Source organism: Triplophysa dalaica, chromosome 7 (assembly GCF_015846415.1).
Source record: "Triplophysa dalaica isolate WHDGS20190420 chromosome 7, ASM1584641v1, whole genome shotgun sequence".
Taxonomy (NCBI): Eukaryota; Metazoa; Chordata; class Actinopteri; order Cypriniformes; family Nemacheilidae; genus Triplophysa; species Triplophysa dalaica.
In genome coordinates this window covers 17,709,586-17,778,331 of record NC_079548.1, presented here as the reverse complement: position 1 = coordinate 17,778,331, position 68,746 = coordinate 17,709,586, and the positions used below count along the sequence as shown (strand labels likewise).

The following is a 68,746-nucleotide window of genomic DNA, read 5'->3' as shown; positions in this document are numbered from 1 at the left end:
GCGTCCATGAGTCATGGGAAAGTGCTTTAATTTGCAGACACAAATAACCGTTGTACACTTAAAAGTCCAAAGAGCAAGTGAAAATGAAGATCCATTATCACTAATGTTACAACTGGATGACTTACTTTCATTTCACCTTAACCTTCTCTTATAAGAAACAGTTCACCCAAAAACAGAAAATCTGCCATGAATTACTCTCAAGTTGTTCCAAAACTGTGTAATTTCTTTGTTCTGATGAACACAGAGAAAGATATTTGGAAGAATGCTTTTAACCAAATAGTTTTTGGCCACCGTTGACTAACATATTAGGAAAAATTGCTCAAATGTCTTTGTTCTGTTGAACACAAAAGAAGATATTTTGAAGAATGTAGGAAAGCAAACAGTTCTTGGGCACTTTTGACTGCAATTTTATTTTTTGGTAGTCAATGGTGGCCAAGAACTGTTTGGTTACAAGCATTCTTCCAAATAACCTTCTCTGAGTCATCCGAACAAAGACATTTATACTGATTTGGAAAAACTTGAGGGTGAGTAATTGATGACAGAATTTTCATTTTTCGGTGAACTGTCCCTTTAAATTAGGGAATACTTGTCAGATTTATGTTCAGTATCAATCTGGTTATTATGCCTACCAAAATTAGCACATTTCCATTCATTGATATGACAATGTGATTTCCAGTAAAAGGGAAATTCTGTTTAAAGATAAATATCTTTAGTGCTTCTTTCTACTCCTTTAGTAATTGTATCTCTCAGGCAGTGAGATGATTGGTTTAGTCTTGGATCACTTGCAATGGGATAAACCTGAGAGCCCAGGCAGCTTTTCATGTCAAAACCTTCAAGGAGAACGGCCGCGATCCAAAAGCAATCACACTTTACACTTCAAAGCGCCAGGGAAAAGGAAGGCGAGAGCTGGTCCACATTTTTTCCACGCTAGCCAGGCACAACTCATGCGTGGAGGAAGAGGAGATGATCTAAGGCGAAGGTGCTGTTGAGGAACACAGAGCCGACAGGTGTGCAAGGGCAGGTACCGGCACATCTCCGCCTCTCCCGCAGCAGAAGTTTTAAACTATACAACAATAGATTTAGTGTTCCAAATGAAAACAAAATGTACTTGAACACTCAATTGTCAAAGTTTTAGCTACTTGAGGGGAACTGACATCCAATATAAAGGAAGTTAGATCAATTTCTTAAATGGTTTTGGAAAATGGCTAAAGATAAGGATATAAAGATATATATAAAATATAGAGAGTTTTGAGAAAAGGGTTAAGCCGTATTTATTTAAAGCTGCCAATTGGTTTAACATTTCAATTCTATATGAAATGACATGCTACGTTGGCAAACATTGCGACATTCAATATTGCATCCGTTGTCCTTTTCGTATGTTGCGTCCCATTAAACTCTTAGACCACCATCTTGGGGACCGTAACAGTTGATAGGAAATTACATTAAGTTCTGTAAGTTCATATGAAGCCACTGTATCGGTTAGACTTCATTTTAAAATGATGCTTTTTTTTCTCTTTAGAATTGAGTAGTTGAAAAAGAATTTTAGTACTTTCATAAGGGAGGCATCTCAGACCCTATAGACTGATTTCACGCCGCCATGTTGAAATCATATGTTGACATATATGTCCAAAACACTGTACTTTTCATATATTTTAGAAATACGGTGAAAAAACATTAAATTAAAGAAAAGACTGCAAATTTACAAGAAAAACAGGAAAACATTTTATGGTATATATTTTCGTCATTTAGTAGATTTTTTACTGTTTTTTTCTAAATACGGTCAAATAACATCAAACAGAGAAATTGGCGCCACAGCTGCCAGGAAAATTTTTATTACACTGTAACTTTATAAAAAGAAAACAAAAGCTTTTTGTAACATTAATCAATAAATGTATTGCATTTGAATGTCAAGTCGAAAATGACACAAGCCTTTCTTTTGTATCGTTAATAGTAATATATTTTATTTCATTTTATGTATATTTTTATAAATTCATCATTTACTCACCCGTATGTCATTTCAAATCTGTATGACTTTATTCTGTAGAAGACAAGAATATATATTTTTTGTCCACTTGAAGTATAACACAGACATCTCAAACACAAGTCATATTACTTACACATGACAAAGTGAGGAAAAAAACATAACAGATATATACACATAAATACCTATTAAACAATATGTACAGAGATTAAAAAAAAAAAAACGCTGTTGGTAACATTGACTTCCAGTGTATGGACACAAAACCCTTGAGACTTTTCTCAAAATATCTTCTTTTGTGTTCCACAGAAAACAGGGTCATATACAAGTTTTGAATGACACGAGGGCGAATAAATAACTGGCAGATGCTTTCATCCAAAGTGCAGCAACATGCATTTCAGTTGACATGTTTTACATTATTAGGGTTTCCCTTCAAATCTGACCTGCATCCCTATAGTCATTTTTGCATAGTTTACATTTAGTCATTGCTTGTAGCTAAAAACACACACACACAAAAAGAAAACAGCACAAGCATACAAATAAACGAATTAACGAACGTTAACACAACACACGTGCAGCTGTATTATATATGTCGTGAAAATGATATAGCGCTCATAGAGATGTCAGTGACTCATCAAACTCACTTCTCACTGATACACCATCAAGTCCGCCCAGCCCATTCTGTCACTCATCTCCGTTCCGCCCCAGTGCCCGTCAGCCTATGAGAACTTGCCTTGGGAATCTGACCAAAAGGCGGTTAAAGCATCTGGGGCAAGCCGATGAAACTCCGCTAACTATACTTGTGAAAGACATGCGCGTAACGTGACACCTCACAGGTGCAATTAAGAGCCATCAAGCGCATCAGACAAATGACGGCGAAAATTGACTAACTTACTGCCTCTCTTAGGAAATTAGCGGAACATTTAAGTAAACTCGAGAAGACAATTAAAACATCTGGGCTACCTTACACCGAAAAAGTTTTCATACAAATTTACAATTAACAAAGCTGAGTGTTCAAGTAATTCATCACCGAACGTGAAGGTTAAATGGATGGATGGCTTTTCTCTCGAAATTAGGAGCCACAAATCAAACGAGACATATAAGCGAACATCCCCAAATTCCTTTTATGACATGTTAAAAGCAGAGCGGAGAACATGCATGAAACCGCGAAACGACTTTCATCAGCAGACTTCGCTGCGCTCGCTGAGAGCTGTCAGTCGCGACGCAGCGTTCCCCAGTCACCAGTGCGGGCATGTCCGCCGTTCCCCTTCTACAATACGCAGAAAACCCGCTTCATCAGATCCCAGCGTAACCAGACACCCACACACTCACTCTTGGCCCCCTGCTCTAACAACCTGCCCTCATGCACCCTTCACACATAGTGCTTTGGTCTGTATGATTGAACAATTACCGCCACGCTTAATTAAGCCGCGTCTGGAGAGCGATGCGCGCATGCCGGTGCGCTCTTAAATCTCGCAGAGACTTTCAGATGACTCGGTGACACTGGACATGAACAACTTGCACTTTCATGGTAAATAGACTTCAATCACAGCATTCGGAGCATAGCTCAGATCTGTTGGGATAAAATGTGAAAGAAGAAGGGGGGTCTGAAAACCCAATTTTCAACAAGTAGGGAAAGATTACGGCCTTCATGCATTCTCTTATAGAAAGTTATTTTTTAGATAATAAACAACAACAGTCTTACAGTAGGTGTTATTGAACGGTAGTTAAAAGCAAACAGTACAAACCAGACTTGAGGCTTTTATAGCTTCGTGGTTTTATTATTTAAAGCGATACACAAATGACAGACGCTCCCAGCAGATGAACAGCACGTTTTTATCATCTTTTATTTGTAGCATTTTTAAAAAATATGTCCAATGCTTTGTCTCATTACAGATTGTTATCAATGATGATGAATTGTGTCAACAGTGCATGACACTCGGAGTTAAAATGAAAGTTTAAAACGGATGTCTATGTTGTTGCTTCCATGCGCAAGACCTTCAGGGATTCTGCAATCATGGAACTGGTGTCGATCTGACCGTAGATGCCCACCAAAAATGCTTTGTGGAGCAGAATATCAGCATGCTCTGAAAAGAAAAATGCAAAGAAATGTTATTTTTGATACAGTTACAACCCAACAGCATAAACGAACATTAGTGCGTGTGCGTTCACGCTTTTGTGGCCCAAAGCTGACATCCGGTGCACATGCGCAAAGAATAGAGTCCCTGTAGACTATTTCTGATAACAAGCTAGGGGAATAACTTTAGCTCGCGAGTTACAAGTATGTCTAGCCAGTATTATTTTGGATTATCAGTAGAAGAGCCGTTACTTGGCTAAACTTAAATGCAGCAAAGTTACACGACCCATTCAACAAATTGTTTATTTATTACAATTATCATACAATAAAATAAAATATGAATATTACTTTGAATTAAATATAAACTTATAAATCTTTGATATAAAGTTATATTATAAGCCACTAGCCAGACCTATCAACAAACACAGACTGGAAGTTAACTCCAGGCCAGGCGCATGTGTCCGATGAAACAGTCTATGACAAAAGAAACCAACACCCTTAGAAAATATTCCAGGTTTAACGGACCTTCAACATTATCAAGAACATCTTTGGCATGCTGCCGTCTCCCATAGAACGATTATGACTTGCATCACATTTTGCAAAAACAAGCACACAGGGCAAGGCATTTGTCTTAGGATAAATGTTTAAGACTTTAAAAAAACTTTGGCCAGATACCAGCAAGGATATCGGAAAGGGATGAACACAACTATCCACAAAGTGCGGTTTACACAGAAAAATCCACCCACTACAATTACGTCAGTGAAGCTAAACTACATCCACCCACGACAGTCCTACTCGACAGAATACCTTGACAGAGCAGCACATATTCCGGCAGGTTCCTCAGGGCTGTCTGCACCACATCAAAGTTCCCGCTGCCCAGACAGTACATGAAGGTTGGCAGAAACTCAGCAGCCATGCTAGAGTCAACAAAGATAACAAGAGTCAGAATGTATTTGTTACATTTAATTTACATTCGATAAACATTATACAATCTACGGACTCTCACCTGGGGATATTCTGGATACACCGCAGGGCCAGACTGAATGCCATGTTACGGCACACCTCCTCAGGTGAACTCATGAGCCTCTGAAGATCGTTCTGATAAAACATGACATGTTACATGTACCCGTTTAATTTTATTGTTTTTAAGAGTGCAATGCTGCCATGTACTTACCACAAAATACTGAATAATTTCAGGATTCCTTTTGGATTTCTCATCCACTTCCGTCAATCCCTCGAACACATCTAGAACAAAATACACCACACATCATTAATAAAATATAATTAAGAATTTAAAATGTAAGATATACAAATAAAAAATAAAGAAGAACATTTAATGTATTTACTTTTCTCAATTTTATTTTTAATAACTATATAAAATTATTAAAAAAAGCTTGGTTGATATTTTCTCCTGAATAAATCAATTTCTGGTTTGAACCAACCCATTCCATTTCCCCACAAAACAGATTGTTCAAAGTACTATTGTACAGATCTCACCCTCAATAGCTTCTCCTCTAGAGATTTTCTTCAGGCATTTGGTCATGTCGGCTGCAGTTAGGGGCAAAAAGGCTGAGATGTTGACCAGCTGGAGGGAACCTGATGACGAATCATCTACTGAAAGTACATATAAGAGACACAGGTTTTGGAAAAGAACATATTACACGTTTCCTTGTGATATTAGGTGTGCGACTCCTCACCATCTCTGTCCTCTGCAGTGCTCTCCGAGGAACCAGACTTTACAGGCAGAGTCAATCCAGCAAGCAAAGACTTGAGCTGCACCAGGTCTGGATTCTCAGTGGACAGACCCCTGTAGGAGTGAAAACACCAGGAGTACATTTACATTCACGATCTAAAAAGAGTGACTTTAATAATGCAAAAACAAACAAACACAAATAAAAGTCTTACTGGAGAACATCAGAGTGTTTCTGAAGGAAGGGCACAGCAGATGCTGCATCGTGGGTAATGTATTTCTGGATGAACTGTACAAATTTATTTATGATCGGCAAACGGGATGATCTTTTAAAGTTCTGCAAGAAAATGGTTCGAGATTCATGCTCAGTTTAATATCTTTCAGTGGATAAGAAAAGAATATGAAATATTCAGAGTATATTCAGCAAATATTAAACTAATGATATATTTAATCCCCCAGAAATGTATTGACATTTTTCAAAAATAATTACAATCATTAAACAAATGTATATTTTTCATTTAATAATGGAGGTTTATATTATGGCTAGTGTTGATGAAGCTCTTTCTAATTCTGATGGCTTGCTGCACCTGTAGGACTTTGATGAAGGACAGCAGACAGTCCTGCAGTGCCCTCTGGTGGTCAGAATGGAAAACCAGCGGCTGCAGCAGCTCCAGGATAGCCAGGACATCACTGAAGAAGGTGACGTGGTTCTGTTGCCTGATCTCATGCATGTTCAGATGGATGCGGCCATGCAGGAGAGCAGCAATCATAGACAGGTGTCTGAAAACACACATCACTCTATTACACTTAGTAAAAACACAGAAGACAAGAACAGACATCTATTTCACTTTTTTAATAAATGTACTTAATCTTACTGTGCACAATTTACCAGTGCTTGTTTTTATAGCCTTTAATACTATATATATATATATATATATATACATATACATATACATATACATATACATATACATATACATATACACATGTCTGGTTTATTTTATCCGTGGGGAAAGTCCATAGGTGTTTTGATTTTTATAATGTACAAACTCTATATTTTATCCCCTAACCCTTCCCCTAAACCTTAAGTTTCTAAAAACGTTGTGCATTTTTAGATTTAAAAAAATATTGCTTTGTACGATTTATAAGCTTTTTTGCTCATGGGGACCTCAACTTTGGTCCTCACGGTGACACAAGTCCCCATGAGTTGGTGTGCATTCAGGTTTATGTCCACAGTGGGGCTATAAAAATATAATAAATATTTTTTTAAAGTTAAGTTATATCATCTTGGAACCAAAGTCTTCTATATATAGATATGAAGAGCTCTTTTCCAAAATGCATTAAGTGCCAAAATTAAAAAAATGAGTTGAATGAATGTAATGCCATTTTGCTGTGTACTAAACCTGTTCACTGCTCCATCAATGTTTCACGCCAAATCGCTATATTTCCTTGTTTAAAATGTACTGCAAGATGCAGTTTCTTTCCAAAACGCTATAAATCCCAAACCTGTTTTTAACCTAAATGCAATATGTCCTCTCGACCAATCAGAATTCACTCGTTAGTGGTATTTGTATGTGTTATTACTAAATTATTTGTTGTATGTGGTGGAAAATATTGAAACATGAAATTGAAAATATTTATTTTATTTTAATAATTAGTTTGTTACTATTTATTTTATTTGGCTGTTATTTATTTCATGAATTTGCATTTATTTGATTTATATTAATTTATAGTACGAGTCCCTGATGTCATATGTTTCATGTTCTCTTGTTTGTTTGTTTTTAAAAAGAAATAAACCAAAACATTTTTGAAAAAAGGATGGATTTGTAATGAAAACATTTTTTTTTGAATTTATAATCGACAATATGTTCAATGTTCAATGTTCAGACTGAGCCAACAGACCATTTTAACAGGATAAATTGAATATAACAAAATGTATGGGTCTAGGTAAAAAAAATTTCATTTTCATGAAAACTATTAAAATGGATTTATAGCGTTTTGGAAAAGAGCTCTTCATATATATATATATATATATAAAATAATGACTTTCATCTTTAAAATGATTTCATGATCAGGTCATATAGATGAAATCTGCCAACAAGTATTGAATATTATGTTCAACTCGGAAATTTGTCACGCTGAGTCGGAAATGAATACCAATAGGTTTCATGTCTTTAAAACCTACTGCTATATAAAATCCAAGTATGATAAAAAGTGCTATGTAGCAAACCTGAGCAGAAGCACCGGGTGGGACACGGCCAGTTTCCTGCAGGCCAGATTAGCATCGGCCACACGGTTCTCGGCAGATTTAGAGTCTCCTGTGTCAGCTAGCAGCGTGATGAGACGATGCACCAGAACATCCAACTGAACACAAACCCAAACACACCCACTATAATCATCACAACCTCTGTTAACAGGAGCTTCATGATATCAGGTGTCACCTTGCAGGTGCTGCCGTCGGCTGCTCCCTCTCCGCTCAGTGAGGCCTCTGGTAGGCGGACGTGATGGACGACCTCTGGAAAGTGCAGGTAGATCTGCAGTAGCAGCGTCTGACACCTCTTACTCATTATACTGAAAACAGACAAAAAAACACTTAACTGTGGTTTTATAAGAATACCACAAACACTAAGGTACAAAATAGTCCGCTACAGCCCGTGAGACATTTGCATGGTGTAACTAGGAAAAAGCAGCGATGATGGTTTACAACTAGGCATCCATGTTATTAGCCACTAAAGAACACTCGAGAGGCGCTCACAACTGCTTGTCCAATCAAGCAGAGTCCTGGCTAACCACATTCAGTTGCCTAATTGTGGTTTATGCCTGTTAATCCGCTGTTGTGTTCACAAGCTAGATAGAAAAACTGAACTCCCAACAAACACACAGGCGTTTATCCCACTAAACACACTTTACCCTGTGTAACAGACAGCTTAGCTCCACTTAAAAATACTGCATGTCTTCGTCTGACCCTGTCCCAAGTTTTCCCCCTCATTAAGGGGGTTTAATAACCAAAGGCACATTCATGAAATGAATGCTGCTGTCTGATCTGTCTGACAGCCCGGTCTGAGTCGCGATTCACAACAGAAGCCAAAGGAAAAGCTGGAGTCTTAATCCTGCATTCATTATATTACGCCGAGCTTTCTAGAAGATCACAGTAGCGAATGACTTCAGCTGCCTCTCATTTCACACCACAAGAGCTAATTACAGCCCCTCCCACTATTGTGCCCACTGCGAGTGTTTCTCTTGTATGATGTGTGGCCTCTAGGAAGAAATTTCAGGGTTTAGGAATGTCTGGATTTGTTTGGTTGCAACATTTTCATTGGCTGGTTTTTAGAGGGAGCAATGTGGGCGATGATCTATAAAATGCCAATATAGTTATTGAGTGAATACAGTGTGATGAAGGCAGGAGGACACAGATGGTTATTTATTTAAATTGATTTTGTGTAAATTCTTATGTCAATTCAAAGCTGCAGTCCATAACCTTTTAGAATTAAAAATATATTATAAAAATCATGTACAATTGAAGTACATTTTTATGGAAAATGCCAATTTGGCCTAAATCAACATAAAGATAAGTACAAAGTAACTTTCAATTTCGTTTCAAACAGAGGTTGGAGGTCAAAGTATTTTACTTGTAATACAGTGTTTTATTGACATTAAAAGGGATAGTTCACACCGAAAATGAACATTTTCAAATGTGTATTTCTTTGTTCTGTCGAATTTGAGCAATTGTCAGTTCTGAGACATCATTCACTACCATAGTAGAACACTTTTAGTTCTGTTAAACACAAAATACGATATTTGTAAGAATTTCAAAGCAAACAGCACCTTTGACTACCATTGTAATTTTTCCTACTATAGTAGTCAATGATGTCCCAGAACTGAAAATGGCAAAAATTCCTCCAAATATCTTTCTCCGTGTTCAACAGAAAAAAAGAAATGCATAGATGTTTGGAACAACTCGAGGGTGCGTGAATTATGAGAGAATTATTTTTTTGGGTGAACTATGCCTTTAAGCTTCAATCAGGCCGGCCAAAAAATCTACCGTTTCATCAACCTAGCTGATGTTTCTTTCTTTAACTAGACAACAACTAAGAAACGGATATAAAGAAGACAAAGAAATTGAATTGTATTGGAACAAAGAAAGCCTGTGTACTTGGTTGTCATTTCAACTGTGGCTCCAAAAGTTGAAGTGACTTCTGAAAGGAAGTGCTCACTGGTCATGTTATAAAGACAGATCCCGTTGAACAAAGAATGTATTTCCCAAAAGGAACTGAGAGAACATACCTGTCTCCCCACTTTTTAACACAACTGATGAGATACTCTGAGACTTTCTTGACATTGTCGAAGTCTGAGTGAAGACAGCTGTGCAGCAGAGGCAGGCGGGACTGAAGGAGAGAACAAGAGACCTGGTCCAGATTGCTCTTGGAGGTCGGTGAGTCACGGCAGTTCAGTTCTGACTCAGACAGGATGAGATCCACCAGACTTATTAGCTCTTCAGGGCTCAGCTTCAAGACGAACTTCTCAGTGCGCTTCTGCGGAAACACACACACAACCAACACGGTCTCTTACTTTGCTGTGAACATCTTACATCCTAAAGAGTGATAATTTAGTTTTACATGATTTGACGAAATTATGACTGGACAGGCTGTACTGTTAAAACCTTTTTGCAAACAACAGCTCACTCCACCCCTCCACACTCCCATTAGACGTATCATACATTTTCATTTTACTGTGAGATTTACTTATCCTGAACGAGAAGTTTTTATTAAGGCTTCAATGGGATGACAGACCCTGGTTAATGGCACAAAGACTATTCTATTCTATTTTTTTTCCTCTTCTCTGTGTGTTGCAGAACACACCGCTATTTATTCATTCTGAGCTCTCGTGGATCAGCATTGTCGTGTTTGTTACATGGATATTCACACGTTTTTCTGCAGAGCATCATGTCAGACTTTCGGGCAACTTGTTTGACGTGCACCATCAGTATATGGTGCACGTTTCACTGATTTTAAACACATACGATAGTTTTGTCAGAGTTTATAATGCAGAAGCGGTGTGGTGTCATTTGCCTGTCAAATTAGCGCTTTACAGCTTTAACGAATTTGAACAGAAGTTCAGCAATATATGAGAAATGCACTTTATTTGCACGCATCTCCTTTCATGCGTACTCTGAATTTATCGGAAGAGAGACAGAGAATGCACTTAGTCTAAACTTACAGTCTTGTAAGAAAAAATCTTCTTTATGGTTCTACCCAAGAAAAAAATGTCACCTACATCTCGGATGGCCTGAGGGTAAATAAATGGCAAATTGGAGATTTTGGCTGAACTATCCCTTTAAGACATAGTCTCATAAGTATTATATAGCATTTCTGTCAGTTTATCCTCCCAAAAATTACACAGCACATGTAATCTTCATATATATATATATCATATATAAACGTGGTCATAGTTGTAACATCAATACTGTGAAGTTTCGTCCATTTTCTGTGTGGACTGAAGTGGAATTTTAAGTATGTTTACACAGTGCAAACTATTTTTTAGTGAGGAAAATGCAAGTCCAGCCAAACCTGAGGAGTTTTCTGGTCTCGCCCCTGCCAGATCCGAGGAATGTGACTGCAGGCCCACAGAAAGTCTAGAGCTGAGGTTGGGTCCAGCCTGGAGAACAGATGAAACACATGCTCAGTCAAGTACAGCATAGGAAAGATGACAGTGCCGGGAGTTATTTGCTCACCTCTGCTCTCGGTTTTGGTTAAGCAGAGAGCTAATGCACTGATGCAGTGTGCTCCAATTGGACTGGTGTGTGAGCAGGGCCAACAGATACGGCCTGTAGGAGGGGGTTACATTCACACCACTGCCTTTAACCTGAAACAAACAATGGGAAAGTTAACAATAAGCATACTGTCAAGTCCACATTACAGGCTTATCATAGAGTTCCCACTCTACAGGGTGGTACATGGTTCCCACTCTTAGCCAGATGTCAAATTCCCTGACTTTTCCATGACTCTCACTGACTTGCAACATGAATTTCCATGATTTATAATGAATGAAACCTAGTCTTTGAAGTGGTCGTTTTTTAGCCAACGCTCTTGAAATGTACACTTTAGTTAAGAGCTACAGGTGACTGCTTTGACTTGTGTGATTTCCAGATGACAAGCAGGAAGGGAATAAAATGGTGCTGAAGATAACTATAACAATACGCAAAAATGTGTTACAAAACGACCTAAAAATACAGTTGTGACAAACAAAAATCCCTGATATTCCATGACCCGTGGGTATCCTGCTGATATTAAAGCAAACTATACCGCACAGGTGTGTTCAGACCAATATTCTCAGATAAAATAGCACAAATACATTGAATCCTCCTCTTTTAAAATTTTCAAGCAAAACGATCAAACCAGATCAGATGTGCTCTTTGCCATTTTAATGCAAAACATGCATCAGGCGGCCCCTAAACATCTGTGTGGCCCAACAGTACAACACACTGCTTCTTAAACACTGCCCACACCCACTTACATTGTCACAGTTCAGGAATGTCTTTTTTTTTTACCTTGTTTTGAGCAAAGAGCAGTTTCTGCTGAAGATCCGAGCACACGGAGGTCACCTCGGGATCAAGAAGTTCCAGCCAATCCACCAACAGCCCTGAACACGAGCCAGGCTTCTTTGACTCAGAGCTGCCAGAGAGAACACACGCTCATCAGCCCATACAATACACTGTGTTCTCAATAAATGTCATTAAAATATAACAGTCATGGAATTGGACAAACTGCTCTATAGAGCTAATTTTGTAAATATTTTATGTCCTTCTGAAAAGAAACATGAAAACATGACGACATCTTAGTTCTGTGTCAGACACCGTAGTGCTTCAAAAGGGTGGCGTGAGCTGTTGGTTGCAATTCGCAACCTCTCAACTAGATGCCGCTAAATTCACACACAGGGAATTTAAGTAACTAATGCAAGTTTATTTTTCTTACACGAATGGCAGAATTTTTGATTGTTTAATACATGAACAAGACTTAGGTTACACATAGGTCACTTAGCTTGTCAAGGAAATGCATCTTTATTTAAGAAGTTTTAGATATTTGTCCAAGAAAACAACACAAAAGTGCTAAGCGTGTAGATACAAAAAGGCAAAATTCAATTGATTGTTCCATTGCAACACGAGCGCCCTGCGTTTCCGCCATTTTTGGGTGAGACTGCTTTTTGGTATCAAAGTGGCAATATCAGCTGCTTTGTTAAAAAAATTAAAACATTAAAGCTGAAATTCAACCCGAATGATGATAATACATGAAACCATGTCAGTTCAATCAAGCATTTTCACCCAAAATGGCAGCAGCCAAAGTTTCGCCTCTTAGTATCTATACTCATTCTGCTTAGTAAGACACAACATGTCTAATGAAGCTTCTGAAGACTTAAAATATGAGATACATCAAGAGGGTTAATAATAACAACAACATTTTCTTTTTTTTAGATGTACTATTCCTTTAAAACCTTGGGGAACTACAGGGGTGGACAGGGTTCCCCTGCTGCAAAGCCAGTATCCTTTAGTAAACACTGACTAATGTGCTTTTGGACTCACTATGGTAACTTGTGCTGTTGGATGCATGATTGAAAGAAAGCATTTACCAATTTCTACTGTGTTCGATCCCCACCTAGAAACAGTATCACCAGCACACAGTAAGGAAACCTATGAAGTGTTGTTGGCCCAATGTCGAGACAAAAGTGACTCATCGCACTCACATTTTGGAATCCACCTCTATTTTCACCCCTCGCTCCTCTGTTTCCTGCAGCAGGAGAGAGATCACCATGGCGACGGGGCCCGCTGTGTTTCCGGGGTCTCCGGTCTCCGTACCGACGGTCATAAGCATGGACAACAGCTCCTCCAGATACGGGGACTTAACCTCCATCAGCCCCTGCAACACTGCACACAAACACGTTTGTTTTTATAGAACGCCAAGTGTTCTTGAAAGACACACACGGGTCCAGGAATAAAAAACAAGCCAATCACACACAGCAAAAAAAAGAACCACCTCACCCCTCTTTTCTGAGTAATCGTCCCCCAGGCCCCCAGCCCCCCCACAGTAACGTTCATGAGGGTATAATGTCTCTTTCAAACTTAACCCCGGTCGCTGAACGTAAACAAGCTCTGCTGTGTGGCCCTGCTGTGTGTGGTTGTTTTTGTTTTGAGTTTTTAGGGCGGCATATTAAAACGTATAAAGAGAAACACATTCAGGACAGCGGCGATGATGCCGGCCATGAGTCAGACACAGCCTTCCGGAGAAACTGACTAATGCTGGCAACCAACACGCAGAGCTCGACTAACACTGGATATTTCACTAACCCTCTCTCCTCGTCTGTCAGACCTACGTTAGCCACAGATATTTTACAGACAAAAAATATTTTCCGTGGCATAAGTTGTTTTTTGAAAACCCGCTGTGTGGTTGTGAGAGAGGCTATTATTGAAGTTAATTACATGTGTTGGCTAATGCATTTAAAAGGCGTCATATTATATGTTTTCTTCTATGATGCTTTGTTTCCCTGAGGTCCACTTACAATGTGTGTCTCGTGTCGAAAAAGTCCTAATTTTGTATTTCATGAACATTTTGCCCATTTCACCATTTTACTTTTAAGTTTTTAAAGTGATAGGTAACCCACAAATATAAATTCTGTCATTGTTTTCTTCTGCAGAACCCCAGGGAAGATATTTTGAAGAATGTTGATAACTGGACCCCATTCACTTGCATTTGTTTTGTGTCCATACAATAAAAGTGAATGGGGTCCAGTGCTGTTCGCTTTATTTGTGCTCTGTGGAAGTCATAAAGGTTTGAAATGACAAGAGGGTGCATAAATGATGACAGAATTGTATCAGATTGTCCTTAGGGTGACCACCTGCTAATAAGCCCAAGGGGGGACAAGGGGTATGTTTCTGAGGGACAATGTGGGACACTGCCTGGCGCGGCGGTGCCCCAAACCCCCGGACAGACTCACAGATAGTGGTTTACCCATTTCTAGCACATACCACCTTACATGGTATATTAATAATGCCCTATTCCCCTAAACATGTGTAATTGCTGATGTATGCTCATGAATAGGCCAGCCAATGTATATTTTTTTAAAATAAAGATTCACAATATTTTGAACATTCAATGAATTGACAAATGCACTTCCACTTACGATTTACTTTAGCTATTTAATTTCCCCAGTCTTTCTTGTACCCACACCTTCTCTTTTTAATTAATGGCTCAGACCAGTGGCGTTGCTAGGCCCTTTTTAGGGGAGCTAAAGCCCCCCTAAAGTTCTAGCTCAGCCCCCCTAAAATATTGTGTGTAATGTAATCTGTACAAGAATTCAAGATCGCTTTATATTCCCCTTTAAAACTCTTATTATGAAAACGGCGTTATTTAGCGCATTCTTCAGTTCACACAGTAGCACATTGGAGTTAACGTCATTAGCAGAGTAACTTTACAAGGTGTGTTCATTAACATGACGTCTGCATTTTTGCCATTCTCTGTTATAAATGCATCTTAATATGATGTGGAAGCGATACAAGACCCTTTCCCATTCACTGTTTAAAAGTTTTATGTGCGTTCAGCCCTCGTTAACTATTTGTTAACTTTACCTCAAGCCAAATGAAAGCACTAAACACCAATGACGGCATACCTCGACGATCAAGATGATATTGTATCTCACAGAAAGTGTCATTAATGATGATGTGCTATAGTTATAGAGATGTGACGGTAGTTTTGACAGCTCCAGAAAGAGGACGGGCAGAGTTACTGTTGTTCAGCCCGGTGCGGCAGTGTTATTCATTGTTCTGAGTTCAGAGGAAATAAAAGTGTACAGAAGCTCTATGTCGCAGGGAAACATATTAAGTTATTTTTACTGAATAATGATTCAGCAGTTGATTGTGACATTTTATTTTATAAATTTGAAATAAAATTATTTGACTGTTGTTGTCACTTTGAAATATAAATGTTGCAGATTGACCGATTAATGTGATATTCATTTGAATAACAATAACTTGTTTTATGCTTTTCTGCATATTCTTTCTTAATGATTTATTTTAGTAACGTATACAATATATGGTGATTAGAGTGTGGCTTTCTCTCTCTATATATATCCTCATTGGAGGCTGAGCCCCCCTAATATTGAAAACCTAGAATCGCCCCTGACTCAGTGCGCGCGCTGTCATGACAACAACGGAACAACCTAGTCAGCAGTTCAACAGAGGTGTGGGTGTGGCAACAGTAGCGTGCTGAACTGTCAAGTAATGTTCGTTTGGTTGTCTGGGGCTCGAGGATATAGAGCGACCAACTTTTTTTTGAGCAAGCTTTGATTATGCGTGACACGGTCTCAATTTGCGGGACGCATGAATTGGGCTTCAAACGCTGTGCGCGCACGCGCTACGCGGGACGGGTGGTCACCCTAATTGTCCTAGGTGAACAATCACTTTACGAGAAGGTATTTATACCACCAAATATTGACATCTGTATGGTAAAAAACCTTTGGTAAAAACTTGATTTGCATCAAATTGCCCAAACAGCATCTAAACAAATGGTTTGTGCCTTTACAATAGTATTCAGTACTCACAGTTTACATTCCACTACATATTCTCTTTTATAAGATCATAATTCATCATGATAAGACAACCTAAAAAAACACATGGTGACTTAAATACCTTTTCTTATGAGTTCAGGTTCAACGTTGCATCTCTCTCCCGCTTTCAATGACGCAATAATGCCCCTGATCGCAACCTCAGAGTCACGTCTGTATGCAAGAGCATCAGCCAGGTGCAGAAACCCTGTACGAACTTATAAGAAAAAAAAAGAAACAATGAATCAATACAATCAGAGAGAAAGTTTGAACATTAAACTTCAATCTGCTCTGCGCTGCAAAGTTTGAGGTGTTACAAGGCACTTTTTTTATCAAAGCTAATAATATACCATGATAAAGACCCACTCACCATCTGTGATGCGATGTTTGTGCGAGTACTGAGCGGCCAGAGATTTCAGAAGGCTTTGGAGTGGTCCTGTTTCTACTGCCGATCTCTCCAGCCAGCTTAACGTCTGAATGACGGCGTTAAAGAACAGTGTGGAGAAGCCGACGTCTTGAGACACCATCCGCTACAAGACAAAAATGACTGTAATGAGCGGGAGATAAAGATGAATATGAAGTAAATATATGTAGATGTCATGCCTGGTAGAGATGGAGTTGGCGCAGTAGAGGGCAGGAGATCGTGTGGCTGTGATGCATTGCCATGACCAGAGCTCCAGCGTGGGTAGAACTCAAAAGGGCTGCTAGGGCTTGTAAGAGTCGTCCAGCAGCGCCGCCCTGCTGGATGTGACCCTGCCGTGCACGTAACACCTCTTGGGCCAAAGACTGCTGTAGAGCTAAAGCCAAGGGCCGGACCGGGGGTGGAGGCCAACGTGGATCCACCTGCAGTGGAAAAAGCTTAAGGGCGAGAAAGAAAATCCTCAATTTTAAATCAACTTGATTGAAGCTAATGACTAGAACTAGATAATACACAGATCAGAATGACATGATGTACCTGTAGTAGAATCGCCGCGAGATCGTCATCAGGGCCGATGACAGGCACCTGACTCACCGTTCTCATCTTTACCGAGCCATGAGGTGTTTCAACAGTAACCTTAGCCTTGCTCACGTCTGCACTGTCTGTAACACATTCAAATAGATCGAATTATCACATAAGCCCTGGTGGCACTATGTGGTAAAAACTCAGTAAAATACTTTGTCTATGATGTGTGTAGATGCTAACCTCTGCGTGGAGGAAGTGAAGCACTGAGTAAACTATGAAACGTGTGTCCACCTGTTGCTCCTCTCTCATGCTGAACCTCGACAAGATGAGCCATGTAGTCTACAGAAGAGTGATAAAGATGTAAACACATCAGAGATCATTTGCACACAATGAGTGATGGGATAGTGGAGGCGCAAAGCGAAATGAGACATCCTCACTTTTATCCATAATGTTCTGCTCAAGAGTCTGAGGATCATGGGATACGGCCTGGTCTAGATACTGTAGCAGTTTGCTCATGCTGGAGACGGGGATCCCAAAAGACTGGACGAACAACAGAAGCTGCTGAGGCTCAAGGTCCTGAAGGGCTGTGGAAAGAGTTTGAGAAACAAATAGAGTTGTCCATGACTACTGTCTTTGAGCCAGCTATTTAGTTCCTTAATAAGTTCAAATACATTTAAAATTTCCAATACCCAAACTGTGATACCCAAGTAAAAACTGAGAACATTTCCATCAAAAAAACAAACAGAAAAAAATCGCAATGGCATGTTACAACCCAAAGAAAATCCATTACTTGAATCCAAAACACCAAAACCTTATTAAAGACTAACTATTACAATGTCCTAAAAATTAAACTTCCTGCTGTGTGTAATGTTGCTATGTGTGAATGTAAGCAGTCTGCCAAGCTGTAAAGCCGAAATTGAGCGAATAACAAAGGCTTGGGAAAAACGGAGTCGACTCTGAATCACGTGAGCGAATCGTTCTACATTCAGTTCCGTGTCAGATTTGCGTCTCTCTGTGTAAAACCCAGATATGTTTCTTTTGCGACAATGCATACTAGACCTTCTGACAAATCAGATCAGAGTAGGCTGACAGGAAAGAGGGGATAAGACAGATGAATCGCCGAACGAATCATTTGAGAGTCAGTCAATAAGTAATGTAAATAATAACTGCCTATTATAAGAAAATGAAAGTGTTTTTACACCGTGTATATTACAAATCACAAAATAATTACTCTTTCATATTTAGTAACTGATAAATGACTTGCAATTCAAACTGATTTGGTGTTACTGATATTTTGGAAAAAACGCAGATTTATACAATGCAAGTCAATGGGCTCCAATGTTGTGGTTGAGAAAAAACTTGTGTGAATATCATTACGTGCTACTTTTGACATCATTGTTCTTAAATACATTAGCGTCCTCCATACCCGCGTCAACCAATCGGGACACCTCAGAGCGGATCATTCTCAACTTCAGCCAATCAGGCAACAGAAGGGCCTCCTCAGACGTGTCAACCAGGAAAGCAGTAGGAAGGGGCTTTTTGTCAGGAAACCAGATATCCAACAAATTGTAAAACTCACTCTCTCCTGAAAAACAACACACACTTACTACAAATCAAACAAAACATACGTCACCCTAGACCACCAACAGAGCAAAGACACTGACCTTTAGGGGGTCCCAGTGTGAGCAAGATGACCATGGCATGGACCACCAGAATGTGCATAGTAGCCGTTTCTCCTGAAGTCCATCGCAAGAACACTTGATCCTGCGACTCTGACTGTTGAGTGAGATATGAATAATGTTTTTCATAAACCAAAAAGAAAAACAATTGGTGCATCCAGCTTATATTCTCTTTACCCAGCTGTAAAGGTCCTCTCCCTCTTTGGTCTTCCTCATACGTCGGATGTAGGTAGAGAAGATGGATATCAGTGCAGAGAGAACGGCTTCGGACTCGGGCCTGCAGGAGTGCTTGGAAAACAGGCTGTTCATTATGGTGGAGCGCTCCACTATCAGACGTGCCACATCCTGCGAGACATGCAGAGAGAGGAAATGCCAGCCAGGACAGAGGAAACAGGAAGTGAGACAAGAAGTCGTTTTATAGAGAGATCATTAGAGCGCTACATGAGGGAATGATGTGAGAACTCATTTAACATGAGAAATCCTGTCGTTTTAAAATCATATGACCTCACCAGGGCCAAGTCATTGTGGTGTGACTGCTCCTCCACTGGTGCATGCTGGGAAAGGTAGATCAAGTAGGCACTAATGGTTTGAGGATCCGTTTCCACATGAATGGCCTGAAAATAAAAATCAACGTCTCAATGAATATCGTTTGAAACTGTCATGCATTAGCATAAACCATGAGGCATAAACACACTGACCTGCTGCAGGGCACTGGAGGTCAAGCCTCTTACGCTGTCAAACAGAGGCAGTTTGGGCAGATCCTGGAGGAGCCACTGGTAACCTGGCAGTAACTCTGCATCTCTCGAGTCTTCCTCCATGAGCTGATCTCTCTCCTCACCGTCCCTCAAGCCTCCCTCCGTCAGCACCAGAGACAAACCCTGAACCAAACATCACTTTTGTTTATCACAATCCTACAAATCTAAATGAACTTGAAGCTGGTAAATGGATGACTTCTGAAATACCTTCATGGCCAGCACTCTGGAGGCCACCTGAGAAGAACTGAGACGGCGTAGGAAATAATCCAGGACCTCACATGTGGTCTGTTCATCAGCTTTAGGACCCAACAGCAGGTCCTGTAGTCGCCCGAGCAGCTGCCTCTGTTTCTGCTGTCTCTGTGAAAAGAGAAAATCATGATCAATTTTAAGACTAACATATGAAATATGACTGTTTAATTGATACAAAAATAAAAGCTTCCTTAAGTGCAGCTAGACACTATAAAATTACTTAGGAATTCCTTGTGAAGTACTTAAGGGTACAGTAGCACACTAAAAAGTGTTTAAAAAGGGGTTACAGGAGTAGTTCACTTTCAAAATGAAAATTCTGTCATCCTTTACTCCCCGTCTTATTATTTAAACCTGTATGACCATCTTTCTTGCACAGAACACAAAATAAGATATTTTGAAGAATGTTGTTAACAGCCCCCCCCCCCCCCCGCTGTGCGGTTCTGTTATTGACATTTTTCAAAATATCTCCTTCAAATTATTTAAATTAGCTTGACTATTAAAAAACGTTTATTATATAATCAACTCAAGATATATAACTTTTATTATTATTTAAAGTTATATCAAAAGTAATAATTGATATGAAATGTGAAATAAGAGGTTAGCCTGAGCTTCACCTGTCTTTTCTTCGCTCTCTGCTCTTTGCTTTCTCCTTCCTCATCATCATCAACGGAAGCAGCGTCATCGGCCGCATCGTGGAGGAGGAATTCACACAGGCACTGAACGGGCAGCACGTCCAAGGAACCTTCGCTAGACTGGACGAGATCAGCCAGCCATGGCATAGACTGAGAAGAGGCCTGGATGAAATCAGAAATGAGCGTTAACCAGTTAGTCACGACTCCATATAAAGAAAAAACATGCAAGTGAGTGTGTGTGTTTACTTGTCTCTGGATGATATTGAGGAGGAAGTCAGGGCTGCGGCTTCGGCACAGCAGATGGCCCAGTCGCAGGGACTGGTTGAGGCTCTTCACTTGCTCCAGTATGTGAGGAGGTGGTCTCCGTGGGGGTCCCCTGAACACAGAAGAATACCATAGAGCGTATGTATCACCAACCTGCATTTATGCGTTCAGTGCTTATCGCTAGAGAAACAAACAGGAAGTCATACTTTGGGTCGAGGCTGGTGAGCTGGGACAGCAGAAGGCTGTTGCTCTCCGTTATAGTTTGCTTGGTGGAGGCGGCAGCCAGGTGGCTCTCAAAGGCCAAGATCTCCTGCCTCTCCTTCTGAGAGATCTGCAGCTCCCGGTTGATCATCTCAGTTTTGGTCTCTTCGTCAGCCACCGTGCACGGAGGGTAGGAGTAGTTACTTAAGAAAAAGAAGAAAAGTTGAAAAACGTAACGACAGCCACATTACAATCAGATCATGTGAAGAACACTAACTTTGTCATAACCATCTCCATCAGCATTTTCAGAGAGGGGTATCCATCCCAGGCTGCCAAACCTTAAATCATCAGCGATAACATTAACATCACAGAGCGATCCAGTGGTCTTAATACGATGAATTGTGAAATCCAAAATTGCATAATATCCGCCCATACCGATTTTCTGAGGGTTGAACGCTGCCACCACAAGCAGCAGGAGCCAGGCCTTCCAGTAAAGCGTCGATATGGCCAGATTTGGAGGTTGATACCTAACATGGAATACTAAAGTCATTTCACCACCCCCGAGTTAAGACATCCCAGCCAAACACAGTGGTGGACGCCAGGATCAGTCCAACCGCAACTTTCAATGCTAATAGCCCATGACATCCGGTAATTATTTGGCAATACAACGCTGCTGAATCACAGCATAGTGAAAAACAGAATAAAGTGGGTGAAAGGTGAAAGCCGTACCCTGTTGGCAGCTGGATGTTCTCTGGGTGATGGTACGTACAGAGGTTCAGCACGGCGTCGATCAGTTGGATCCTCTCCACCCGCAACACCTCTAGGTCTACATCGTCAAATGACCATTTGTGTTCACATTATCATGTTTGAAGTACACACAAAGCAGCTCTTCAAACACGAAGTGCCTTCGGCCGTGTCTGCTTATCAGTGTTCGGCACCATTTTTTTGAACAGTTTGGCATTTTACACAGTATATTAAACGTAAATGTAAAATACCTAAATGCACATTCTTTCCAACCAGGATTATCTCACCATCAGACTGAACTCCGGCGGCTCTTTTAACCAGGTGATCGGCCAGCTCCATGGCATCGGCAGGGCCCAGCGGCAAATCCCGTGACAGACCGATCACCAAGACGCGCATCAGTGTGTCCTCCAGCAGAGGAACCTCAGAGCACAGCCGGAGAAAGAAACTAAAAAAGAAACAAGACGCCTGAGCTCAGACCGGACACAAAAGCGTGTATTATTCACTAAATTCCAGAGAGAGATGATCTCTTACTTTCTCTCACTCTCAGGCGGCCAGTTATCCCACTTGTAATATGTTTCAGGCTGCTCTGTGAAAAGCACCTTGTGGAGGCTGTCCGAAGAACAAAACCAGTAAAACAATATTCATTCATTTTGAGTCTTGAACAAGCCCTGTAACATGCAGTACATATAGGGATAGGAACCATACGTACCAGTGCACATAATCTTTAGCTCCGACTTTGCTGATGGTAGGAACAACAGAGTGCAGCCACCACACAGCATCTCTCTGGATGGCAGCGATCTGGTTCTGAAAGGACCTCAGCACCTCCAGGTCTGAAACAAAGACACGTATGGATCCTTCTTAGTGTAACAGTTCCAACCATATGACACACGAGAAGTCAATGAGAGATCTTACTCTTCTTCTCTCCTTTGTCCCAGGCGATGCCGGCCTCTTTCACCTGAGCCGTGATGCCCAACATCATGGACACCGTCAGCAGATCTGTCACTTGGATAACAAAGCGCTCCTAAAGCAAGAAAACAATATAACAGTCATGCCTGCGTGAGTGTCCTAAAGTGCACACAGACAGAAGCTCGAGAAGAAGTGCTCACTTTAAACTCCATTTCTACATAAGTTGCCTCCTTTCTCTCCTGCATGAGGCCCAAACAAAAGGACTGGAAGTTGATCTCATGTTTGGTTTGTTTAATGATTTCTCTAAGCAAGGCACGGGAAGCACGCAGGTAATCGTCCTTGTTGGTCAGCAGGTCCTGGAATACCATGGCCAGAAACTGGAAGACAAAAACAAGCCAAAGAATATTTACTATGTAATGTGTCAATACGGCGGAAGAAGCTCAGAATCAAATTGTTAAAATATCTCAGGGGATTTTAAACAAATCTAAGAATGACTTTCAGTAATTCAATTTATTGAGATTTTGTGATTATTTAAGGAATGTTTCAACCAAAAATGAAAATTCTGTCTTCATTAGCTGGAGTTGTTTCAAATCTGTGTCCATTTCTTTGTTCTGATGAACACAATAGAAGATATTTTGAAGAATGTAGGAAAGCAAACCGTTTTGGGTCACTTTTGACTACCATTGTAACTTTTCCAACTATGGTGGTCAATGAGGTCCAAGAACTGTTTGGTTACAAGCTTTCTTAAAAATATCTTTCTCTGTGTTTATCAGAACAAAGAAATTGATACACATTTGGAACAAATCGAGGGTGAGTAAATGATGACAAAATGTATGACCAAAGGTATCTAAATGTTTCTAGATGTTGGTGGATTAGCACAAAGTTACCTTGGGTGCCTGCTCTGGGCTGTGCTGCAAGAGTGTATGGAGCACTTGCATATTATTTGGATTTCTGGCATTTGACAACTCATTAAAAATCACAAACTTCACCATTGTGCCCAGATTATCTTTGTGGGCATTCAAAAGCTCCCTGCAGAGAAGAAAAATTGACAGATGTGAATTTAAAAACATCAAATAACATATTGTAAATAGGCTTTTGAATAAGTCCTAAAAATACCCAGGAACACAGGACTGAAAAAGTGATGTTCACCTGACACACAGCATGTAGTGGTTGAGGAGAACTTTAGGTTTTAGACGGATCTTGATGAGGTTTGAGATCACCTCCATATCATCTGAGCCGTGTGTGTTACAGTTCATACAAAGAGACATGAGAAGATCCTGTGCTGGCCGAGTCAGCTGGACAAAAACACAAGTAACACCAAACAAAATCATCGGACCAGTGGTTTTTATATTGTCTGTGTTGAAGGAAACATTTTCTCTACATATTTTTTCATATATCACCCTTTCATGGTCACCCTTTATGTTAGTCTGTGTGTTTTGCATACATTTAGCCAACAGAAAATACTGTAAAGAGATTTTCAATTTTGACAACCCAGTGTTCATTTTATTTCCTATAAAAGTGGAAGTTTGGGACAAACAAGTTTTCAGTTTGTCAGTGACGATATTTTGACTAATGGTTGATCGATATAATATGGCTAACGTTGATATCAAAATTAATTCACTATTTATTATATTGATAAACTGATTTTAAAACTGATTTGATGAGACACCAGAGCATCCAGAGTAAAAGTTTGTGTTAACATAATATATGTCTGTGTACTCTCAGTGTATTTATAAATACACACACACACACACACATTCATATATATATATACACACGTATTCTGTAAACACAGACTCCTATTCTGGATGTGATTTGAGAGCCCTATCCATTAACAAAAACAAACAAAACATATTAGTTAAGAAACCACAATTTGGTTCATGTACCTTTGGATTCTGCAGCCACATCTCAAGTCTTTGGATAGCCATCAGTCGAACCTCTTTGTAGCCACACGTGGCTGTCAGAAGGCGCAAGAGGTTCCTGGACACGTTGTCCATAGGCTGTCGACGGTTCAGTTGGTCCTTCAAAACTTCTAAAACATACTCCTCCACACTTTCAGCCAACTCATCATACCTGCGGCCAAAGAGTTCAAGACTCTCAAACTTTCCATCACCAACTGCAGCATCCACACATATAACAACCAAAACCAGACGTAATACCTGGGCATGACCTGTCCATCATCCTCTGGGCTGAGTTTCTCCTCTGCAATTAAAAGCTCAGTCTGACCTTCATCTTCATCTGGTGTGGAAGGATGGGGGCTGTTCCCTAAAATACCGAACATATACATTATAAGAAAAACATATTCCATGCTTTGATATAGAAACAGGCTCATGGACACCAACCTGCACTGAGATCTCCCCCTGATCTCCCTGTATCTGTCTGTAGTAGCATACTCTTAGGAGGCATAGTGGTTGTGAAGGCGGTCTGGATGTTATCAACAAAAGTTTTACAGTGCGAACTGTCCACCCAGATACGCTCACCGAGCGAGTCCTCAATGTAGACCTGGTAACCAACACAATGGCTGTAAATCAATTTTATGATCAGTGTTATATTGACGTATGTCAAAGATATTGACCCTCACTTTGACAAATATCTCAGGCCAGTTTTCATCCTCTTCATAGGCGGCCATTAACAGATTGCAGGCCAGAACGGACACGAGGTTGTTTCCCTTGGCCTTGAAGTTAATGGAGGCATCACGGCGTAGCAAACTACAGAGAGCCTGAAAAAAAGACATAAAAGTATAAACCACATCTGAAATATTTCTGCCCTACAAAGGCAATGTTCAGTAACTATGCAAACACTGAAACTGAGAAAAATGCCTTTGAATTTTTTACACTAGAGAGTCAAACGTGTTGTGGGTATATTAGTGGATATGCATTTATGTAATGCATTAAATGTTTATGTTTTAAGATAAAAACCATGACCTTTGACCACCAAAATGCAGATCCTGCACTCTGCCTTTGGATGAGCCAACACAATTGAAACACTATTGCAAAAGCAAAGTGCAGTCTCTACAAGCTAAATGTGTTCATCCAGCTTTCTTCTTGTGTTTCTTGCTACATGTAATTTTTTTTAATAACTTATTAATTTATATCTTTTTATAACTTAATAATATTATTGATGTTTGTTCGTTGGGAATGTTAAAATTGCTCAAAAGTAAGCTTCAAGATTAAGAGTCATCTTATCGCAATGCTCCTTTAACCACAAAGTTTTTCTCATTCTGATTAATAGCCCTCTGTGAAATCCCAAAAACTGATGGGCAAGAAAAGTATTGGCAGTTGAAAAGCAGATCATTATTACTGAACAAATATGACTGGACATTAATTAAACTAATCACTTCTGTTATATTCACTGATTATTAAATAAAATATATATCATAGAAGCGGTTTCGTCCATCTTTGCATTGAGTTCATGTAAGTTTAATTTGACATCCAGTAGCCTGGAGTAGGTGGCGATAATGCTCCTGAGGAGGTATTCGTCATTAAACAGAAGGAAGAAGAAAGGTGGATTGACAGCTACTTCTGTTGATGCCGGGTGCACGTCGGGTTGTCACTTTGATGAGGAGCCAGCAAACTTTTGAGGGAGTAACACTTGTCTCTACAATTGGATCATCTGCCTGAAAAATGTCCGAATCGACGAACACCAACGCAATTATAAATCAGATTATCATGAGGAGTGTCAGAGTGGATATTGCCTTCAATGGAGAAGGTAGGCTAATGTCAGTTTAATTTGCTAGGGGCTTGCTAGTTAATGTTTCTTATTTAAAAAGCTGTCATGTGCCTTGCTAGAAGTCAATATTTTGCGATTTCCTTAGCCGTTTTTGGATTGTTTCATGGTAGGCTAGGTGGTTGGCTTGTCAGTTTTGAGTGAGTGTTACAGCTACCAATTTCTTTTCCCAGAAAGCCAAGATAAGATTGAACCAGGAGACTTTGTCACAAGAAAGAGGAGATGTCACAACGCTGGTTACAGACCTTGACTCAATTTTGCCCAAAACGTGTAGTTACTGCGCTTTTCGTTTGGACGCAAGTATACATTTGATCAGTTTGTGTGTTCCCTGCGAATTGAACTCCTTGGTCATGCACGCACCGTCTTTGAATGGGTTAGCTTAAACATTTTTATATTATAAAAGACAATAATTGTATCTACCTCTATGACACCTTCAGTGGCAAAGACATTGGGCTTGATTTTGGCCAGGAACATGAGGCTGAGGTAGAGCGTCATGTCAGGCTTGGCCCGGTTCATCTTCAGCTGTTTGACGGCCCCACAGAGAACACCCTCAATGCGGTCATCATTACCCTCTCCCTCAGCTGCCTCAATCTCATCCAGAAGAACAGCAGGAGAGACTGAAACACAAGCAAACATGTTATCTTAATACAGTCAAAACATTTGGATCAAAACATTTCAATGGATAAAACCAGTGATTATGAAAGTACTTAAAGTGACAGTTCTCACAAAAATGAAAAACACGAATTACTGAAATACTCATGCTCTATTTGTTTGGAATAAGGTAATCAACCAACATTTCTGGGACTAAATTGACTGCAATTGTTGAAAACATTCAAAAGGTTTGTTTTCCTAAATTCTTCAAAATGGCTTATTGTGTGTTCAACAGAACAAAACATTTTTTTTCTAATGTAGTCAATGGTGACCCAGAAATCTGAAGTTGCTATCATTCATCCAAATATCTTTCTTTGTGTTCAACCACACAACGAAATGTATACAGGTTTGGAAAACTTGAGGCTGAGTAATTCATGACAGATTTTAATTTTTAGGTAAACTATCCCTTTAAGTTAGACTCTTTAGATTTTTTGCTAAGTCAAAAAATATGTAGTTCTCCGTTGATCTTACCCTCAATAGGAACTACAGATGGCTCTTTGATGGAGGGAGAAATTGATCTTTTGTCAACAGCAGCCACCTCAGCGAGTCGTGAGAGGGCGCTGGGTGGAGTAGAAGAGTGTTTTGGCCGTTTGGATAGGCTGGACAGGCTAGAGGATGAGGGCAGGGATGAGGGTGGCTCTCTCTTGCGATCCGGAGGCAAACTCGTAGATGCCGGTTTCAGAAGAGCTGGATTTGCTTTTGGCTCACTGCTCTGACTCTTGGATCCAAGGGCAATAAAATCCCCTGGAGGTGGGTGACCTGAGGAACATCAAAAGACCATAAAGACACAACATGCAGGGATACTTCACCTATGGCTTTTAACTGTATGTAATCACAGTTAAAATACTTACCTGATGGTTTAGTACTGCTTGGGCGCCTAATGCTTGTAGGTTTCGGCCTATTCATTATGACACAATTTCAAGCTCGAGCTTAGTGAGACTGTAAGACATGAAAAAAAACAAATGGTTTTCATGTAACTTATACAAGACAAATATCTTTTGTTATTTATCTTCGGCCCCCACAGCATTCACTTTAGTAATCGTGCTATGAATAAGGATGATAAAACTTATGATTTACGTCCTTCTAGAGTTCTTACTTTAACTCCCTTTCAAAAGCATAAATATTTGTGCACAAGCTGTAACTGGTTGGTCTTTGCAACATTGTCTTGACAGCTAATGTATAAGAAAGACACCAATTAAATACACTAACGTTAGACGAAACTTTTGGCTAAAGAAATCGTCCGATGCATTATGTAACAGTTTAGGACATACAATAGACTACTACTTTAAAAGCGAAATATTTATTTTAATTTGTAAAAGCTACCTCAGTTTTCCAAAGGCTCTGCTACATGATTAGCAGTGTACTGTGTTTCTCCGTCGGCTGCAGTGAGGGATTATGCGCTCTATTGCGCCACCTGAAGCACTGGAGTCTAACTACAGGATCGCACCAAATGTAAGAGCTTCGTGCATTTATTTCTTCTCATTTAGCAGTTTGCTCCAAAGCGACTTAAAAATGCGGAAGCATACAAGTTTGAGTCTGTTGGCTGAGTGATGCATGGATTGGATAGCAAGTCAAATTAACTTTAATAGTTGCTTTACATTTCTTTTATTACATTTTGTTATTTAATTATTGTCATTGTCAGCAGAATTAAAATGTAATTGTTTTATTAAAATTAAGGGACATTTTTATATAGCCTTATTAAGAATTTTGTTGGTTTTTAAATATGTATCCTAAAAGTAAAACCAGCTACAACATTTGAATAGAAAAATATTTTGCTTGTTAACATTAATTAACATGAGCTAGCAATAAACAATATACTTTTACCACATTTAAGTTCATTTTAACATTCACTTAATCAGTGGTTGTATATGTCACATTAATTACAACAATAGATTAACATTTGAAGAGTTTGGTAATAACTATGAACATATAAACTATAAACTAAACATATAAATGTATTAACTAAATTTAACAAAAACTTTTTTAAATGTTCCTCATTGTTAGTTCTTGTTAGCCAATTTGTCAATACATGTTATTAAAGACACCTTATTGTAAAGTGTTACCAGGATTCATTAATGCTGTTCATACCCACTTCACTTAACAGAACAGTATCTCAGACTACCCATTTTTTGCAGTCAATTTTGCACAAATTAGCCTAAATATAGTCTGCCATTATACCTAGAATTTTTATAGATCATTTGATTTTGTTTCACCATGGTCATCTGCGCCTTAAATTGATTATGTAATCTAATGTATTGTAAGCAAATTTGTCAATTATAGCAAAATTGACCCATCAAAGCACATGATTGTCCCAGCCATGTAAACAAGTTTACGATTGCCTCGAAATCTCTTGTTTTAAAGCTCAAGGTGATTAAATGTCCCTTTGTGGCACTGTTTCTATGGGTCCTTTGGAGACTAAAATGATGTTTCCATGAAACATGACTTTGTGAATGATGTCAGAGATGGAAACAGACATTACTCTGCCAGTCTGCCAGCCGAATGAAAACACAACTTTCACCCAGAAAAGAAAACCACACAGCACATACTGTACTCAGCAAAAACAACATATGCTTGTAATCTGCCCTCTTCAAAGAAGGTACACATGTGCATTGTTACAGTTGCTGTATACTGTTAAAAATGTATTCCTCATAAGCCTTTAGATGTCCTTTATAAAAATGAATACCGCTCCCAAAATGTTGAATATGGAACGAAAGAAAAATGTCATGTTTCTTTACATCAAGTTTTTTATTGCATACTCATCAATTTTAGCCAAGTCAACAGGCAGGATTTATAAACCTGTTCACCACACAAAACTGACCACTTGTTGCATAATACGTTTTTCATATTAAACATATTTTCAGTGACGTCAGTGGCACGTTTAGCCATTCCACCAAATATAAATATAGTGTCAAGATTTAAACCTGCAAGTATTTTGCAAAGAACCAATGTTTTTCTACAAAGCCTCCATAGACAGTTGGGATTAAATTTTACCGAAATACATTTATACGTACCTATTTATAAAAAGTTTATATTTGTGGATTCTGTCTCCTAATAATTGGTAATAAATGAACAAATAAATGACAACATCAACTATATAGTTAAATTATAAAGAAAATACAATATGAACAAATTGTCACACAGTTTAAACTTTATTCAAATAGTTTTAATAAGAATCAGGCAGGTTTGTATTTAGCATATAGGCTGCAAGAAAGCTTAAGAAAATGAGGATGTGTTTCCACTTAGAAGATTTTTCTTTTGACTTTCACATGGTGGTTTCCCACAGATCCCATGGGAAGCAAATCGTCAGTCCATCTCTTCCTTTGTGTTATTTGAGCTATAGATTTTTGTCCTTTTTTAGGTGTGTGTATTGATGAATGGTTATGCTGCTACAAAAGGTCTGAAGATCAGGTGTGTGATTTTTAGTAATGTGATCTTTTTCTAACACAATTTGTATCAAAACTTAAATATAATCTAATTAAACTTCTTCATAATTTACTTTAGGGCTTTATGTATAATATCTATAAACTATTTACACACACACACACACACACACACACACATGCAGAGTACCTCATCAAATTCTGTATAACACAAGCAGCATGATGCTTTGTATAATTGTATTTACTCTATATTCACTTGGTGATACAGATCTGGAAATTTAATAAAAGACACCCAGAATTTGGTTCCCCTAACTTTTGTATCATTAAACCCATATGCTGCCACAGAGGAAAATATTTAGCATTGATTCACCCACTGGCAGAGACAGAGAAGGAATGGGACTAAATGTGTCATACAGAAACTATAAATATAAAAATGAACATTGTTATTGTTAACATTTAATCAAATTAGTAAAATAACGTGAACAAATAAATGCAGTATTAAACATATTGTCACAGTCCTTCCCAAATTCTGTATGCACAAATTCGCTGTTTTAATTTTTAGGGTGACTAATATTATTGCATCTACCAAAACAATTATTGCATCTACCAAATGCGCACAATTATTTATGTAGTATTTATTACTACATAAGTCCCTGCTTTGTATTTCGTTATGTACGATCATGTTTTAATTCATAGTGCGTATAAAGATGTGTGACACATAAAATATCCACTAAGTCAGCTCCCAAACTCAGTGACTAGAAATAGATGCAGGATTAGTACAAGAACCAAGAATGACAGGCTTACAGCCTAGCTTTGACACAGCAGTTGCTTTCCATGTGGTACTAAATGAAGTGTGACCATAGCAGGTGTTTGCATCTGCTTCGTTAGCTTATTTCCAACTACTTGCAAAACGGAGAAACGTTTCTGGAAGACAGAGGGCGCTTTGGATTCTTGTCCTAGACGTACCTCATATTTATGAGAAATACATCGAAAATAGAATAAAAAACGAAGTGCATTGGTATAGATAACATATGATAACAGACCTGTCATCTCACAAATACACTTTGGCAGACTTGTAACCTTCTGTATTTATGAACCATGTTTCCAATCCAGCAAGGAAATACATATATTGATGATTTGACCATTGCTTTCTGTTAATTTAGTAATCTTAGCGATTATTATAACATAGTCGTCCAAAGTATTCACCAGTTGCGTCTATTTCTGGCCTCCCCTGGTTTCCCGCCTGGCTGACGTCAGCATAAAGTTATTTTCATGAATGGAGGGGGCGGTCACGAGGAGTCGGTGACGTCAGTGCTTGCGGAAGCAGAGAGTGGAATGTTGATACATTGTTGTTGTTTTGTAGTTAATTTAGTTCAGGGCAACATTTCACTTCGGTTGCAGGACGCGTATCCCGAGCGAGCCGTGGCTCAACCTGTTGATCAAAGGACACTTTTCGGAGATTCTGCGCATTCCCGACAGAAATTCAGCGTTAACAAGGTAAAGTGTGCGAGCCTTTCTGGGAGATGTTTTGAAATTCCTGTTGAAATTGCTGATGTTCTCACGATGACCGATAAGAATTCAACCTGACCGTAATATTCACGTTGTTGAGATATGCGCACGCGAATATTTTTTTCTTTACAAAAGTTTGATAAGATGTTATAAAGTAACATTGAAAAGAAACAAACGCATTTGATGTGTGAAACATTTGGTTGTGAAAACAACAAACTATCAAGACTCGTCAGGACACGTGTTAAATTGTACAACCTGACAACAGAATTACAAATACTGCTTGTTTTCTGCTTTTGTATAAACAAGAACTTTTATATATACGTATATTACAGAGCTTCGTGGGAAATAGCCTGAGTGTCGCTTACATACGATTTTGTTACATTTTAAAAGGAATAAGTAAAATTGGTCACTTTTATCCATGTTGACAGCGTCTTGTGTTTTATTATAACGCAGCGATGCGATTTCATATTTTTGTGATTTTCATATATCTGCGGGTGATTTTAAAATAAGTAATATTACGACACACGAAAAAACACGTGGTCTGCATTTAGGGATTCTGGGACAAAGGGCACTGTGTGTGGGTTAAAGCATTGAAAGACACTGCAGGACATCTAACAACTATATAACGATCCCGACTCATCTGAGCCGCGAGGAGAGAATGCTTTTCTCCTGCTCTTTAATCGACATGAGGCTACGAGAACAATATGACGTCATGTCAAATCTTCAGGGCACGGTGCCGTGAACGCGCATTGTGTACTTAATATGACCATGCCTTGTTCCTAGTTGTAGAAGGCATTTCTACCCTTATATCTCTGTGGGAGTCCTGGGAAGTCATTGCGTGTTACAAAAGTGCTTGAAGCTCCTATAATAAAATATAATATTTATTCTGTAAAGTGCTAAAGAAAATAAGACATCGTTATTTATATAACGTTTGCAATAGAATATTTAGCCATTGTTTGACAAGTGCACCTAACAGTGGCAGAGAAAGCAACGTATATATCTTTGTGTTGTGTAGGTGATTGGACATATTTAAGATCGGACTGTGTGTCAGACTGGTTCTGTCCACTATTCTGGCAGGTTAACAGTAGAGCTACGCCCTCACAGGAACAATGAGTCATAACTGGATAATGTGATTCATTTCCACAATGGATAACAAAATAGCTGTCCTGAACTAATTTGAAGTGATAAAACCAAATGAAAGAGAAGTCTTTATGTATTATTAGAGAAATGCATGTTAGTACTTTTTTCAAAGAAAACATGCATTTGTCTATATGTCAGTGGTTTACAACCTTTTCCGGGGGGGGGGGGGGGGGAGGGGGGGTTGAGGCATTTTATGAAATATGTCAATAATTTTGTTCAATCAAACATAAGACCACCAACCAAAATAGTTGATGTTCCCGCATTACATAATTAAATATGTCTTTGGTTTAATTACAATTCTAACTTTACGATTATAAGTCTTTATTGGGAGGGCCACAAAGCAATGAAAAAAGTTTAGAATGAATGCTATATGAAACTTGACCATTTAAGGAGACTATGAAAAAGCCTGCCATCCATTTGTGATGGGCCGCTTTAGACCACTTAATAATTTGGCTTTGTTTTTTAAAAGTCAGCAGAAGATCAAGTGTTGAGACAGTCTGCTAGATCAGCACCAGGCTTTGACTTGGAACAGACCTAAGTGTAACCGTATTGGCTGGAATGCCTGTCAAGGGCCGACCAGTTGCTGGCTCAGATTAAATTTGGGTCTCCATATGTTGCTCCATTATTGGTTGTATGTATGTACAGTAGTAATAAATAATCACTTCTTGCTACACGTCTTCTGTTTTGACGTGACCTTTTTACCTATGGCTTGGAAAATTTTGGGGGTGGCCAACCTTATCATGTGTCCTTCCTTTTTTGCCATGTACGTGGGGTTGTTTGACCTTGTGGGGGACTCTGACTCAGATTTGCTGAGGTATCTGTGGCGACAGCCTCCCACAACCAGTACGTTGTCTGCCTGCCGCATTTAGAAATCCAGGGGAAGTGCACGCACTGCACTGTCATAAGACACACTCGTGGGATGGTCACTAGTAGGACAGGCATTTGTGCTCTGTCAGTAAGCAATGCTCCTTGAGTAAACACTTTTAGATCAGTATTTTCTAGTCAAATGTCAGATCTGATTTACATTTGGTTTCTGGCGGTTACTGTTGTAGTATCAACGTAGTGTAACTCTCACACATAAAGACAGTGTAATACAAAATCGTTTACCAATAAAACAGTGGTTTGGATGGCGCTTTTTGGAGAAGTGGAACTCTTACAGTACTCTCTGTGGTTAGGGTAGTGGGTCTTGAAAGTGAATGAGACAGCGGTAGTTGGTAAGTTAATGACTCAAAATGAAACACAGGGGAACTCCAAAATCCAACTCTTGCGACAAACACGGCAGTTAATTTTTGTTTAAGAGCCACGTTGTGACGTTTTCACCGATCTTCATGAATCAAAGTCATATTGATTTTGAAGTAGTCTTTAAATGAAATGATAAAAATACCATAAGAATACACTTTTAAAATGATAACCCAGTTTTAGGTCAAAATTGACAAACCCTACATTTGGGTTGTAAATTAACCTAAGTTTTGTTGTTTCAATCCAAAATGCTGGGTTGTTTAACCCATTTTTTGGTCAAGTATAAATATTTTATGGGATGATTTACCCAACGGTTGGGTTTGTCCCTTATTGACCCAACGCTGGGTTGAAAATAACCAAGCAATTTTTAGAGTGTAATATTTGGCTGGGCCATAGAGAATATAGGAAACCGACACATGTGATGTATTTCTTTAGTAGTAGATGTCATTGGTGTATATTGTGTAAGTCAAAAGCTAATTGGGAGTCTGCACCACAAAGCTGTACCCTGCCCTTCACCAGTTTCTGGATGGAAGAGGAGTGACCTCACCACACTGTGGTCAGGTCTGTGAAGAGCAGTCTGGTACTTATTTCTCAAGAGCTCATTTGAGTAACTGGATGTTTTGATTCTGCGTTGTGCAATCCTCATGTCTGTCCTGTTTGCTGAAGGCCACTATTTAAACTTAAATGTTTGTTCACATAAGGGTGGAGTTACCAGAGGTGATGTAACGTCAGATATGCGTTACGATAACAATTTCACAAAAATGTTAGCTCTGTGCTTAATAACCACACCGCATTGGCTTCCTTTTAATACATTCTGGGCGGTTTTGCCTTTGCTTTGCACATACTTGACATTCCTCCGAATCCCTGTGTCCCCAGGTGGAAAGGAGCTTTGCTGTTATAGCTGCTTCTCCTCCCAGTCCACAGAAAGTTCCGGCGGTACCGCCAACCATTCCCAAGGTTCCACGTACTTTTCCTTCCGCCCCACGAAACAACAGGATTTTCCAGGAAACGTCAGTATGGGAGGGTGTGATTCCCTGCCGATCGTTTTCGCTCTTACCAGTAAACACCATGACTCACGGCTCTGCTATGCTCTCCATTTCCTTTACATAATATCCCTGTGAAAGTGCCGCTACTTTGGGCTGGAACCAAAAAGAGATGAAGCTCCATGTGGAAAAACAGAGCTGAGTCCCTGAGCGAAGCTTTCTCCAGCTCGCTTGTGCAGGAACATAACAGCTGGCCGTGAAGTGGAGCAGCATGTCAGTTATGTGCTGAGCCCAAACAGTTTAACCAGTGGAGAAAAAGAGGTAAACAAACAACATGGACAAGCCAGAGCTCCATTTCTCATTGGAACAGAAGCACGCTTGGCTTTGAAGTGTTGTTTGGCTTAGCCTAAGGCCTTGTTTGAATTCACTTTTCATAAACGGTAAAAATAAGAGATTCTCACATGTGCTAACACGGCAACTGCGGCGTCAAATTCCATAAGAGGGGAGGTTCTTGGTAAATTGTTTCTGAGAGACTTCACAATCTCAAGGCACAAATATGCGGTTACCTAGTCGTATTGCATAGAGAGTCCGAAAACGAACGTCATCCTTGTAACAGCCAATGCATGAGATACTCCGTAAACATTATTTGCGCGTGCCAGAGGTTTAGTCAGTCAGTGATCCGCCTTGTTTGTTTTATTGGGTTCAGATGTCATGGAAGTCATTATTCATAAGTAATATGACGCTCAGATTTGTTGTAGTTTGCATCATGGTTTGTATTAGATGGAAAACTTTACAATGTTTGGCTGAACAGTTTGACAGAGGCAGTTCTTTCCACTTCATCGGAGAAGCCAAAGCATGAATTTTCAGTTGATCTGCGTCTATGAATGAAAACATGGTTGATTTTTATGTGTGGATTCAGTGTCATGACCAACATCTCTAAGATAGCACTGACATGTCTGAACAGCTTCACATTGTGATTACATGAATACTTTAAGTTCTTCTTCTGTTCACCTTTTCCATACAGTTGTTTTGTAGGGGTGTGTAACCCAAGTCATGTTAAAAATGTTTTAGTCTTTGAATAAGACTTGACAGCATTACTCCATGCAGGCAGCAGGGCATTTTTCCTTTAAGTGACTTCCATTTAAGTCCTCAGTCTGTCTTATGAACATATTGTACATATATAAAGTGATGCCTCACCACCCTACAGCATTTACAAGCACATTTATCTGTGTTGTCCTGCTAAGCCAAAATGCTGTGCTTGCTGAAAAACGAGGAGCTTTTCCGTATTACTCATTTGGTAATGTAGTGAATTTAGGTAAAGTATACACCTTGAGCAAGTAAGACCTTGTTTTAGATGTTTCAGATGGAGGTTGTTTAAATGTTTTTTAACATACACCATTAAAGGCACAATGTGTAAAAAAAATGCAATGAGACTCGCTGTTTTCCCAAGTGGTGTGTTTGACTGCATGCTGCACTATGTTGATTAATGGCCGTATGGCTTTAAGTTTTTATGAAGTACTCATCATCCTTCTTATTTCTTGAGTTAAATGGACTTATTTTTAAGAATGGATGATGTCAGCCATCGGCGATATATTATGGATAAATTATGGATTGTTTCCTCCAGTTGGACCACATTCCAGTACAGTACTAGAAGAATCTATTATTTGTCTATTAAATAATACGCTTATACCAGAAAAGTACACAAGTTAAAGAACCTTCAGGCTAAAGTAGGCTTGATACATGATTTTTGGAGAAAAAAAAACCTAAATGTCATCTTGTTTTCTGCAGTCGATGTTTAAAAATAAAAGCTGTTGTTCACGTTTTTCCTTTTAAGGCTCAGAATTTTTTTTTATTAAAGAGATACTTATCCCGAAAATGAAAGTTCTGTCATCATATACTGTTTGCTGAACACAGGAAGAGATTTGGAAGATTGTCGGATCTAACCTACCATTTACTGCCATGTTTGGGAAAATAAATGCTATGGGAGTCAATTGGGAATGAGATCTGTAGGGGTGTCCACGACTAGGAATTTACATAGTCGAATCAGAATTGTCACGTCTTGCCTAAAGTCGACTGATAGTCGAATCAGACATGTGCATTTGTGCGCGCGCCTTTTTTCAGAATTTGTTTAGAACATTAAATGCCAAATGTTTGAAAATGGGGTACACATTCATTTGCGAGTCATCTGCGGATGCGGCGTCATCAGACTCCTCCAATCGAATCGTCGATGATTAGGGGTCACTCCTAGAGATCGGACATTCTTCCAAATATCTTCCTGTGTGTTCAGCAGAACCAAGAAATGTATACAGGTGTAACAATCTAAGGATGAGTAAATGATATGAGATTTTTCTTCTTGGGTGAAGGGTCCTTTTAACATTTATGTACTATATTTCGGCCAGTATATTGCTTATTGGCTTCCAACGTTAAAGAACGATCAGTTATAATTATCGGAATAAAATTTACACATCCTGCCACCGGATTTTACTTTTTAACCTCTACGTGAACAATGTGTTGTTGCTCTGTTTTTTGTATGCGTGCCATTATACGTATAGCAATAAATATACAGTGGATTGAATGTTTTTAAATTTAGACTGTTGTAGTCACGAAGAATGAATTAGTAGTACAGATAATGCGTAGTATTAAGTATGCAGCTCTATGAATGGAAAGTGGGGCCCCTTTCTCAGTTTCAGCATGTGTGTGGAATGTGGCTTCCTTATCCACACTTCATGCACCCTCTGTGGCGTTACACAGGGCCCTTCTCTGTTACACAGATTCATTTTTTTGGTTGGCTGTCAAACGTTAAGCATCAAAGGTGGCATTCAATCCTTTAAACTGTGCCGAGGAAACCATGAAAACATGGACCTGGCCTTGGGACATTAGGGTTTTCCTCTCTGTGATGGCTGAGCAGGAAAAAGGGGCCCCTGTCAGTTCTCCCCAGTTCTCTGTGCACATGGAGAGGGGACCACGTACCGAAAGAATTTCAAGGAAGTGTGTGTGTGTGTGTGTGTGTGAGAAAGAGCTGAAAGGCTGTGGACCCCATGAATAGAGAGGGAAGCGTTTTTTAACTTGATTCCATGGTCCTCCTTGGAAAGAAAGACAGGGACTCCCCTGTCACAGCCATTTTAAAACCAGGCGTTCTAAGCCAAGTTGCTGTCTAGGAAAGCTCCTCTTGTGAGAGCCGGCCTTGTGTTGTTTGTCACAGTTTTAGATAACACATGGGAACAGTGCAGATTCGCTTTCAAACTAAGTTTGCCAGGCAGGACTGGCAACAATGAAAAGTAATTCAATCAGTTATTTTAAAGAATGGCTTAGAAACCCAGACTTGCTCACAATTAAATATATGCGTTCACTTTCTCAATTATGAATGCATTACATTGTTTTCTCGTTGCCAGTTTGATTGAAACAAAATGAGGGGCTGTTCATGTAGCCCTCACATCAAGGGCCAGATGGTATGAATCAAGCTTTGAGTAATCTTTTCTTTTCGTGGTGGTATTTGGTTTCAACTGCTCGGTTCTATACTCTTGTGTCCTGTCATACCTAAAACCTTTAAACCAGCAACTGATGCACGTCCGGTGTGGTTCACTAAAACAGACTCCACTGGATGACTCAAAGTTCACCAATCATACCACAGGCAGTGAATCTGCTCACTTGTCAATGATACTTAATGTAACCATTACCAAAGTATTCCCACCAGGATGAAACAAGCACTTAAAACGGTCGAGGTATGCAGAGAGTTCAGGGCCAGATGACTAGACAGGAGAATCAAGACGTGGGCTATCTGAACTCCAAAGATATGGAATGCATGTTTCATTCCGGATTACAAGATTAAAAGGCCACAGGACTAATCGCTCTCATGCAGATGAAAGAGTAGCTCACATTGGGAATTCCATAGTTGTTTTCCTTTTTAATCAGTTGTCGCTTGAACGTTTCCACTCGAAATTGTGTCACTGGCAACTGGAGGTTTGTGTCAGCACTCTGTGCTAAATATAACAAGCACAGTTAAATAAGGACATGAAATGAGCCAGGGAAGCCTAGTGAAACAGGATCCAGTCTTTCAGCCACAGTCCTAAACCTGATAAAGAACATTGTCTAAAAGCATAAATATAACAGTGACCGTTTAAGGGAAACTATTCCCATGTGACAGATTGCCTCCTGGAATGTTCCATTTACTGAAGGGCAAAGAACAGACCACGTAAAGTAAAGCTCGACATCACATTATTTGTGTGTGGTCTACACAAATTTTATTTAAAGTGATAATTCACCCAAAAATTAAAATCCTGTGATCGTTTACTCGCCCTCATGTCTTTTCAAACCGTTATGACTTTCTTTCTTCCGCAGAACACAAAAGAAGATATTTTAAAGAATTTTGGTAACCAAACAGCACTGGACCTCATTCACTTCTATTGTAACCTGACCGATCAGTACCGACTTCTATTTCTCTTCTAGTCTTTCTATCCTTAGACAAAAAACCCTTAGCTTTGTATACTGTTGTGGGCAAGGTGTTTACTGCACTTATGCTTTATGTTGTCTTTATGATGTTCCAAGTGCTTCTTTTATAAGTCGCTTTGTATAAAAGCTTCTGCTAAATGGATGTAAATGTACAGACAATAAATGAAAGTGAATGGGGTCCCGTTAACATCATTCTTTATAATATCTTCTTTTGTGTTCTGCGGAAGAAAGAAAGTCATACAGGTTTGAATTAAGGGCGAGTAAAAGAGTGACAGAATTTTCATTTTCGCAAAGGGAGCCAGAATAGTTAATAATGTATTTCAGGTTTAATCACATCACAGGATCTGAGTAGCAACTGTGTAGTTTGGGTTTCACTTTTGTTTCTCAGAAAACACGTTAGAAACTGAAATAGTTATTATAATATATTTTGATATGTTATTTAGTGTAGTTTTTATCACAGTCTCCCTGTGTAAGTTACTGAGCTTATGATGAATGAAGCTTGTTTGTTTACCATTTTCTGCTCATGTGAGATGTACCCCCCACACCCATGTACCGTTGGTCTCCATGGCAACGGTCTCGAGTAGAGTTCACGCATTCTGCTGAAACGTAACCCCCGCCCGCGCGCCCTGTCACCGTTTTTCTCATTTGGCGGGAGTCTCGAGTCCATGAGCTCCAGCGTACTTGGCGTTTTTAAATATAGCGCAGCGGTAAAAATAGCCTTACATGAACCGCTAAGACGAGAGATGAGACAAAGCCCCATGACGAGAGCTGACCTGCTGCTATTATTGAGCTCTTGTCGGTCTAGTGAGCGACATCGTGAGAACGCGAGATCAGCAAGTAAACAGGCGGCGCTGTAGTGCTCTAGCGACATCTGCTGGTCGTTTCCCGGTAACTTCATTTAACTCAGCAGGTTCAGTGCAATGTTCGTGACACAAAAGTGTTTGTTGACAAACCAAATTTGTAAAGCATGCTTTTTTGGTATTTTCTTTTAGACACATTTTGAGGATTTCTGACTAGCTGCTTGTATGCAGGGCATGACGACTCATTTTAAAGCAAACAAACCTTTAAAGGTAAGAGCATGTCACTGTACATGACACTGGTATTATATCTATTATGGTATAAACCCCAGACAGCACTTATATGGCTTCTTCATATACTGCACATGTTACACCATACTTCTACACTATTAGTCATATTTCTCTATCAGAGGTATTGTTTTGATTTTATTAATAATTTAAAAAAGCTTTTATTGTTAGATTTTTTGGGTTTAATTTTAATTAATGTTTCAGCAATATTGTATATTGTATAGCTTTTGTAATTTTATAATATAATGATTTTTTGCTGCTGTTTAAGATTTAAACTTTATTTTAAATAAAAAAATTTTTTTACTTAAATTTATTTCAGTTTTTCTTTGAGGCAACATTTCAAATTTTCCTTTAGTTAAGTTTTTTCAATCATTTTTAATATTTAATATATTGGATTTGATTTCAATATTCAAAATTGCTCAATATTTTATATGATTTCAATGAATAGAATGGTTTGGTTTTAGTAAATTAAAGTAACCTTGCTCTTTATAACTAAAACATTTATTGTAATAATAATGCCATACTTTCACATTAACGTAACAGATGATAATTTACCTTTCTCGTTTTATTCAAGATGTCTGACCTTTTTCCTTCAGTTGACCACAAACACTATTTTTAAAACAATATCACGTGCATACATAGGTCCCATAATGTTGAAGCTTCTTAAACCACAAACATCCATCATAAAATATTTTATTTATTAAAGTTGTCATTTGCTTTGGTTACAGTTTGGCTAAATAAGCACAAATGTTTTACCTTTCTCACACACCTGTCATTTGGAAAACAAACAGATTAGTCATCTGAATTGGGATTTGGAAATTTTAATATATATGCTTATAGAGCTTCAACGTTTTGGGGCCTATATATACACAAAGTGACATATTTCAATTGAAATGTTTGTGTTCAGCTCAAGAACAAAGTCATGAGAATCAGGGAAGGCATGAGGGTGAGGAAATTATGATCCTTCATATTACCTTAACCTTTCACATTAAAAACTGCATGGACTTTCATTATATAAACGTTCTCGTTCTGCTTTTCACAACAGCTAAAGAAGGAGGCAGGTGAGAATGCCCCGGCACTCAGCGACGACGAGCTGGTGGCCATGTCGGTACGGGAGCTCAACCAGCACCTGCGCGGGTTGACAAAGGATGACATGGTCCGGCTGAAACAGCGCCGCCGCACGCTGAAGAACCGCGGCTACGCGGCCAGCTGCCGCATCAAGCGCGTCACGCAAAAAGAAGAGTTGGAACGGCAAAAAACAGATCTGCAACTGGAAGTGGAAAAGCTGGCCCGTGAGAACGCCAGCATGCGGCTCGAGCTCGATGCGCTCCGGGCCAAGTATGAGGCCCTGCAGTGCTTTGCCCGGACTGTCACCCGCGGGCCTGGTAAGGTGGCCACCACCAGCGTCATCACTATTGTCAAGTCTGCCAATCACAGCCCCAGCTCCGCCCCCTTCTCGGCACATTCATAGTGATGATGGACCCTGCCCGCCCGGCTCCTTCTGGCCCAACCTGGCTTTATACCCAAACTGGCCTGTTGGCAGCTTAGTGGTCAGACTGAAGGGAGGGTGAAGGACTACCACAGGCTGCATCTGTTTAGTTTCTTATCTCTCTTTTTTACACTCTCACAGAACACACACAACATATTCTATATTGTCTGTGCACTGTGCTATAAACTCCCGGCACCGGCATGGCACACCAGCCGCTCTTTCCGCTTCACAACAGGCTGAGACTTAGCAGAGATGAACACATTTAAGTGTGAGATAGTAGTTGATTTAACCTGCCATGGCAGCGCTGGTCCGACAGCTCGGATGCCTGTGGCATATTGCATTTATATCGGAAACTGAACTAATATGTTGCAACATTTAAAAAGTCCCTAATTATCTCAAATAGTTAGCACTTGTAGAAGACTAGTTTTACTTTACTTTAAAATGTTATCAGATATTGACCAGAGGGCGATAAAACAGCCAGGTGTGATGAACACAGTCCAAAGTTTAGGACGATGATACTTGTATCAAGGGAAATCCTTATCCTGAAGCGTTATATGTTACTGATAAACGGGAGGAAATTAACTATTGGAAAATGAGATCGTCTTTGGCACTTATATTACTGTTTTATTACAGTATAATACTATGAAGCATTTGCGAAGCAGACTGACATTGTATGTAAATATTATTGATGGAAATCGCAGACTAAGCGAGTCTTCGGAAAAGGGCACTTGATGGTGTTTTTTGTCTTTTATGACAGGTTGATGATGACTTATAAACAGCACATCTGTGCCGTAAGCTATCTCAAAGATATACGGTTTTCCTGACCTTTCCTGTCTTTATACGACACCATAAAATGGTAGGTAATCCATATTGGATAAAACGATAACAGGAGCTGTCTTGGCAATCAAATGCAGTTGAAAATATAACCTGTATATTACAGAACTGAGATGTCAAATTGAAGCTCCCGACGTTAGAAAATTCCGTCCGATCAGAAAGCATTCCTACTGCTAAGTCACGAAAAGGTGCCACTGCCGGTGTTGGTAACCCTGACAAAAATGTACGTCTATGAAATGCAAGTATTTGATATTTTGACACTGACTCTTGGGTAAGAACAATCCTGAGGCATCATGTTAAACCAGTTCACTGGGGCATCATGTAAAAAAGGAAAATATGTACAGCATTTATGCTGTTTTTCACTAAACTCATCAGGATGTCAGGATCGTTTTTATCTAAGTGGCTATGACTGTTCTACCACAGCATGAAACATTAGGAGAATGTTGTGCTGCTGGGAAGCCCACTGCAAGCCACGGCCTTTAGGGGTCATGATGTTCGCTTAGCACACTTTTTATATCTACACGAATGTTTTACATGTCTCCGTATCCCCAAACAAAATATTTTGCATTGTCCTTGTATTTTATATTTATCCAGGAATTCTTCAAAGTGGTGTGACCTTGTAACTGTCTTTAATTTACTGGTTTATTTAACTCCGATGTAGTCATTTTCCTACACGTCTCTCCATCAGTCGTTTTTCGGAAAGAAGCCCCTACTCTCAGTTTCTCTACACTAAGCACACTATTAGTGTTCACAGTGAATGATAGTGCTGGCCTAGTCTGAGATTTTAAAAACATTTCATTTCAGTATTCATCATTTCTATACCATTGTTTTTCTTTTTCCTCATTTCTAATGGTGAGTGGTCAAACCTACAGTGAGCATTTCAAACCATATCAAGATGTCCGTTTTGTCCTTTTGCAGTCACACATGATGGGCAGTTCTAAAGTGACCACATATCCTCTTTTTTGGATGTAATGGGTTTTAAACTGCCATCTTCACTTTCCCTTACGCCACAAATGCCGTTTAGAGGAGGGAAACCCCCCCAGAAATGTCCCTTTTGTCATAGTGTGGCCTTATTTTCAGTTCTATTGAGATACTTCTTTATATTATAATTCTGTGGAAATGTTTTCCCCCTGAAAGGAAGTGCTACAAATCACTTCTTCTTTATGGAAGCTGTACATGAATGGATTTTCTGTGCAAGAGGACTTTTCTGTGCTTTCACTGACATCTGGTGGTGATCTGTGTTTCTGTGTTGTTTCAAATGCTGTGATGGAAACCTGATGATCTGCTCGCTGTCTTTTTTAGACTATTGGCATTGCTTTTTTGCTTTGCAATGTTCTGTTCAGCTGCCACCAAAGCCATAACCGGTCTATGTGCTTCATTCATTTATTCTTTTTATTTATAGCGTAAATGAAATGCCCTCCACTTGCCATGTCATAATGCCATAATTTAGATTGAAGGGATAATTTACCCGCCCACAAAAAAAATTCTATCATCATTTACTCCACATAACACAAAAGAAGATATTTTGATTAAAGTTGGTAACCAAACCGCACTGGACACAAAATATTGTATGGACACAAAACCAATGCAGGCGAACAATGTTCACAACATTCTTCAAAATATCTTCTTTTGCGGAAAAAAAGTCATACAAGAAAGTCATAGAGGTTTGAAATGACAAGAGGATGAGTAAATGATGACTGAAATTTTCGGATCACTTTAACATCGAAAAGACAAACTGTTCTGTAATTTTTTTGCCAGTGTTTCTTTTGCCAGTTTGAAAAGTGTCAGCTGTAAACATTTTTTTATTTTTTTTAAGGAGGATCAGGCATTACTGGTATCTCCACACCAGGGATATCATCTCATGCTCAGCTAGATTGAGGCCTGTTGACATTTCTTGATTCCCGAATAGTGCAGTTAACGTTTCTCCTAACACAGTTGGATAGTGAAGATGGTCTCTAAATTGAATGGGTACCTTTTTCTGTCTTTTGATTCTATGTATGCTGTATGTGGCCTTTTGGGCTGAATAGGATAAATTATTCTATATTTTACACATGAAAATATCTATTTTTCAAAGTATATAATATGTGCTCAGTCAGTCCTTAAAAGCTATTTACCATGAACGCACATAGGAATTTTAACCAATGCTCTTTAAAACACACTTGCCTATAAACGTCTCCATGACATATAAAGTATGCTGCTCCAAATTATTACTTTATATTTGTCAATGTTATGATGAAACTGTAAAGGTATCGGGGGAAGTAGTAATGTAAATTATAGTAAAAATAGTGCCTTTTTACATTGAGCTTGTCATCTTTTAAGTACTGTATGAATGGGCGTGGTTGTTTTGTTAAATCATATTCGCATACGCAACCATGTTTTCCTGTTTGATAGGTCTCTCAGCTGTACTCCTTCCATATTAAATGGCAATTGTATATATGGACAACATGAAAGGCAGCAAAACATAGGCTTGGATTAATCATATTCATGATTCTCCTCATTAATCTGCTTGTACTACGTTGAACTTGGATATTTATTTTGATTTATTTTCAACATCTAAATTATTTTATTTACGTATCTTTTTGTTTTCTTTCAATGAACTACCCTCATGTACAAATAAAATCATTCTGTTTTTTCCATTCTGGCTGAATATAAGGTGGTAAATTATTCCTGTAAAAAGTCTGCAGTGTTTGTTTTGTACTTTTAAATAAAGCTTTTCTCATGTAATCATGTTTTGTTTAGAAATCATCTTTATAGAATAAATTATAGAATTTATTTCAAACACGATTTATTATTATTCATAGTAATAATGTTCAGTTATCTATATACATGCATTATATTTATACAGATGAGCGGTCAGGACATACAAAGTAGATGTTATTAGATAATTTCCTTCCTCCACATTTATGAGGCAGCAATCATTGGCACAAGTCTTCCTTGTTAGATTGAGGAATCACGTAATGCCACCTTCAAATATTGCTTCAATAGGGGATATACAAGGCTCCTTCATAGATAAGTGGACTTTGAAGAGAGCAACCAGATCCTTACAGATATCAAAAGAATATTAGCATCATGAAAACAATTTTGTATTCAGACATAACAATAATCCAGAAGTCATCTTCAAATTTGAGAAAACATTACATTTTTTTTGAAGGACTGAAAAAGACTTTACACGCTGTGCAAGTAGTAAATATATATACACTTCAATAACTCAGTGTGATATTTGACTAAATACATAACTTTGATGGTATATTAATGCATTCAACCACTTAATGATGTGAAAACACCAAAAGATCGTATAGAGAAAAATATCGTACGGTATCTTATCACGTAATGTGGTTTATATAAAAATGCCCATTAATTGTTAAACAGTCGATAACCAAACGTAATTTAACATTTTAACGTTCCCCTTTAAAACCTGTACAATTAAAACCCAACGTCATAAGTTAAGACTTTAACCATCCGCACAATGGCTGAATACGATTTACTTGCTATTTAAATACGCGATGACGCCAGTATCGCCTTTTTTGCATCAGATCCTGCACACTTTGAAGACTTGGTGTGAAAATGAATGAGTCTCCAAATCAATCGACGTCTGCATGGCACGACTGATACAAAGCATTCAAAGAGCCACAGACAACAGTTTGAAGTGCGAGTCTGTGAAAGCCGGTTCGATTCGTCGTGAGACCCAGCAAAGGGCTGCTGAGCAAATACTTCAAAGGGGCAGAAGCAATAACGGCTTTCGAAATTGCCAGTCCCAGATTTATGCCGTCTGAACGGCTCCCGATGGCTCACATTTATCAGGCATGCATCATAAGAATGGTTTGGAATGAGAAAGGACTCTCCATTACAGGGCCGGATCATCTGGGGGTACGTCGGAGATCCAAAACAATGAGCAGAGAGTAAGAAATCAACCGTTCCAGAAAGCGTTCATTCTGTGCTCTTTTTTAAAAGATTCATAAGCAGATTTACATTATTACTGTCTTTGTTAAAGTCAAAATAAGTCATGTTTTTGGATTAAATACAGAGATCAGGACTGATGAAGAACTAGAACTCATCATCTGTGTCGATCAGCATCACTTTGTCCGATTTTTTTGAACTCTTTGTGGTGCTGACTCTTGTGGCGGTGACTCCTGCTTTGCCGTTCACATTGGGCTTCACTTCCTGGGTGGACTGCTGGGTGTACTGTTGATATGCCGGTGAGAAGTTGTGTATTGCGTCCTGGACCATATCACCAGGGTTCATGGTTTCCTTCAGGCCGCTGGAGATGCTGTGCATGGGTGCTACGTTCTCTGCCAAAACAAAACAATGGACAAAAGCGTCAAATAACAAGCGGCATACTTTCAATGGCATTCTAGACATTTCTTTGATATGAGAGGGGTGTAAAATTTAAGATTAAATATGGGTTTAGAATATCTCACTAAAACACTCTACAAAAGGAAACAATGTATTTTCACACAGTCTTTTTGTAAACCAATGACATCACAAGCAAAGAATGCGGTCATCATTTAAGCCCTTGTTAGATCTTGGGTAAATTTGATCCAACTTCAAGTGAACATTTGTCAAGATGAGCAGACCAACACAAAGAATATCATATTTTGTGTGTTGCGTGTTTGTCTGGATTACACAATCTGCAATATCCAATGACATTCCAACACAATGCCATCATAGCATTACCCTTACCTTTTGTAAACATGCCGCAACGGGCACTGCCAAGGACCAACCCGGCTATTTGCAAATAGAAACTAGGATAAAAAAACTACTGGCGCAGTCTAAAAACCACTCTCCTGCTTCATTTATCTAGAGGATTTTGGGCAGCACGCAAGAAAAATCACAATCCAAGAGTTTCTAGACATTTCTCAGATGAGGATCTATTAAATGAGGCTACAGAGTACAGCTTGAAACACTGCAATATGAGTTTCAGCAAACAGCATCTAGGCTGTATTTGATGGATGAGAACTTGGCCAGACATGATGGCAGGCCGCCACGAGAGGCACGGTAGTTTCCAACCTTCTGTTTAAGACACAGTTAATCCGTGCTTGTAGGTATTTGTGTTTTTCAGACACTGGCCCAGGAACTGTGGGATTGCTCTGGCAAGCCTCAGACGTGGCACTTAAACCAGAGTTAAGAGGAAAGTGTTTTGGGACCTGGTCTTATGGATAGAGGGTAAAAACTTGGAATCAACATAATGTCCCCTGAGGTTGTAAACCGTTAGGCATAGCAGAAAAGACCATCAATGGCATTCGTCAAATCTTGAGGGCGAGCAACGAGACTAAACCCCGCCCACAAACTGTGACATCATACACAATAATTGGAGTGGATTATGACTGGACGGTAAAATATAATCCAATATGTGACAGTTTAAGTAAAAACAGTTTTGACCTGTGCCTCTTTTCTTCATGCGAGTGTAAACGCAAACAAATGTTTACTTCTCGTTATTTGTAATGCGATCACTGTTGTTCGGATTGTTGCACATTATTTATGTTTTTAAATAAACATCTTAAAACTGCGTAAACAACGCAGTTGAGTTTAGGCACTGAGAATGCCCGCACACACGCGCGCACACACACACACGATAGAGAAGCAGGTCAAGATTATTTTTTATATTTACCTGCTGGACACTTTAAGATGAGTCGCGTGGAATTGTTAGGCCTTTAATTATATAATTGGAGTTATTACATTATTTGTTATTAGCATAATTATTAGCTTCCTTTGGAAGCTTAAAAAGAGGCACCCCCATAGTACAACATAACAGAAAACAGAAAAAAAATCAGTGTTTTGTTCCAGAAAACCAAAGAAAGCCATGAGGGTTTGAACAACATGTGGGCGAGTAAATGGGTACAAAATTTCCCTTTAAAGTTATCATGAAGTGGAAGTCGCGACCGACTGTTTTCCCTGTCGTAATGTATATCTGAGGACAGTACGTCTAAACATAGACAGTACTTGATTTCGTCCATAGGGAGCTGATTGGATCGTTGGATGTTAATTGACATTTTGCTAGAGGGGAGGGGCAGAAATGAGTAGCCCCGGCCTCACACCATAACTCTTGACAGAAAAATAAGTCGTTTCAAGGGGGGTTACATTTTTGATTAAGATGAGTGCACACAAATAAAAAAATTAAGTTCACAGATGAATAATTTATTTAAAAAAAAACACCCTACAATAGTCCATAAAAAAATGAAGTAAACTTTGATTTCACTGAGATTTAAGGGATAGTTCACCCTAAAATTATAATTCAGTCATCATTTAGTCACCTTCAAATTCATCCAAATCTGTATACATTTCTTTGTTAAGTTGAACACAGAGAAAGTTATTTTGAAAAATGCTTGTAACCAAACAGTTCTTGGACCCCATTGACAACCATAGCAGGAAAAAATACTTTATAATTTAAATAATTTGAAGAATGTAGGACAGCAAACTACCATTGTAATTTTTCCTACTATGGCAGTCAACGATGTCCAAAAAACCTTTGGTTTCAAGCATTCTTTCAAATATCTTTCTCTATGTTCAACCAAACAAAAAAATAAATACGCTCTCATAAAATTATTCTGCCAAACAAGCTTCGCCTGGGCACACGGTTGTGACCTTTTATCAACAGCGAAAGGTTATGAAAGCAGTAGCGGCTTCACCCTTTGAGCGTTAAACGACGCTCGAAACAAAAGACCGTCACGCATTCGTATGCCAGCAGCACGGTGAGGTGTTTGAAAGCCAATTACGATCCGCTCACACATTTACCTGTAACTGTCGGGTAGAACGCGTCTACGTTCTCAGCTGGCGCTGAGATGGGAGATTAACAATTCAAAATGACACGAGGTTTGAAACATGCACATCTGACTGACAGGCGGTTATATTGCATTCGCTCTCAGAGCACAAAACTAATGCAGCTTTTAACATTCTGCTGCTGAAGTGACATCAGTTGGTGGTAATTGAAATAGAACTGCTTTTCACCACCTAAACACAGGGACAGCAGAATATGACTAATATATGTGGAGGTGAGTTTTTAGCCCACAGGCTATGTTCAGGAAACAGTTTCCTGCCCAGTATTGTATTGTGTTCTTTGCGACCTACGAGGGGAAAAACAAGCAGAATGTTTACACAAATCTTTCCTATGAAATGAAAACAGCAGTAGCCATGGGCTATCAGTGTACAAAAGAACATAAGCGCTTTAAAAGTAATCTGTATGACTTCTATATTATTCAACTTCTGAATCCACGTTATAGCTTTGTGTAAAGAACATACTCTTCAGACTACTCTATTCGAAACACAGAAAAAAGACTTGGGTTTCGATTGAAATGGCACCGTTTGACCTGCCACAGGTCTTAGTTTCTCACAAACTGATGTTTTCTACGTGTTGAGCATTCCAGCAGAGCTCTGAGTCATAATCCTCCAGAGGAAGACAACTTTCAGTTGCCTCATAAAGGCTCACTGAGACATGTTTCTAAGATCCTCTAAAGTTTCTTCGACAAAACAAGTTTCAAAGTTTGGTTGTGCTTAAGGGTCAGATTTTTAAGCATTCTAACCTGGTGCTTGACTCTTCTTCTCCTGGTACACGCTGGAGGTAAAGGCATAGCGGAGGGCGATGGCAGCAAAGAACATTTCAATGCAGATGATGAAGTTCTGCCAGCCGGCCGCGACTGTGCCAGCACCCACCTTGTGTCCATCTATCATCAGAGCTTCAGGGATCACGCCACAACGCTCCAGAATAGCCAAAACCATACCTGGAAAGACAACCAAACAATCCTAGCATTCATACAGGGAAATATGGAAAAAAGCTTGTTCAAAGAGTGTAAATGTCGCATTTGGTGACAGATCCGTCTCCAGCCTCATACCATTGGTTATAAGTTATGGGCTCCGTTCTGATAGTCTGCTGAATGACTTACCTTGCCAGAACGACAGGAAAATAACAGACTTGATGGTGAGGAACTTGAGCACAGGTTCATAAGCTCTCAACAGGTCACTGGTTGTGAAGTAGAAGAGGAAAAGGGCGTAGAGAGCCAAACTGACAGAGATGTTGTAAACGATGGTGATGTAGAGGTAACCTCCAGTTACACTAAACAAAGATAAACATTACAATCAATGCATTTCATATAAATAAAGGTTAATGTGTTATTATGGGAAGTTGATATGAGATGAAATGGATGTATGAAAGGGCAGCTCACTTGAAATCTCCATCGTGATATTTGCCGAAAGCCTGGAGGAGGATGGTGATGACGGCCATGATGGGTTTCACCACACAGAACTGCAGCGTGGCCTAGATGATGACATTAGTAATGAAAACAAATGAATTTCAAGAACCAGATAGGAGTCGCTTTATCATACCGGTCAGCTTTGAGACTATCTATATGTTAGTAGACAAATACATGTATTAGATTTATTTTAAGTAAAAGTTTCTCTCTTCTGAGACATCTAATAAACATACTAATGACTCATGCTGCACTGCCCATACATCTGGACATTATTCCAAATATCTTCCTTTGTGTTTAGAAATGTATACAGGTTTGGAACAATCTGAGGTAAATGATGACACAATTTTCATTTTGGGTGAACTATCCCTTTAAATCATGTTCACAAAAGTGATGTAACCTAAAGCCTGTAGGTCATTTTACTAAATAGGACAAGAAATTCCTTATGTCCCACCCAGCATCTTGTTTCAACAGGACATATTTCAATAAGTGTGTTTTGTTAGGAAAATAAGACTTGTCCTCATTATATTTTAATAACATGATAATGTTGCATATCTATTTCCGACAGAAAGTTTCTGTTTCTTATATAACCAACACAATGCTCGACACGATTGACAAATGCACTCATTGAAAACAACACGGAGAAGATTTTCCCCGACTTCATTTAAAGCAAGTGTGCATCAGCTGCTTAATCCATCAATGAGGAATTCAAGCTTCTAATCGAAGATGTCTGTATGAAAATCCATCTCAAAGTTATCAAAGTGCCTTTTGTCTCCACTACAGTCTGATACGTGGCAAGACGGCGCTTTGAAAATGCCACACGTAGGCATCCGGTCCTAAAGAATGATGTGTTTTGAAATTCCACTTTCTATAGAAAAAGTTCACATTATTTTCACCCTTTTCAGGATGGTGCTCTCAAATCCAATTTCCATCAGTATTATTCTCAAAGTGCGAATGGGTTCCTCAGCAGCTGCACAGACAGGGCAGGGCTGATGGCAAACAGCTATTTTTACGTTTATTATCGAGCCACTTGCACCTGCTTCCAACTGTTTTTAATCCCGCTTTAACCGCTGGAGCTTTTCAGGAAAGCAGACGTAACGATGATAACAGTTGCCACCTCGCAACAGATCAGGTAAAGGTAGGTCAAACACGAGGAGACAGGAGTTACTGAACAGGCTTTTACATATATATGTTTAGACTTGCAGCGGTAATAGGACATACAGTTATGAGACAGATTACAAACCTGTTTGCAGAACCTCAGGAAGCCAATTGAGTAACTCATTCCTCCAAGGCAGCACGTGCCATATAGACAACTGGATCTAAAGTGGAAAAAATTTTTTTAAAGAAGCAATTTCTTGATACTATGACAATCCTAATATCGAGCACTGCCTTAAAAATGTCTGTATAGTATTCCATTTTAAACAGTCATGGTAACTTGGATGGATATAATTGACATGTGGATATAATAAAAGAAAAATTGACACCGCCTTTAAGAAAAGCTACACGGTAAGAGATGTGACCTACAGTTTAACTAGACTCCGTCTTAAAAACAGATGCAATGACACTCACTCAATGGATTTTCCTCTTATTTCTGACATGATGGCGCTCTCTCCTCCAAGATACTCAAAAGACAGGCTCAGGAAGTTGTAGATGACAAACGCTGTTTAAAAAAAAAAAAAAAATCGCACATGACAGCTGAACTTTGCTAAATTTGCATAGGGAGTTTCAAACACATCGAAACACACATTTCTGTCTCGGTTCACTACGGACTGGTCAAGCTCAAAAGGAGTTATTTTTAGCCATGTTTAAATTGCAATGCCTAATGTGCAGAGCTGAGCCTTTGACACATTTTATCCCATTTACATTATTACCCATTTACTTTTCTTAAAACAAGTGTGTGTGTCTATCTATTTAGAATTTTCTTGTAGTTATTCCCAATAAATCATGACACAGTATTTTGTCTGGACATTCTTCTGGTAAAGCAAACTTTTAATAAATGACTTTAATAAAGTTAATTAATAACTAATTCATTTAATGATTTACAAAATCAGGCTTGACTGCCACAAAACCTGCCACTATATTGATTTATCCTCATGTCTTGAAAAATGGGCATCTGACATGTCACCGCTGGGTTCCAGGTTTTGTTTGTTTGCACATAATAAATGAATATATATTTGCAGTGGATGTTTATTATCTAAATAAGATTTTAAGAGATATTGTGAAGGGAATTTGGTGACCGTGCAACTTTTCCATTCAGCAAATCCCTCTTAATCTTATGCTGCTTTTAAAGACAGTTTAAGGTAAAATCTCACTTTCTTCCAGCGTTTACAACAAACGATCAGTTTGTGCCATGAGAAATAAAATATGAATACAGTTCCTTGGCTGTCTCTTCTTCGTATTATTAAACATACCTACGTTGTTTAATGTGAAAAAAAAAAAACTTTTAGTAAAGTGGCAGAAGATCAGAAGAAAATATGCCCACGATGTTCCTTTTTTCATAAAAGCGTGTCATTTTTTGGAGAATCTATTGACAGAAATGCAATATGATATGCATAACTATGTGTTCAGAGGTGGATAAAGACCTTCCATAGTGAAGGGTCATTTCTTGTCAAATCAACCAGGCTCTCATTTTTTTCTGTTTTTACAGAGGCAAGACCAACATAAGTGATTTCAAAATAATATGAAGTTTCACAGATGAATAGTTATTAAGTGATCAATTAATTTGTAGAGGGAGGTAAAAATGACAATTTTCACCTGAAATTTTTGAGCCATTTTATAGGGGGTAAAAAATGACATGAGAAATATGCCAGCATCATTATTTTATTCTTACACATAGATCAGTATATCTGTTAGTTTATCTGTTAATTTTAAGAATCCTTGATGCATTTTATGCCAATGGTGACAGCTCAAAAATGAAGAAAGGGCATTTTTTTGTTCTTTTTACAAAATATGCATGCCTCTAATTCCAGAACCGTTCGAGATACCTTAAAGTCATTTAAGATTCTTGTTCTTGATCAACTTCTCTTTTGGGAACTACATTTGTAAAGCCCTATCCTTTTCAGTCCTCTAGATGTGAGGATCTTAATGTGGCTTCATGAGAAAACTGTTAAAATGTACACATTTTCAGTGTTCCAAAGCCAAGTGTGGGTCATTTTGTACAAATTAATTGATTACTTAATGAAGTATTCATCGGTGGCATTTCATATTTTGGCTTTCATCTCTAATGATGTTGGTCTTAATTCTGTGAAAAGGAAAAAATATATAATAATTTAGCTGGGGACCTATGGTTCAGTTGATACGTAATGACCCTGAAGCGTTATGTTTTTATTACCTAGAATGAGAGATTTCTATCTGCATATACTGCGGGTCCCCTAACAGGGAATTCACCATGTTGTTTCTAAGCCCTACACAGACAAACTGCTCTACAGAAAACGTTTTGCTTAAATTACAAATGTAAAATATAGTGCTTCAAGTCTTCACAGAAATAACAATCATAAGAGACATTTTGTCAGCCTTTTTTACTCATAATAGTTTGGTGTGACACAACAAACAGGTTTGTTCAGTTACACTATCGGTTTACGTCTTTGAAACCTGCCACCCAACATCTATAAAACACGTCCTCCTCCCTCACTGCAGGCCTGACTTCCGAACAACAGCTCACGTCATCCCACCAGCATGACACTGGGCTTGAGTAATATAACACGCAGTGGGAAAGAAGAAAAGGGTGTGATGGGGAGAGGAGGGTGGCTCCGATTTACTGTACCTTCATAGCAGTCTCGAACAGAGTCAAAATAGACGTAATACTGGTCATTACTGATGAACAGCAAGCTGAGCCAGGAGTCAAACGCAAAGATGGGGACGATGAAGAGGATGCGGATGATGTAGCGCTGCTCGTTGGGTACCGTGTAAGACCTCAGGTGCGAGTAGATCTGAAAGACAAAGATTTTGTTAAGTAAAACGAAAAAGGGCTCCACTGCACATGCCTGTTTGGCAGTTCATGATAAATGACAACAAATTTGAGTTTAAAGCAAAAAGAGTGAATTTCAATGATTTAAGCTGCATAGCAGATCAATAGGTGCCAAAAGCATGAAAAATTCTGTTATGGTAGCAGGTGTGTGGGAAGTCATTTGATAACAGGAACTGGTACGATGCAATAAAGCAAAGATGGATAATAATTGATTAAGTACTTTGTAAAGGTCCATAGTCCAACTGTTTTATGACTGTACGGTTAACTAAGTTAATCAAACAAACACAACAGTAAACATATTAAAGGAGTAGTTCACCTTCAAAATGAAAATTCTGTCATCATGTACTCACCCTCGTCATTTCAAACCTGTATGACTTTCTTTCTCTCACAGAACACAAAAAAAGAAATTTTGAAGAATGTTGATAACAGCCCCCCCATTCACTTGCATTGGTAACAATAAAAGTGAATGGGGGCTGTGCTGTTCTGTAACCAACATTTTTCAAAATATCATCTTTTGTGATGACAAGAGGGTGAGTAAATGATGACAGTATGGCACGTTCAATGTGTTTCATCTACTTAAATACTGAATGTTGTAGACATGATCAATTGTAAATCCGATATACACATGTGTATGTAGGCATGTGACTATTACATTCTCACAACAATCGCAAGGATGGTATACAATATTCTTTTTGTGGTATTATGTCAAAATTAATAGTCAGATATATTTACTGTCATCAAAAACAACACTGATGCCAGGTAGCTTTTCATTTATGCATTAAAATAAGACTAGCTTCAAAAAAAAACTTCACAAAGACAGTATCATTGTGATATCCAATCAAAGGTTTTCTAAAGAATACAAACTGATGCTATAAAATTAATATTTGGATTAATTTTGTGTCTTATTTAGTCAAAATAACTCAAAATGCAAATGTGAGGAAGAGGAGAGAGAGAGAGAGTTTGTAACCACTGTGCCTAAATCGTGGGGATGAATTATTTGCAATAAGTGTAAAATTAACACTATTGATGATAATTGTGTATTTTTAATATCACAGTTATTGTCAACAATGGTACATTATGACACCAATTCATTCAAGGGCATGGCGCGTACCCACCAATGCAGTCCCGATGTAGTTTTTCCATGGTGTGTAATAAAAGTTGTGAAACAATTGCCTAATAGGACAAACTGTATTTTGTGCAGTGTTGGGTGTAACTACAATAGTCAACATTTGAAGTGGATCATAAAGGTTCATCAAAGTTCTACTAAGACAAGAACAATAGCCATTCTTGTCAAGGACAACTTTGCTAAACTTTTTTTTATCCACTTCAAATGTTGACTACTGTAGTTACTAAGTAATTAATTACTCCAATTTAATTACTTTTCCCTTGGAAAAGTAAAGTAAGGGATTACTCTTATTGTTTCTGTAATTTCAGTTACTTCTGATTTAATTCAACTAAATAGTGTGGAAATGACTTCCAAATTCTAATTCTAACTTTAAAATGCTCCTTTAATTTATAATTCTCAAATGTGTAATACTTTGATCCTTTAATAATACTACTTTAGGTCATTTTATATGATTTATTTGAATGAATAAAAAGAACGGTTTCATGTCTATCATTGAATCACTTAACTAATCAAGGTTTATATTGGATATAAATTAGTACTTAAATACTATTTGGAGAGAGTCATTTGTACGGTAATCTCATTACACTATTGAATATGTAATTAGTAACGAGTAATTAATTACTTTTTCAGAGTAACTTAACCCAACACTGATTAAGTGCTGCCAATATTGATGAAAACGTCTAGATACCTGATCTCAGATCTGGTGTACCTCAGCTGTCTAACAACGGTCTTACATGTCAATCTGATTGAGTTGGCCAATCAAATGATAGAAAGCGAGACCTTCTCTACATTCAAATGAAAGAAGGCGAGAGTTGCTATTGACAGAAGCCATTGCAGCTTGACAGTGACTTTGAAATTGGATCTGTTTGTAGTTTGTGATTAGACAACATTATTTGCAAACATTTCAAACGCATCACTTTTAAATTAATTCTCCTTCTGTAATTCTGTTTGTATATTCTTATAACTTTACCCATTTTTAATTAAAAAAAAACCTGTTCACTCAAAAATGAAAACTCTGTGCCATTAACCTTTAAAATCCATCTTTCATGAAAGAGCATTTGTTAAGAGCACTTTGTTAGAGTATTTGAATCTGGCAATATTCGCATTAAAGTATCAACTGACCATGTGTTTACTTTCATCACTGATAAACATGAAAAAAAAACATGGTTGTAGATATTGTTTCATAATTTGAACGTCCTTAAATGCACATCAAGATCAAGAAAGTCAACATTATTTATTTGGGACAAACTGAGTTGTTGGATCTCTGTATTTCTAAAATCCTGTTACGCCCTGAGCAATGGAACATTCCTAATCTTGACTTTCTGATAAAGAGTAAGCTACTGTGATTTCAGAAACATGTAAACAATTTTTCTCATTTATTGTCTAAAATTATTGACAGTATGACTACAGCTTTCCTGTAGCTCAGTGTTAAGAGCATGGCATTAACAACGCCAAAGTCATGAGTTCGATCCCAGGGGATAAAACATACTTGGAAACAAATGTTTAGTGCTTGTGCAAGTCTACTTACAGCACAGAAAAAACTAGTGAAATCAAGAACATTTAGTAAATCAACACCGTTTTAACACAATTTCTCCACCAAGTAATAATATATGAAGTGAAGGCTGTTTATGGCTATCGTTAATTCATCTGATGACAGGTTGAGGTCACAGGAGTGTGTTCTCCTGTGTACAGTATAGGGTTTATTTACAATCGCTCTGAACACATCTAATCCAATCAGGTTTCATAGTCAGAAATAACTATTTTATAGTCTATTTTTGAATGCACTATGGAGTTCAAGATGCCCATCCATAACATTAAAGTCCCTTAAACTGCATTAGCGATGGGGCTCAATATTCTGTGACTTTCAAACTCTTGGACTATCAATCATTTAAAATCACATTATTTGAGTTCTTCATTCCACGGATGGAAGCTTGATGTATTTGTGGGCTCTTGAAAAACAAAGGGAGTTGGTCTCTGAACTGATGTCCTCCATTTCACCCAGCCTGCAGGGGAAATAAGTTCCTTGTGTCCCAGACTCTATAATAATTTAACAATGAGATGGATCTGTGCTCGTGGTAATGGCTCTGGCCATTGACTGTCCGCTGGCTGTCGCAGAGACCCAGTCCAAGCTAATTACAACCTGTCTGAATGAGAGGAACTGTTGTTGGTGCTCCGGGGGTCCCAAAACGAAGGGCAGCTCCAACTTTAAGACAATAAAGCTTGGAGAAACCAGAGTGATGAAAAAAGGTCGACCGAGGAGCGCCGCTGGCACCTTGTCAATGTAATATATAACAATTCACTTCGATTTAAGAAGGGCTGGCCTATGTTTCAAATAGCTGGTCTTCAAAGACTACTTGGATTGTTCCTGGCACTGATGGGAAAGTTTTGGAGGCAAATCAGTAACTTCAGAGCAGGGTGTTTTAGTAACACAATCTCGATTCCTGCCTTTAGTATGCGGAGAGCAAGTGCAACACCACTGGGAGAATCTTTTGTAGCGCAGCCGAGAAAGGCTCTGAAACTAAAACAATCCTGAGGGCTCCTTTAATCTTCTCAGGATTTACATATGTTGCCTCACGCAACCCTCCGCAGGCTGCTATTTGCGAAAGCCACGGATGAGGTGGCGGTGGATGAGACGTTTTGCTGTTATGCTGAGGGACAAAAAAACACAGTTTTGACTAGATTATGGGTTGAAGAGGAAAACCACTACACAGGGACTCATTTCCAGTCACCATACACCGTTGCGGCGTTGTTCGGCTGCTTTAGAAACTTAAGATTTCAAAAGTATTGGCTTTGGTATGCCACACAAGACACTTTGAGGGCAATCAAATCCACGTCCTCTGGGCACATTGCGGGCACTGCAATTCAGAGCAGAAGAAATATCATTTCTGACCCCTGCTCTCCATCACTAAAATCCCAGTAGTTCAATTACATAACAGATGCTTGAGAAACATATTCTATATCAAATTTCATCACGGGTCATATAGGCTATGATGAAAAAAGATTCAAAAACATACCAGCAAGGGGGAGTAAATTCGATTTCAACCTTCCACGAAACTGAACAATGCCGGCTAATATAATTGGTATTTTGATACGTGAGATGAGTATGTTCATGTTGTGCAGAGACCCTTTACCTGACTATTACTTTTACACAACAACTGATTTCATCTTTACCTTATAACAGCTTAAATCTAATGCGTAGTTCCCTAGCCAACACAGCCAGCTATGTATATTCTAATTTACAATAAATGGAAAAAAAAAACAGGAGAATACTGAGCAAACTAATCACTTCAAAACACATCAAACTGATCAAACCTCAGCATAAATAGTATATTGGACAGTCTGACAGCTGGAGAGCCTGCCCTTATCGCTTTTGCTGGCACAGCTGGTGTAAAGGTTAGTGAATGATGCTCTTTTATCAACCGTGAAACAACTTCCTGTATAAACAAGGGTTGGGTGCACAAACGTCAGTCCGCTGAGGTTTTAAAGCTGTTCGCACAAACCCGCGACACGACATAGAGACTTCCTGCTGTATTCATATCTCATTTTCAAGCACAAATAGGTGAAATACTGCTAAGGATTTAACAAAAACTAAACAAAAAGGACAAACCTCCCAAAAAAGTTCTGTCATCACTTACTCATCCTTAAGCCCAAATCTTTATAAATATCTTTGTTCTAATGAACACAGAGAAAAATATTTGGAAGAAACTGATCATGTGGGGACACCATTGACCACCAGAAGTAGGAAAAATAACAATGGTTGTCAATAGTGACCCAGAACTGTTTGCTTTCCTACATTTTTCAAAATATCTTCTTTTATGTTCAACAGAACGGGACATTTCCCCCTGCTGCATGCCCCCCCCAAAATGAAGTTCTGTCGTCATCATTTACTCACCTTTGAGCCCAAATTTGTATACATTTATTTGTTCTGATGAACACAGAGACATATTTTTAAGAATGCTTGTAACCAAACAGTTCTTGGCCAAGATTGACCATCATAGTAGGAAAAATCACATTGATAATCAATGGTGCCCTGGATCTGTTTATTTTCCTACATTCTTTGAAATATCTTTCTTTTGTGATCAACTTTCAATTTATAAAGAAATTTCCCTACTATGGTAGTCAATGGTGGCCAAGAACTGTTTGGTTACAAGCACTCATCCAAACATATTTCACTGTGTTCATCACAACAAAGAAATGTATAAAGATTTGTAAATCAGTAAATGATGACAGAATTTAACATTTGGGTGAACTGTTCCTTTAAAAAGAAGCCTAAATTTGTCTTTTTTATAAGTACACATTTCTGTAACTATGAAAGAATTGAGCGAAAGCTAAAGTGCACATTGCAGAACAGTTACGTGTCTCCGCATTACAGAATCAGAGACCACCAAATCCATATTATGTGTGTACACTGGGCTCTTATCAGCACCAGTACTGTAGTTACCTTTGGTTAGTCAAGGACAGCTCTTAAAGGATAATGGATCATTTAAAGCAAGGAAAACAAGCATGGCTGCCCAACGCAAACAGGCAGTTATTTATCGATGTCTGATGATTGATAACCATTGGAGAGACAGGGAGTGTTAGCTAATGCTGCCGCTTTTTATGACTGCGTGGTTTTCAGCTGATGGTGAACCTGCGGTCAGGTATGAGGGTGGAGACTCTGCGTAACAGCTCGTGTTTCCCTCACCCAGCCAATTTGCTTTTATTTGCGTGTGCTCTAAATGAACCACAGCTATTATGCCTCAAGCATTTCCCAGGACACAAAGCCTCTCCATGTGATGCTGAGATTTTGTTGCTCACCTTATAGCCCATACAGGCTTTCACATGTTTCTGCTGGCCTGGCAGTGGTTTAAAAGCAGAAGTGATCCGATTTACTGTACTAAACTGTGGCATGGAAAACGTGCTGGATGTGCCAGTGCCTGTAAAATGCTCAGATACATTCAGATGAAATTGACTGCTAAATGATCTACCTGGTGACAGGTGATGAGGAGCGCCGACCAGACGAAAACTCCAGACAAAGCTTGGGCAATGGCGGTGTTGAGGAAGATCTTGTCATTCCCCACAATTTCAGTCCTATTACCGGTCCTGATGACTGTCAGGTTAGACATGTCAGTCATGTTTGACATTAGCATCGAGTATGACAACGGAGGGGCTGAATCGTTCATGTTTTTATCCAAATCCACTGACATTATACTGAGACCCTCACTCGAGTCATTCATCTGTGGAAGATAAACGAAAGCAACAACTTCAATAATAATAATTATAACTTTTCAATAATCTAATGTAATGACACATACCTTTAATAAATGATCACGTAATAGTTATTTTATTATAAGGTCAATTTCATTAAACATAGTGTAAACTTATTGTATTTATATGTAATTTAACAGATTTACAAGTCTGGAAAAACCAAACAAGCATTTTAAACCCCCTCACACCCATCATGGTCACACACCAATTTCCTAATAAAGTTTTTTTTACTTCAAAATTGTAATTACACTTTAATAAATCTACAGTAATTGGCATGGTCATGAAAAAAATAAGTTAATCAAATTATATATATATATAATCAAATATTACATGAATGCTATATTAAATATACATTTAGAAGAGGTGAAGGAAATCTTATATGTTTGTTTGTAAACAATTTTTGGCGTTTTTGGATAAACATGTGAGACGAACGCCATTAACGTATAGCAGATATTATTCATTTACGTTTTCTTCTTAAATTATAAAAACAAGTTTTTTTATCTAAATGTATTATAAAGTACATCATACAAAGTATTAAGACTAAATAAACAGCTATCAACCGTAAATGATATACATTTTAACAGAAAGGCTAGACGGGTTTAGATTACTTGTGAAACTTACCCTGATACGTGTGTCAACACCTGCGTGAGTCCAGTCTTCCTGCGATCAAGAGCAGCCCGAATCTAATGACTTTATCGTAAACCTCACTTAACTATGCTCATCGCACCGAGGTTTATACAAATACACAACATGTATCACCTTTAAAGACAAGATTAAAGTAAGTCATGTAGCCATGAGTAGAGATGGCCGCGCGACGACACCGAATGCCACTCACTTCCTAGTTTTATTATTGACAGGTCTGATCGAAGTCAGGTCAGCTTATTCCGCCGTCAACCGCCTTCAGTCCAACTTAATTGATCGTAATACACTTCTTGTTTAAACTATATTCAGGGTTGTTTTACCTAAAAACTCACTCTAATACAATATCAACAAGTTCGTTTTTCAAATAAGGCAGGTGTACTGTCTTTCCTCGATAGCGCACACCCAGGTCATGTGACCTTTCGACAGGAGTCCTCGGTCATGTGACGCAAAACGAATAGAGAAGCACCTGTTGACAAAAGGCCAACGGCAGTACAATAGAGTGGCATTACATTTACATGCTACACAAATAAATGTCCTCATTTCATTGCCATGTGTATGTCACAGTGAAATGTAAAAAAAATCTTAAGCACTTACAAATAGAAGTTCATGAATTAAAGGCACAAAACTGTAAATGCAGATATATCATAAACCATATATGTGACCCTGGATCACAAAACCAGTCTTAAGTAGCAGGGGAACATTTTTAGTTAAAGCCAAAAATACATTGTATGGGTCAAAATTATAGATTTTTCTTTTATGCACCAAATCATTTAGATATTAAGTAAAGATATTTTGTAAATTTCCTACCGTTAATATATCAAAACTTTATTTTTGTGAGTGGATGGGCAGTAACAGTGCCTCTTATTACCAACTTCAAAGGCATTTTCTCAATATTTTGATTCCTTTGCACCCTCAGATTCCAGATATTTAAACAGTTATTTCTCCACCAGATATTATCATATACTAACAACCCATACATCAGAAGAAAGCTTAATTATTCAGCTTTCAAATGATGTAAAAATATCGATTTCGCAAAAAAAATTGACCCATAAGACTGGTTTTGTTGTCCAGGGTCACATATTGATATAAAAACTACATTAATGATTACTTTGTTATATAATATTTCTGTTACATGTGTACTTCAAAATATGTGACGTTACGTTACATATACAGAAAAGGCACATGACACGGAGAAGTACGTAAGGCTGTGATGTGGGTATGAAGGTTATTCTCCACAAAAATAAGAGGTAAGAAAATATAACTTTAATCCGATAAATATTACGTTACAGTTCAATGTTACACAGAGACAGAGGACGTAACACAACGAGAGAGGAAAATTGAGTCATCTTTGTTTCAGAGCTCACGTTCAAACTCACAAACAATGCACAATAAGTCACAACAACAGTTCATCTTGTCAACAAGTGTTTAAAATGAATGTGTCCTCGTCTAAATGTAGTCTGCGGACATTATAAATAACCTCCACAGATAACATGTTTACCAGACTTGGCAGCTTTTGATCATATCTTTAATAGTTTTCATTGTTTCAGCGCCGTTGTCTTTGAGTGAAAGCCCCAACAGAACCGGCCGGTTGCCTGATGCCTGTGAGACAAACGTTGCTACATTCTTGGCGTAGACGTGCGTAAGAGGCTGCAAGGAAACAAAGAATAAAGTCATCATGGGTAGAACTCAAATAGGACTTTATCTGTCTATAATGATAATCTCACAAAAATTCCGTCCGCTGTTTGTAATGAATTACCTCATCTTTTCCCAAAAGTACTCTGGAAGTGTACATGGGTACACTGATGTCACCAGACCTCGTGTCAGGCGTTACAGACACAAGTGTCCCGATTTTTCCATACTGTGTCAGAACGATGAAAATGTAGTTGCTGAATTCTGTGCAGACAACTTGAGTTGGCAGTCCGTTTATGGTTCTTTCTGCTTTATTTGATTTGATGAGAGGTTGAGGAGCCATCATTTACTTCAACCTGTAAAATGAAACTAAGTTAGAAACTGTGTAATAGCACAAACAGCATTACAACTAGTGTTACAGATCTAGAAAAAAAGGTAAAAAGCCCAACAGAAATGAGACATAGATACATATCTAGCATTTAGCTCTAGTGTTATTCTTTATCACACATACTAACAGTTAGCTCTGCATGTTGTAGCAGTAGCGAAGCTGCGGGAGTAGGCCGCATGCTGTGACTGGGGTCTGGCTTTGAAAAGCGGTTAGAAGATAAGGAAATGCCGAGGCTTCAAAGGCCAAGCGGATAGCGCCCGATATAACACAGAGATAATTCCCTACAGAATGTATTAAGCACATACAAGCGGTTAAAACATATAGGTAATTACTCACCGTTAGATTAAAGTCGTAAATTGTTTTATTCTGGCTGAACTAGATGGTGTCTATGAACATTTTCTCACCGGATAAACGCATGCGCAGTGTTTGTGATGCAGCTGCGCACTTGCAGAGTTGAGGTGAGTGAACTGTGAAGTAGCTAGTGTGATGTTTGAAGACTGTTGAATTTACTTTTGATTAAAGTTTTACATCGCAAATAATCAAGGGATTTTAATTGCAACGTTTAAATGGAAAAATAATATTGCAAAATACTAACGCACCTGTAACAAAATAATGTAGGCCTATCGTAGTGTTTGTTTATTCCACAAAAGGTAATGTCTTCACAATAGCGTATATGATAATATTTTATCAAATTATAAAATATAAGTTTTTTATGTTATAAAGTTATTTAATAAAACTACAACATGGATATTAATTATCTTATTAAACGTCTTATGTTCAAATTCATACTTTAATATCTATTAGAAAAATAAAACTGTTTTGCATCATAATATTCTTGTTTCGTAAATTTAAGTGTTTGCATTTGGGTAAATGTCCTAGATTGGGTAAAACTGTGTCAGCCTCTTTACACATGCATAGGCCTAGAATATCACAAAGCAAAATTAGGGCAGTAATATTTAGACCTACAAAGCTTTCACTGTGTGTTCTGAATGTATACAAGCAGATTATTTTTATTATTGAATTATTAAGTAGTCATTTGTCACCCAGCATGTTTTATCTGACTTGTACACACTGAAACAAAATGCAAAATGTGCATGGTTTCCCCATGTAAATAATTCGTTTAAAAACGAAAGTTGTTTAAAAAATATTTGCTATTTAAAAACAGCGTACAGACAATTGAAGATCTTGCAGACATGTATTTCAAAATATTCATAATTGCCCTTTGTTTGTCTGGATAACTTCATCCTCTGGTCGCCTCACCCTGTCGGTGGTTCTTGTGTGTATGTGTCATAGTTTTGCTGAGTCTAGTCCATTTGACAATGTGTGCCATGTTCACTGAAGCTGCTCAGCTCTTTGTGATCCAGGCTGGAACTACTCTTGCAGAGTGCTCGAGCTTTACATCAGTCTGAAAGAAATTGCCATCTTTGCACTTTTGTCACTAGGTTGACTAAAAGTGTCAAGGTTTCTTTAATTCTCTCTCAGCAAAGGAATCGTTCTTTCTCCCTCTCTTTCACTCTCACTCAGACCACCTCGCTATAGCAAGTGACTGAAGGATTAGGTCTGTTAAATGTCATTTAAAATGTCAGTAATGCTCTATTATTGTAGCTCATTTTCGCTTGTTTTTCATCCTAGCAATTTATATCCTATTATCTCCTGCACCTGCCAGTTTCCCTAAGCCCCAGTAGTAATGATAAAAAAAGAAATTGTCTGATTTCTTATTTCAGTATGGCACAGGTACATAGTGATATAATGTCCAGATCACTGGTTGTTCTATCCTAACACGAAAGGTCTTGCGCAATGAAATATGATGGCCCCACAATATTTTGCTATCATCTAAAGTGAATCTCATTTGCCAAAACAAATCTCAAAAGTGACATTACTGTGAAATGCTGCGTTAAGTAATCATTCTCACAGCTGTTAGCATTAGGTAAAATGGGCGTGCATGCAATAAACATGCCGAGAGGTGATTTGCTCTTCAAACTGCTATAAAGAGGCACCAGTCTGAAGCTTTATGGGTTTTGGGTGCTCTAGAGGAAAAGGGAGAAATGAGGTTGGAGCAGGCAGAAAGCCAATCCTGCCCAATATAAAAAGAAAGAACAAGTACATTCATTGTTCATGAACACCTCCTACAGCAGAGGCCCATCATTTTAATATCTCTTTAATGTTCTGGTGGAATTATGCATGTCGTTTGGCTTCTTTCTGTTCCCACGGCAGGAAGAGCGGTTTGATTGGCTGACAGGATTTCATTAGAAGTACATTTTATTCTCAGCATTGGTCCCATATTTTACCTCATACCTGCAGTCTTTTGTTCAGACTCTTTCATTTCAGGTCTGGATTTTAATGACGAGGGTATTATACTTTCATGATGGGCATCCATTATTCCGTTTAGGAGACGTGGCTTCAAATGCGATAATTTAGTTGTTAATAATTGTTCATGTTGATTTGAAATAAAAAAGACTACGGGGAACATCAAGGTATACCAAGAGTTGCCAAAACTCCCAACATTTAAAAGTACATTTTTGTAATATAAAGTTTTACCCCTAAAGAATGAAATGGAACTGCATGTTTAATGAATGTAGAGTCCACTGAACACCACTCATGTTATGTCAGTAAACCCCATGTTACTGGGCATTTTAATTAATCATGGATGACTTTGAACAGTGTCTTCGCCAATGACATCAGTAACTGAAAGTCTTGTATCATTTTGCATCCATCCAGTCTAACACAACTCATCGCTCATCTTCACTATCCTTCCAAAACCTTGGGTGTAAAAATTTGCAGTTTTTTAGGAAATGGAAAAAACACAGTAATTTTTTTAAGATGGAATACTGTGTTGTCAAAACTGACAAGCACTTTTTATTGGTTCGATATTTGCGTAACCCATTCACAAACCCATTGATAAAAGCCAACTAATAATAATGATGGAAAAAGGTTTTAGAGGGACATGTTATCCAACGCATTAACAAAACTTACATCAACCTTTGACTTTAATCAAAGCAAACTGGCATGGATAAGGAAGTTATTGGGGAGGTTGGATGCTAATCATGCTATACATTTTATATTGAGTTTGGCCTGTCCATAGTCTTATCCTCAGATGCCACCCCGTTGAACAGGTCCGGTGATATTGTTCATTATTTCGATTGATTGAGTTGATAAGATTTATGAATAGTTTAATGTACTGTGCTTCGTATAGTGTTCGTAACTTTTTAGTAACTTTATTTTTCATCATGGTATATTTCTGTTGAACCTACACGAAAAAAAGACTGACTTGGAAGAGTGCACTCACCAGGGGTTAAATGGAGTTGCCATGGGTCGGTTACCTCACAGATTACGTTCTGCTCCACTAATATGACAACCCACCCCTTACAGCAGTCATCTCTATCTGGAAGTCCAACAAATACACCAAACATGCGTTTGTTCAGCGTGCGGTGGGGGGCAGGGTTATAGACTGAAGTCAAAGTGAAGCTGCATTTGCAACCCATTTCACTACTTAATAGTGAAATGCATTTTTGGGCAAATTGAGATATTGAAGGAATTGATTGTATAACAGGTGCTCAGAAAGAATACTGTTGAATACTTAAACTAGTCTGCATTCTTCAATTGATGTGAAGACAACCTCGATTTACTTCCTTAAATATACTAGAGGAATCACTAATTCAAATCTTTGAGAAACTATTAAGATTCATTAAGTCAACTATGGAGGCTAAGTCAGAACCTTTAGATTCCCATTCCTTTCTGGTACATCAGCCAGCAGGCAGAGCAAATTAATACATTTTAATGGACGATTTTAAAGACAAACATTTATTTCTGTGAAATAACATGCACTGATGATTCATGCACAATAAAACCACTAAAGTGCATTAAGGAAGTAAATCGTAAATTAAGGTTGTCGTTATAATATACAACTGTTACTTCCTTCCTCTTGCTTTGAGTGTTATCATTAATGCCCATATACGCATATTCATGTGCATCTACGTCACATGAAATACATCATCAGCCTTCTTTGAGAAAGAGTCAATGCACCGCTTCATCCGCGGCATCGCCGTCTCAGTTGCTTAGCATCTGATTCATGTTGATCTGTAAGGCTAGATTCATGATGTGAGTGGAGCTTAACAATACATGTAATGAAAATTGCTCTTCTACCATCTGGAGCCTTATGTCAGGGGCTCATTCATGAAGTTAGTGTACCAACAAAGGCACACCCGCATAAACATACACGCACACACACTAAACAGTAATACATACATTCCCCAAGTGTCCACTAGAGTGCTGTGCTGCATTGCAGATAGCATTCAAATAATGTGTGTGTGTGTACATAGTTAAACACACAGACTGAAGTGTAGACTTTTTCATGCAAAGTTCACACTATGAATT

General features: G+C 38.6%; 4 protein-coding genes across 12 annotated transcripts; 1 reads left to right on the top strand and 3 right to left on the bottom strand.

The window, feature by feature from the left end:
• Window positions 1–3,800: 3,800 nt before the first annotated feature.
• On the bottom strand, window positions 3,801–28,487 carry ints1 (integrator complex subunit 1). Of its 4 annotated transcripts, none has more exons than XM_056753204.1 (48): window positions 28,409–28,487; window positions 27,937–28,024; window positions 27,557–27,844; window positions 26,855–27,051; window positions 25,290–25,427; window positions 25,051–25,210; window positions 24,868–24,973; window positions 24,595–24,781; window positions 23,858–24,003; window positions 23,596–23,737; window positions 22,909–23,085; window positions 22,715–22,823; window positions 22,512–22,632; window positions 22,334–22,411; window positions 22,054–22,247; window positions 21,788–21,884; window positions 21,494–21,585; window positions 21,336–21,396; window positions 21,064–21,261; window positions 20,840–20,969; window positions 20,576–20,755; window positions 19,920–20,069; window positions 19,656–19,835; window positions 19,467–19,571; window positions 19,135–19,302; window positions 18,943–19,054; window positions 18,705–18,863; window positions 17,716–17,862; window positions 17,519–17,617; window positions 17,291–17,415; window positions 16,939–17,193; window positions 16,706–16,865; window positions 16,421–16,552; window positions 13,483–13,663; window positions 12,293–12,416; window positions 11,477–11,607; window positions 11,313–11,400; window positions 10,030–10,277; window positions 8,187–8,316; window positions 7,976–8,109; window positions 6,333–6,525; window positions 5,961–6,082; window positions 5,753–5,862; window positions 5,553–5,669; window positions 5,230–5,300; window positions 5,062–5,153; window positions 4,863–4,972; window positions 3,801–4,065 (listed from the first exon to the last, which is right to left on the bottom strand). In XM_056753204.1, exons 2-48 carry the CDS (start codon window positions 27,989–27,991, stop codon window positions 3,950–3,952), a joined length of 6,615 nt encoding a protein of 2,204 aa, XP_056609182.1. In that variant the 5' UTR covers window positions 27,992–28,024; window positions 28,409–28,487; the 3' UTR covers window positions 3,801–3,949. The 4 variants fall into 4 exon arrangements, with proteins under 4 accessions (XP_056609182.1, XP_056609183.1, XP_056609184.1 ...); XM_056753205.1 differs by having other exon boundaries at window positions 5,553–5,666; XM_056753206.1 differs by having other exon boundaries at window positions 22,090–22,247.
• Window positions 28,488–31,803: 3,316 nt separating this feature from the next.
• Window positions 31,804–45,920, top strand: mafk (v-maf avian musculoaponeurotic fibrosarcoma oncogene homolog K). Of its 5 annotated transcripts, XR_008907255.1 has the most exons (5): window positions 31,804–31,962; window positions 40,778–40,855; window positions 41,916–43,215; window positions 43,300–43,416; window positions 45,010–45,920. XR_008907255.1 is itself a non-coding variant. In XM_056754026.1 (3 exons), exons 2-3 carry the CDS (start codon window positions 40,811–40,813, stop codon window positions 42,339–42,341), a joined length of 471 nt encoding a protein of 156 aa, XP_056610004.1. In that variant the 5' UTR covers window positions 31,804–31,962; window positions 40,778–40,810; the 3' UTR covers window positions 42,342–45,920. The 5 variants fall into 5 exon arrangements, 1 of the variants encoding a protein (XP_056610004.1); XR_008907256.1 differs by lacking the exon at window positions 43,300–43,416; XR_008907253.1 differs by having other exon boundaries at window positions 43,300–45,920.
• Window positions 45,921–45,961: 41 nt separating this feature from the next.
• tmem184a (transmembrane protein 184a) lies at window positions 45,962–62,771 on the bottom strand. The gene is made up of 9 exons (XM_056754025.1): window positions 62,335–62,771; window positions 61,434–61,682; window positions 55,137–55,302; window positions 52,943–53,033; window positions 52,617–52,692; window positions 51,350–51,441; window positions 51,071–51,240; window positions 50,711–50,908; window positions 45,962–47,482 (listed from the first exon to the last, which is right to left on the bottom strand). The coding sequence occupies exons 2-9, from the start codon at window positions 61,680–61,682 to the stop codon at window positions 47,238–47,240; spliced, it is 1,287 nt and encodes a 428-aa protein (XP_056610003.1). The 5' UTR covers window positions 62,335–62,771; the 3' UTR covers window positions 45,962–47,237.
• An 825-nt stretch (window positions 62,772–63,596) lies between these two features.
• Window positions 63,597–64,863, bottom strand: psmg3 (proteasome (prosome, macropain) assembly chaperone 3). 2 transcript variants are annotated; one of them, XM_056753489.1, is made up of 3 exons: window positions 64,709–64,863; window positions 64,112–64,340; window positions 63,597–64,002 (listed from the first exon to the last, which is right to left on the bottom strand). In XM_056753489.1, the coding sequence occupies exons 2-3, from the start codon at window positions 64,328–64,330 to the stop codon at window positions 63,850–63,852; spliced, it is 372 nt and encodes a 123-aa protein (XP_056609467.1). In that variant the 5' UTR covers window positions 64,331–64,340; window positions 64,709–64,863; the 3' UTR covers window positions 63,597–63,849. The 2 variants fall into 2 exon arrangements, with proteins under 2 accessions (XP_056609467.1, XP_056609468.1); XM_056753490.1 differs by having other exon boundaries at window positions 64,112–64,353; window positions 64,709–64,844.
• Between the last annotated feature and the right edge of the window lie 3,883 nt (window positions 64,864–68,746).

What these genes read in the sequence shown, in the direction of transcription:
- ints1 (XM_056753204.1), bottom strand. Translation starts at nt 27,991, where the DNA reads ATGAATAGGCCGAAACCTACAAGCATTAGGCGCCCAAGCAGTACTAAA. An exon ending in AAGCAGTACTAAACCATCAG is followed by an intron (nt 27,845 to 27,936) that starts GTAAGTATTTTA and finishes GATGTTCCTCAG; the next exon opens with GTCACCCACCTCCAGGGGAT. An exon ending in CCAGAGTGCTGGCCATGAAG is followed by an intron (nt 19,836 to 19,919) that starts GTATTTCAGAAG and finishes TGTTTGGTTCAG; the next exon opens with GGTTTGTCTCTGGTGCTGAC.
- mafk (XM_056754026.1), top strand. Translation starts at nt 40,811, where the DNA reads ATGCAGGGCATGACGACTCATTTTAAAGCAAACAAACCTTTAAAG. An exon ending in AAGCAAACAAACCTTTAAAG is followed by an intron (nt 40,856 to 41,915) that starts GTAAGAGCATGT and finishes TTTTCACAACAG; the next exon opens with CTAAAGAAGGAGGCAGGTGA.
- tmem184a (XM_056754025.1), bottom strand. Translation starts at nt 61,682, where the DNA reads ATGAATGACTCGAGTGAGGGTCTCAGTATAATGTCAGTGGATTTGGAT. An exon ending in TCCTCATCACCTGTCACCAG is followed by an intron (nt 55,303 to 61,433) that starts GTAGATCATTTA and finishes TTTGTCTTTCAG; the next exon opens with ATCTACTCGCACCTGAGGTC. An exon ending in TGTTCGAGACTGCTATGAAG is followed by an intron (nt 53,034 to 55,136) that starts GTACAGTAAATC and finishes TTTTTTAAACAG; the next exon opens with CGTTTGTCATCTACAACTTC.
- psmg3 (XM_056753489.1), bottom strand. Translation starts at nt 64,330, where the DNA reads ATGATGGCTCCTCAACCTCTCATCAAATCAAATAAAGCAGAAAGAACC. An exon ending in TACTTTTGGGAAAAGATGAG is followed by an intron (nt 64,003 to 64,111) that starts GTAATTCATTAC and finishes GTTTCCTTGCAG; the next exon opens with CCTCTTACGCACGTCTACGC.